This window comes from Hyla sarda, unplaced genomic scaffold, assembly GCF_029499605.1.
Source record: "Hyla sarda isolate aHylSar1 unplaced genomic scaffold, aHylSar1.hap1 scaffold_975, whole genome shotgun sequence".
Lineage (NCBI taxonomy): Eukaryota > Metazoa > Chordata > Amphibia > Anura > Hylidae > Hyla > Hyla sarda.
In genome coordinates, this window is record NW_026611005.1 from 18,235 (window position 1) to 90,323 (window position 72,089).

The 72,089-nt window shown below is 45.4% G+C and overlaps 2 protein-coding genes across 2 annotated transcripts; one reads left to right on the top strand and one right to left on the bottom strand.

Moving 5' to 3' along the window:
* Nucleotides 1-3,813: 3,813 nt before the first annotated feature.
* Nucleotides 3,814-33,791, top strand: WDR4 (WD repeat domain 4). The gene is made up of 3 exons (XM_056554920.1): nucleotides 3,814-4,292; nucleotides 6,796-6,865; nucleotides 33,438-33,791. The coding sequence occupies exons 1-3, from the start codon at nucleotides 4,224-4,226 to the stop codon at nucleotides 33,593-33,595; spliced, it is 297 nt and encodes a 98-aa protein (XP_056410895.1). The 5' UTR covers nucleotides 3,814-4,223; the 3' UTR covers nucleotides 33,596-33,791.
* A 2,983-nt stretch (nucleotides 33,792-36,774) lies between these two features.
* On the bottom strand, nucleotides 36,775-40,228 carry LOC130351434 (high affinity cGMP-specific 3',5'-cyclic phosphodiesterase 9A-like; the record flags this gene model as incomplete). Its single annotated transcript, XM_056554921.1, has 6 exons — nucleotides 36,775-36,899; nucleotides 37,406-37,483; nucleotides 37,573-37,701; nucleotides 38,331-38,435; nucleotides 39,401-39,511; nucleotides 40,072-40,228. Coding segments are annotated over 6 exons (601 nt in total), but the record flags the coding sequence as incomplete, so codon positions are not given.
* Between the last annotated feature and the right edge of the window lie 31,861 nt (nucleotides 40,229-72,089).

The window sequence follows — 72,089 nt, forward strand, 5'->3', positions numbered from 1 at the left end:
GGATAATAATGATCAGTATAAGAGATCAGTGTGTGCAGTGTTATATAGTCTCCTATGGGATAATAATGATCAGTATAAGAGATCAGTGTGTGCAGTGTTATAGTCTCCTATGGGATAATAATGATCAGTATAAGAGATCAGTGTGTGCAGTGTTATAGGTCCCTATGGGATAATAATGATCAGTATAAGAGATCAGTGTGTGCAGTGTTATAGGTCCCTATGGGATAATAATGATCAGTATAAGAGATAAGTGTGTACAGTGTTATAGTCTCCTATGGGATAATAATGATCAGTATAAGAGATCAGTGTGTGCAGTGTTATAGGTCCCTATGGGATAATAATGATCAGTATAAGAGATCAGTGTGTGCAGTGTTATAGTCTCCTATGGGATAATAATGATCAGTATAAGAGATCAGTGTGTGCAGTGTTATATTCTCCTATGGGATAATAATGATCAGTATAAGAGATCAGTGTGTGCAGTGTTATATTCTCCTATGGGATAATAATGATCAGTATAAGAGATCAGTGTGTGCAGTGTTATAGTCTCCTATGGGATAATAATGATCAGTATAAGAGATCAGTGTGTGCAGTGTTATAGGTCCCTATGGGATAATAATGATCAGTATAAGAGATCAGTGTGTGCAGTGTTATAGTCTCCTATGGGATAACAATGATCAGTATAAGAGATCAGTGTGATCAGTATTATAGTCTCCTATGGGATAACAATGATCAGTATAAGAGATCAGTGTGTGCAGTGTTATAGTCTCCTATGGGATAACAATGATCAGTATAAGAGATCAGTGTGATCAGTATTATAGTCTCCTATGGGATAACAATGATCAGTATAAGAGATCAGTGTGTGCAGTGTTATATTCTCCTATGGGATAATAATGATCAGTATAAGAGATCAGTGTGTGCAGTGTTATAGTTTCCTATGGGATAATAATGATCAGTATAAGAGATCAGTGTGATCAGTATTATAGTCTCCTATGGGATAACAATGATCAGTGTCCCTATATATAACACTGCAAAAAAAAAGTAAAAAAAAAAGTGTTAATAAAGGTCATTTAACCCCTTCCCTAATAAAAGTTTGAATCACCCCCCTTTTCCCATAAAAAAAATAAAACAGTGTAAAAAAAAAAATAAACAAACATATGTGGTATCGCCGCGTGCGTAAATGTCCGAACTATAAAAATATATCATTAATTAGACCGTACGGTTAATGGCGTATGCGCAAAAAAATTCCAATGTCCAAAAAAGCATATTTTGGTCACTTTTTATACCATTAAAAAATGAATAAAAAGTGATAAAAAAGTCCGATGAAAACAAAAATCATACCGATAAAAACTTCAGATCACGGCGCAAAATATGAGCCCTCATACCGCCCGGTACGTGGTAAAATAAAAAAGTTATAGGGGTCAGAAGATGACATTTTTAAACGTATAAATTTTCCTGCATGTAGTTATGATTTTTTCCAGAAGACAATATCCAACCTATATAAGTAGGGTATCATTTTAATCGTATGGACCTACAGAATAATGATAAGGTGTCATTTTTACCGAAATATGCACTGCGTAGAAACGGAAGACCCCGAAATTTACAAATTGGCGTTTTTTCTTCGATTTTGTCTCACAATGATTTTTTTTTGCGTTTCGCTGTGCATTTTTGGGTAAAATGACTAATGTCACCGCAAAGTAGAATTGGCGACGCAAAAAATAAGCCATAATATGGATTTTTAGGTGGGAAATTTAAAGGGTTATGATTTTTAAAAGGTAAAGAGGAAAAAACGAAAGTGCAAAAACAGAAAAACCCTGAGTCCTTAAGGGGTTAATCCCAAACCCCTCAAATAATTTGGGCCAGTGGTTCAATTGCTATAGCGAATAAGGTAGGTGAGATTGGGCGGCCTTGTCTGGTGCCTCTGTCCAAGGTGAAGGTAGGTGACATTTGGCCATTTATTTTTGTTCTTGCAGTAGGTGAGGGATATATTACTTTTATAGGCCTCTTTATTGATTCCCCCAAATTCATCTCCTCCACTGTTTTTACTGGATATCCCCGCTCTACCCTGTCAAACGCCTTATTGGCATCTAAGGACAGGACAGAGTGGGGGCCATCCTCACCAACCTGAATATATAGAAGAGTTCTCTGAATGTTACTATATATGTTTCTACCTTGTATGAAGCCTTTTTGTTCTTCCCCAATAATGATATTAATCCCCTTTTGTAAGAGCCCAAACTTTTGCAAACCGTTTGTAATCTGTATTAAGTAGTGAGATTGGGCGGTAAGACCCCACTTCCGCCATAGAAGGGGATAATTTCCCCCAAACTAAGGATTCATTACATAATTGTTGTTTTGTATATAACCCACCAGCGTTGCATGAGCTGACACCGTTTTTGGTTCATAACTTATTTTCCGAAGTGAGGTGGGGGTTTGTTCATCCACCAAGATTAGGTCAATCCTAGACGCGGTCTTATGTGTCATATTACATCAGGAACATTTTTGTTGAGTTGAGTACATCCAGCGCCGTTGTCCTTCCCTTCATGACACCATTTATAGAGAAGCCTTTTATTGGCTCCTCTCTCACTAACCCTCCAGTCTTGTGCTTGGTCCGTCACACAGTTGAAGTCACCTAGAGCGAAAAACTCTTTATATGTCTTCCCCTCCATAAATGGAATTAATTTTAATATAGATAGCTTCTATAACCGTATCCAATCCTTCCCAGTTACAATACAGAAATACATAGCGCCCTCTTGGATCAGACTCAAATTCATATTCCGTAAACTTTACCGCATGATGGATCAGCACTGACACCCCAACCGAGTACTTCCAAAATGTAGAGTGGTATTTTATTTTAGCCCATTTTTTTCAATTAACTTAACTGATTCCTTTGTTAAATATGTTATTAAGATTATAATCGCTGGAAGGTAGTTATTTATCCGGTCAAATATAGCCAACCTCTTCCTCTTATCTTTAATCCACCTAATATTCCATGAAATATTTTATTTCTCTATTACTCCCATTTTTCTTTCAAATTTTCTTTAGTATGAAAAAAAGGGGAACTAACTGATCCCTCGAATCCAGACTGACGGCTTACCCTCCCCCCTCCCTTCCCCCCATCCTCCCCAACCCCTTTTTGTTTCGATCGCCTTTTACTTCAAAAACAGAGTCGCTGGATTTACCAACAAAATACAACTTTTCCCAATGGTCTTAATGAACAACTTAGTTTGTTTCCTGTAATGCGGTCACACTTATGGTGACGGATAGGTAGTCAGTAGGGGTTGTAGCTGATCCCCTAAGGTAGAGTCACCATCCTTAGTGTAGGGCCTCTAGGGCACTAGGAGGCAGGTGAGCGGGACCACCCTTTTTAGGGCTGATCATCCTGCCTAGGACTAGGGCAATGAGAATTGATAGGGATGATCGAGGTCCACTAGGCCCATATCTTGTTCCCTCACCCGGTATAAATAGGCTAAGCCCTGACCCACCCCAGTGACCACATTGCAAACTAGTGAAACCATACCATCATTTATGTCTCGTGCCTTTCGAGCCTCACCTCTCTCCTTGTCTCATTAATAATTAAGAATATTCTTGTTTTATTCAAACTCTATTGTGGGGCCACCCTATGAGCCTGACCCAGGACCCGACATCAAATCTGACTAAATTAGTGCCCCTCTAAATAATTTGAGGCACCTCTGGTCACCCTGCACACTTTAGGTTGGATATGCCAGTATCCAACATACATGTCCCTAAACAGGGCCATACAACCTGACTCTGTGTTGTGGAATTACTATGTATAGTCAGGTTACCCCGTAGTGGTTGGTTGGGAACAGCTCTTTGCTAGCCACGTCCGTAACTATGGGCTATATAAATTAACTTGGGCTTTACTGTACATTGCTGACTCCACTACCATTGGTTTATATTAAATCCCTCCCCTGCCCATATGTGACCTCTGAATATTGTCACCACCAGCGCATGCATCTTATACATCTTTCATTTTGCCTACATGGTATGCGCTGGTGACTTATGAGTTACCACTGGCCAATTTATCTACACACTAGTGACGTAATTGTAACCATAGCAACTAACATCAGATTGAGTTGACCGTTCGCTGATACAATTGACAGCATCGGGATATCTAGCCACGCCCCTTCTAATGACATCTGACGGGGGCGCGGCTCTCCCGATGCTGTCAGACAGCGACCGGATATAACGCCAGACGCCGCAAACACATGCACAGAGCGCACAGTATCCACTGCAGGTATTCGCTCCGTCTGAACTACTTGCCGAACTCCAGTACCGTGAGTAATACATCCTCTTAGCTCCTCTCTCCACAGGTCTAAATAGTGATTTGGGCATTGTCTGTATATTTTTGCAGGAACCGGAATACATCACTGTATACGTGAGTGAGAACAACTATATGATGGGGTACAGGCTCTTTTTGCAGGAACCGATGCTGATGGCCATATATGTCTCTCTTGCTTTTCCATAGGTACCTGGAGTCTTACGGCAATTGAGTCCTTGATTCAGTGAGCAGGGGGACTAACTGCTCCTTTTTAAAGGGATTGCAGTATAGGTGATCCTCCATTGAGGACAAGTGGATATGTTTGATGCATACAGGATAACTAATTGTACATATTGATTCAGGTTGCTTTCAATACCTGACAGCTTGCTTTTGCTTTATTCCCCTGAGGACGGTGCATGATTGCGCTAGAAACGCGTTGGGAATTATATACTATTGAATTTTGTCTATATGTGATTTTGGTTCTACTCAATCTGCATCTTGTAGACCAATCTCGCTAACAGTGTGGACACCGGATGTTGGTGTCTATACGCTATTAGTATACTGCAACTGGTATTATCTATTTAATTCTATTTTACAACACTGACACTGGGTGTTTATCGAGTAAAAATACTTTTTAATAGATTTATTAAAAGTTACATTTTAGGCCCTCCCTGCCTTTATTATATACACAAATTATAGGCTTTTGTTTTACCCTTTTTGTTTCATAGCCATTACTACGGAACTCTAACTAACACTAACCCCGCTAACTCCTTCTTCTCCCTCCTGAAGACCAATAACATTATTTCTTCTGGATCGCTCCTCCAGATCAGCCAACTTCCCTTTCATCCCATTCCTTCTGCATTTCAGTTCTACTTTTTGTAGGGATTGCTTTTTCTATTTGTTTAACTCTTCCTTTGATCTTGTTTGTGTCGTCTCTGATAAGAGATATATCTGTACTAAGCCCACCTACTTGAGTTGTAAGATCTTCAATAGCTTTGTTACATTTTTGTACCTCCGATAGTATTGAGGATAGGACCTGATTACTATTCTCTCCTTGTTCAAAGTCCTCATTTCCCTCATCCGCCAATAATGGAGTGAATCTGGATCCCCCACCTGAGATGGATTTTGTGATTGTGTACGTGTCTTAATAGTATCATGGGGGGATTTTAGATATTTAGACATCGGGTTTGTTTCGGATCCCGACCCACCTGATCTTCTTGGGTTTAATTTCGGTGGAATAATTCACAGAGTCAACAATTTCCTTCCTTTATGAGCCAAACAAAAAGTTAGATGTCGCCTTTTCCTTATTATGGAAGGGCAATCCTTTTTCCTTCTCCTTTTTCTCCCTCTTTCCTTCCCCTTTTCCCTCCTTCCACTTCGATGTGTTGGGCACTATATTCAAGCTCAGGGTAATATATGCGACACTCCAGGTCCAGGCGTCCACACACTCGCCTCTCCTCTCACCTCACTGAGATCGCAGGCTGCCTGAGTTCCGGATCTGCGGCCGCGTCACTAAGTACATCACGTGATCTTGGCAGTGGAAAGAGTGGTAAGGCGAGGGCGGAGAGAGTGGTAAGGCGAGGGCGGAGAGAGTGGTAAGGCGAGGGCGGAGAGAGTGGTAAGGCGAGGGCGGAGAGAGTGGTAAGGCGAGGGCGGAGAGAGTGGTAAGGCGAGGGCGGAGAGAGTGGTAAGGCGAGGGCGGAGAGAGTGGTAAGGCGAGGGTGGAGAGAGTGGTAAGGCGAGGGCGGAGAGAGTGGTAAGGCGAGGGCGGAGAGAGTGGTAAGGCGAGGGCGGAGAGAGTGGTAAGGCGAGGGCGGAGAGAGTGGTAAGGCGAGGGCGGAGAGAGTGGTAAGGCGAGGGCGGAGAGAGTGGTAAGGGGAGGGAGGGGGTTTGCAGTAGTCGAATGAGGGAGGCAGCAAGGCCATCTCAGGTATCCGATGCCTCGGGCTAAGACCCGGGCTGCGTCCGGTATTCAGCAGCAAAAGCAGCGCGCTTTCACTCTGGGTCTCCACCGGTCCCAGCAGACACTCCTCCGCTGAGCACAGACGGTTCCCAACATCTTCCTCTAGCTTGGCATTGCCGGCGGGTGGGGGGTCTGGGGAGCGCAGCTGGCGGCTCGCGTCATTCCATCACGTGTACTGCATACGGGATAGTGTTTTCTGTGGGGCTGGTTGTCTTAGTGAGAGGATTGCACTTTATTTTTGTTTACAACGGGTGTCCCTGTTCTGGGGGGGGGGGTCTCAAACTAGTTCTGGAGTCCCTCTCTATGGCTCAAGGTGGTCAATAGTGTTATGGACCTACCTTTTTAAGTGCTTTGAAATGTATGTGGTTGTTTTGTATAATAAAGATAGCACACCAAAAAATACAAAAATCTATCATCCCTTTCTGCCTTGGCTTTTTTCTTTGTGATGGATTGGGGCAGAGGTCCACATCCTCTTTATTAGTCTTGATGTGGATGATTTCACTGGATGTCTATGTACTGTTGGGACCATCACTGAAGTCCTATATGTTCTTTGCAGCTGGTGCCACTAACCGACCGTGCAAAGGAGCTGTCAGAGACCGTCCGGGAGAACTGGGAGCGGATGAAAGGTGAGTGCCTCATGGGGCCAGAGAGCATAATAAGGTTCTGCTGTGTACGAAACAAGACTCTTATGGGTGGTACAAAGTCCTTAATATATGGTAATAAACTGCCCCCTATGTGTTGTATAGCCTGTCGCCAGGGTATGTACTAGTCAAACTCAGCTGATGCACGAGGAGTTACAGGAGGGGGAGCCGTCTGTCATACTGTCCTGACCTCAGTATCTGAGGAAAAGGATTTATGGGGTCATTATAAGAAGACTTAAAGTCGGCAGACAACATCATAGAGCAACAGGAAATGCTAGGAGAATTCATGTATAGGGAGAGGTATAAACAGTAGAGGTGCTCATGGATGTATAGGGAGAGGTATTAGCAGTAGAGGTGCTCATGGATGTATAGGGAGAGGTATTAGAAGTAGAGGTGCTCATGGGTGTATAGGGAGAGGTATTAGCAGTAGAGGTGCTCATGGATGTATAGGGAGAGGTATTAGCAGTAGAGGTGCTCATGGATGTATAGGGAGAGGTATTAGCAGTAGAGGTGCTCATGGGTGTATAGGGAGAGGTATTAGCAGTAGAGGTGCTCATGGATGTATAGGGAGAGGTATTAGAAGTAGAGGTGCTCATGGGTGTATAGGGAGAGGTATTAGCAGTAGAGGTGCTCATGGATGTATAGGGAGAGGTATTAGCAGTAGAGGTGCTCATGGATGTATAGGGAGAGGTATTAGCAGTACAGGTGCTCATGGGTGTATAGGGAGAGATATAAACAGTAGAGGTGCTCATGGATGTATAGGGAGAGGTATTACCAGTAGAGGGGGGACTCATGGGTGTATAGGGAGAGGTATAAGCAGTAGAGGGAAGTGCTCATGGGTGTATAGGGAGAGGTATTAGCAGTAGAGGGGGGGCTCATGGGTGTATAGGTATTAGCAGTAGATGGGACTCATGGGTGTATCGGGAGAGGTATTATCAGTAGAGGTGCTCATGGGTGTATAGGGAGAGGTATAAACAGTAGAGGTGCTGATGGATGTATAGGGAGAGGTATTAGCAGTAGAGGTGCTTATGGATGTATAGGGAGAGGTATTAGCAGTAAAGGGGCTCATGGATGTATAGGGAGAGGTATTAGCAGTAAAGGGGGGACTCATGGGTGTATAGGGAGAGGTATTACCAGTAGAGGGGGGGGGGGCTCATGGATGTATAGGGAGAGGTATTATCAGTAGAGGTGCTCATGGGTATATAGGGAGAGGTATTGGCAGTAAAGGGGGGACTCATTGGTGTATAAGGAGAGGTATTACCAGTAGAGGGGGGGGGGCTCATGGATGTATAGGGAGAGGTATAAGCAGTAGAGGGAAGTGCTCATGGGTGTATAGGGAGAGGTATTAGCAGTAGAGGGGGGGCTCATGGGTGTATAGGTATTAGCAGTAGAGGGAACTCATGGGTGTATAGGGAGAGGTATTATCAGTAGAGGGAAGTGCTCATGGGTGTATAGAGAGAGGTATTAGCAGTAGAGGGGGGCTCATGGGTGTATAGGGAGAGGTATTAGCAGAAGAGGGGGGCTCATGGGTGTATAGGGAGAGGTATTAGCAGCAGAGGGGGGCTCATGGGTGTATAGGGAGAGGTATTAGCAGTAGAGGCTGGTGCTCATACCACAATATTGGGTGGAGACTCGATCTTCATCAGTCATAGAAATACAGAGAGTGGTAGATGACTGTGGTATTATATCAGGTGGATGGTCTCTTCCTCCTGTGGTAGATGACTGTGGTATTATATCAGGTGGATGGTCTCTTCCTCCTGTGGTAGATGTCTGTGGTATTATATCTGGTGGATGGTCTCTTCCTCCTGTAGTAGATGACTGTGGTATTATATCAGGTGGATGGTCTCTTCCTCCTGTAGTAGATGTCTGTGGTATTATATCAGGTGGATGGTCTCTTCCTCCTGTAGTAGATGACTGTGGTATTATATCAGGTGGATGGTCTCTTCCTCCTGTAGTAGATGACTGTGGTATTATATCAGGTGGATGGTCTCTTCCTCCTGTGGTAGATGACTGTGGTATTATATCAGGTGGGTGGTCTCTTCCTCCTGTGGTAGATGTCTGTGGTATTATATCTGGTGGATGGTCTCTTCCTCCTGTAGTAGATGACTGTGGTATTATATCAGGTGGATGGTCTCTTCCTCCTGTAGTAGATGTCTGTGGTATTATATCAGGTGGATGGTCTCTTCCTCCTGTAGTAGATGACTGTGGTATTATATCAGGTGGATGGTCTCTTCCTCCTGTAGTAGATGACTGTGGTATTATATCAGGTGGATGGTTTCTTCCTCCTGTGGTAGATGTCTGTGGTATTATATCAGGTGGATGGTCTCTTCCTCCTGTAGTAGATGTCTGTGGTATTATATCAGGTGGATGGTCTCTTCCTCCTGTAGTAGATGACTGTGGTATTATATCAGGTGGATGGTCTCTTCCTCCTGTAGTAGATGACTGTGGTATTATATCAGGTGGATGGTCTCTTCCTCCTGTAGTAGATGACTGTGGTATTATATCAGGTGGATGGTCTCTTCCTCCTGTGGTAGATGTCTGTGGTATTATATCAGGTGGATGGTTTCTTCCTCCTGTGGTAGATGTCTGTGGTATTATATCAGGTGGATGGTCTCTTCCTCCTGTAGTAGATGTCTGTGGTATTATATCAGGTGGATGGTCTCTTCCTCCTGTAGTAGATGACTGTGGTATTATATCAGGTGGATGGTCTCTTCCTCCTGTAGTAGATGACTGTGGTATTATATCAGGTGGATGGTCTCTTCCTCCTGTAGTAGATGACTGTGGTATTATATCAGGTGGATGGTCTCTTCCTCCTGTGGTAGATGTCTGTGGTATTATATCTGGTGCATGATCTCTTCCTCCTGTAGTAGATGACTGTGGTATTATATCAGGTGGATGGTCTCTTCCTCCTGTAGTAGATGACTGTGGTATTATATCAGGTGGATGGTCTCTTCCTCCTGTGGTAGATGTCTGTGGTATTATATCAGGTGGGTGGTCTCTTCCTCCTGTGGTAGATGACTGTGGTATTATATCAGGTGGATGGTCTCTTCCTCCTGTGGTAGATGACTGTGTTATTATATCTGGTGGATGGTCTCTTCCTCCTGTAGTAGATGACTGTGGTATTATATCAGGTGGATGATCTCTTCCTCCTGTAGTAGATGACTGTGGTATTATATCAGGTGGATGGTCTCTTCCTCCTGTAGTAGATGACTGTGGTATTATATCAGGTGGGTGGTCTCTTCCTCCTGTAGTAGATATATGTGGTATTATATCAGGTGGATGGTCTCTTCCTCCTGTGTTAAATGTCTGGTATTATATCAGGTGGATGGTCTCTTCCTCCTGTGGTAGATGACTGTGGTATTATATCAGGTGGATGGTCTCTTCCTCCTGTAGTAGATGACTGTGGTATTATATCAGGTGGATGGTCTCTTCCTCCTGTAGTAGATGACTGTGGTATTATATCAGGTGGATGGTCTCTTCCTCCTGTAGTAGATGTATGTGGTATTATATCAGGTGGATGGTCTCTTCCTCCTGTAGTAGATGACTGTGGTATTATATCAGGTGGATGATCTCCCCCTCCTGTAGTAGATGACTGTGGTATTATATCAGGTGGATGGTCTCTTCCTCCTGTGGTAGATGACTGTGGTATTATATCAGGTGGATGGTCTCTTCCTCCTGTGGTAGATGACTGTGGTATTATATCAGGTGGATGGTCTCTTCCTCCTGTAGTAGATGACTGTGGTATTATATCAGGTGGATGGTCTCTTCCTCCTGTAGTAGATGACTGTGTTATTATATCTGGTGTATGGTCTCTTCCTCCTGTGGTAGATGTATGTGGTATTATATCAGGTGGATGGTCTCTTCCTCCTGTAGTAGATGTCTGTGGTATTATATCAGGTGGATGGTTTCTTCCTCCTGTGGTAGATGACTGTGGTATTATATCTGGTGGATGGTCTCTTCCTCCTGTGGTAGATGACTGTGGTATTATATCAGGTGGATGGTCTCTTCCTCCTGTAGTAGATGACTGTGGTATTATATCAGGTGGATGGTCTCTTTCTCCTGTAGTAGATGACTGTGGTATTATATCAGGTGGATGGTCTCTTTCTCCTGTAGTAGATGACTGTGGTATTATATCAGGTGGATGGTCTCTTTCTCCTGTAGTAGATGACTGTGGTATTATATCTGGTGGGTGGTCTCTTCCTCCTGTGGTAGATGACTGTGGTATTATATCTGGTGGATGGTCTCTTCCTCCTGTAGTAGATGACTGTGTTATTATATCTGGTGGATGGTCTCTTCCTCCTGTAGTAGATGACTGTGGTATTATATCAGGTGGATGATCTCTTCCTCCTGTAGTAGATGACTGTGGTATTATATCAGGTGGATGGTCTCTTCCTCCTGTAGTAGATGACTGTGGTATTATATAAGGTGGATGGTCTCTTCCTCCTGTGGTAGATGACTGTGGTATTATATCAGGTGGATGGTCTCTTCCTCCTGTAGTAGATGACTGTGGTATTATATCTGGTGCATGATCTCCCCCTCCTGTAGTAGATGTATGTGGTATTATATCAGGTGGGTGGTCTCTTCCTCCTGTAGTAGATGTCTGTGGTATTATATCAGGTGGGTGGTCTCTTCCTCCTGTAGTAGATGACTGTGGTATTATATCAGGTGGATGGTCTCTTCCTCCTGTGGTAGATGACTGTGGTATTATATCAGGTGGATGATCTCTTCCTCCTGTAGTAGATGACTGTGGTATTATATCAGGTGGATGGTCTCTTCCTCCTGTGGTAGATGACTGTGGTATTATATCAGGTGGATGGTCTCTTCCTCCCGTAGTAGATGTCTGTGTTATTATATCTGGTGGATGGTCTCATCCTCCTGTAGTAGATGACTGTGGTATTATATCAGGTGGATGGTCTCTTCCTCCTGTAGTAGATGTCTGTGGTATTATATCAGGTGGATGGTCTCTTCCTCCTGTAGTAGATGACTGTGGTATTATATCAGGTGGATGGTTTCTTCCTCCTGTAGTAGATGACTGTGGTATTATATCAGGTGGATGATCTCTTCCTCCTGTGGTAGATGACTGTGGTATTATATCTGGTGGATGGTCTCTTCCTCCTGTGGTAGATGACTGTGGTATTATATCAGGTGGGTGGTCTCTTCCTCCTGTGGTAGATGACTGTGTTATTATATCAGGTGGATGGTCTCTTCCTCCTGTAGTAGATGACTGTGGTATTATATCAGGTGGATGGTTTCTTCCTCCTGTAGTAGATGACTGTGTTATTATATCAGGTGGATGGTCTCTTCCTCCTGTAGTAGATGACTGTGTTATTATATCAGGTGGATGGTCTCTTCCTCCTGTCGTAGATGACTGTGGTATTATATCAGGTGGATGGTCTCTTCCTCCTGTAGTAGATGACTGTGGTATTATATCAGGTGGATGATCTCTTCCTCCTGTAGTAGATGACTGTGGTATTATATCAGGTGGATGGTCTCTTCCTCCTGTGGTAGATGACTGTGGTATTATATCTGGTGGATGGTCTCTTCCTCCTGTGGTAGATGACTGTGGTATTATATCTGGTGGATGGTCTCTTCCTCCTGGGGTAGATGACTGTGGTATTATATCAGGTGGGTGGTCTCTTCCTCCTGTGGTATTATATCTGGTGGGTGGTCTCTTCCTCCTGTGGTAGATGTATGTGGTATTATATAAGGTGGATGGTCTCTACCTCCTGTAGTAGATGACTGTGGTATTATATCAGGTGGATGGTCTCTTCCTCCTGTGGTAGATGACTGTGGTATTATATCAGGTGGATGGTCTCTTCCTCCTGTGGTAGATGACTGTGGTATTATATCTGGTGGATTGTCTCTTCCTCCTATAGTAGATGACTGTGGTATTATATCAGGTGGATGGTCTCTTCCTCCTGTAGTAGATGACTGTGGTATTATATCAGGTGGATGGTCTCTTCCTCCTGTAGTAGATGACTGTGGTATTATATCAGGTGGATGGTCTCTTCCTCCTGTAGTAGATGACTGTGGTATTATATCAGGTGGATGGTCTCTTCCTCCTGTGGTAGATGACTGTGGTATTATATCAGGTGGATGGTCTCTTCCTCCTGTGGTAGATGTCTGTGGTATTATATCAGGTGGATGGTCTCTTCCTCCTGTAGTAGATGACTGTGGTATTATATCAGGTGGATGGTCTCTTCCTCCTGTAGTAGATGACTGTGGTATTATCTCAGGTGGGTGGTCTCTTCCTCGTGTGGTAGATGACTGTGGTATTATCTCAGGTGGGTGGTCTCTTCTTCCTGTGGTAGATGACTGTGGTATTATATCAGGTGGATGGTCTCTTCCTCCTGTGGTATTATATCTGGTGGGTGGTCTCTTCCTCCTGTGGTAGATGTCTGTGGTATTATATCAGGTGGATGGTCTCTTCCTCCTGTTGTAGATGACTGTGGTATTATATCAGGTGGGTGGTCTCTTCCTCCTGTGGTATTATATCTGGTGGGTGGTCTCTTCCTCCTGTGGTAGATGACTGTGGTATTATATCAGGTGGATGGTCTCTTCCTCCTGTGGTAGATGACTGTGGTATTATATCAGGTGGGTGGTCTCTTCCTCCTGTAGTAGATGACTGTGGTATTATATCAGGTGGGTGGTCTCATCCTCCTGTAGTAGATGACTGTGGTATTATCTCAGGTGGATGGTCTCTTCCTCCTGTAGTAGATGACTGTGGTATTATATCAGGTGGGTGGTCTCTTCCTCCTGTAGTAGATGACTGTGGTATTATATCAGGTGGATGGTCTCTTCCTCCTGTAGTAGATGTCTGTGGTATTATATCTGGTGGATGGTCTCTTCCTCCTGTAGTAGATGACTGTGGTATTATATCAGGTGGATGGTCTCTTCCTCCTGTAGTAGATGACTGTGGTATTATATCAGGTGGATGGTCTCTTCCTCCTGTGGTAGATGACTGGTATTATATCAGGTGGATGGTCTCTTCCTCCTGTGGTAGATGACTGTGGTATTATATCAGGTGGATGGTCTCTTCCTCCTGTAGTAGATGACTGTGGTATTATATCAGGTGGATGGTCTCTTCCTCCTGTAGTAGATGACTGTGGTATTATATCTGGTGGATGGTCTCTTCCTCCTGTGGTAGATGACTGTGGTATTATATCAGGTGGATGGTCTCTTCCTCCTGTAGTAGATGACTGTGGTATTATATCAGGTGGATGGTCTCTTCCTCCTGTAGTAGATGACTGTGGTATTATATCAGGTGGATGGTCTCTTCCTCCTGTAGTAGATGACTGTGGTATTATATCAGGTGGATGGTCTCTTCCTCCTGTAGTAGATGACTGTGGTATTATATCAGGTGGATGGTCTCTTCCTCCTGTAGTAGATGACTGTGGTATTATATCAGGTGGATGGTCTCTTCCTCCTGTAGTAGATGACTGTGGTATTATATCAGGTGGATGGTCTCTTCCTCCTGTAGTAGATGACTGTGGTATTATATCAGGTGGATGGTCTCTTCCTCCTGTGGTAGATGACTGTGGTATTATATCTGGTGGATGGTCTCTTCCTCCTGTAGTAGATGACTGTGGTATTATATCTGGTGGATGGTCTCTTCCTCCTGTAGTAGATGACTGTGGTATTATATCAGGTGGATGGTCTCTTCCTCCTGTGGTAGATGTCTGTGGTATTATATCTGGTGGATGGTCTCTTCCTCCTGTGGTAGATGACTGTGGTATTATATCAGGTGGGTGGTCTCTTCCTCCTGTGGTAGATGACTGTGGTATTATATCTGGTGGATGGTCTCTTCCTCCTGTAGTAGATGACTGTGGTATTATATCAGGTGGATGGTCTCTTCCTCCTGTAGTAGATGACTGTGGTATTATATCAGGTGGATGGTCTCTTCCTCCTGTAGTAGATGACTGTGGTATTATATCTGGTGGATGGTCTCTTCCTCCTGTAGTAGATGACTGTGGTATTATATCAGGTGGATGGTCTCTTCCTCCTGTGGTAGATGACTGTGGTATTATATCAGGTGGATGGTCTCTTCCTCCTGTAGTAGATGACTGTGGTATTATATCAGGTGGATGGTCTCTTCCTCCTGTAGTAGATGACTGTGGTATTATATCTGGTGGATGGTCTCTTCCTCCTGTGGTAGATGACTGTGGTATTATATCAGGTGGATGGTCTCTTCCTCCTGTAGTAGATGACTGTGGTATTATATCAGGTGGATGGTCTCTTCCTCCTGTAGTAGATGACTGTGGTATTATATCAGGTGGATGGTCTCTTCCTCCTGTAGTAGATGACTGTGGTATTATATCAGGTGGATGGTCTCTTCCTCCTGTAGTAGATGACTGTGGTATTATATCAGGTGGATGGTCTCTTCCTCCTGTAGTAGATGACTGTGGTATTATATCAGGTGGATGGTCTCTTCCTCCTGTAGTAGATGACTGTGGTATTATATCAGGTGGATGGTCTCTTCCTCCTGTAGTAGATGACTGTGGTATTATATCAGGTGGATGGTCTCTTCCTCCTGTGGTAGATGACTGTGGTATTATATCTGGTGGATGGTCTCTTCCTCCTGTAGTAGATGACTGTGGTATTATATCTGGTGGATGGTCTCTTCCTCCTGTAGTAGATGACTGTGGTATTATATCAGGTGGATGGTCTCTTCCTCCTGTGGTAGATGTCTGTGGTATTATATCTGGTGGATGGTCTCTTCCTCCTGTGGTAGATGACTGTGGTATTATATCAGGTGGGTGGTCTCTTCCTCCTGTGGTAGATGACTGTGGTATTATATCTGGTGGATGGTCTCTTCCTCCTGTAGTAGATGACTGTGGTATTATATCAGGTGGATGGTCTCTTCCTCCTGTAGTAGATGACTGTGGTATTATATCAGGTGGATGATCTCTTCCTCCTGTAGTAGATGACTGTGGTATTATATCTGGTGGATGGTCTCTTCCTCCTGTAGTAGATGACTGTGGTATTATATCAGGTGGATGGTCTCTTCCTCCTGTAGTAGATGTCTGTGGTATTATATCAGGTGGATGGTCTCTTCCTCCTGTAGTAGATGTCTGTGGTATTATATCAGGTGGATGGTTTCTTCCTCCTGTGGTAGATGACTGTGGTATTATATCTGGTGGATGGTCTCTTCCTCCTGTGGTAGATGACTGTGGTATTATATCAGGTGGATGGTTTCTTCCTCCTGTAGTAGATGACTATGGTATTATATCAGGTGGATGGTCTCTTCTTCCTGTAGTAGATGACTATGGTATTATATCAGGTGGATGGTCTCTTCCTCCTGTAGTAGATGACTGTGGTATTATATCTGGTGGATGGTCTCTTCCTCCTGTAGTAGATGACTGTGGTATTATATCAGGTGGATGGTCTCTTCCTCCTGTAGTAGATGACTGTGGTATTATATCAGGTGGATGGTCTCTTCCTCCTGTAGTAGATGACTGTGGTATTATATCTGGTGGATGGTCTCTTCCTCCTGTAGTAGATGACTGTGGTATTATATCTGGTGGATGGTCTCTTCCTCCTGTAGTAGATGACTGTGTTATTATATCTGGTGGATGGTCTCTTCCTCCTGTAGTAGATGACTGTGGTATTATATCAGGTGGATGGTCTCTTCCTCCTGTAGTAGATGACTGTGGTATTATATAAGGTGGATGGTCTCTTCCTCCTGTGGTAGATGACTGTGGTATTATATCTGGTGGATGGTCTCTTCCTCCTGTAGTAGATGACTGTGGTATTATATCAGGTGGATGGTCTCTTCCTCCTGTGGTAGATGACTGTGGTATTATATCTGGTGGATGGTCTCTTCCTCCTGTAGTAGATGACTGTGGTATTATATCAGGTGGATGGTCTCTTCCTCCTGTAGTAGATGACTGTGGTATTATATCAGGTGGATGGTCTCTTCCTCCTGTAGTAGATGACTGTGGTATTATATCTGGTGCATGATCTCCCCCTCCTGTAGTAGATGACTGTTGTATTATATCAGGTGGGTGGTCTCTTCCTCCTGTGGTAGATGACTGTGGTATTATATCTGGTGCATGATCTCCCCCTCCTGTAGTAGATGACTGTGGTATTATATCAGGTGGATGGTCTCTTCCTCCTGTAGTAGATGACTGTGGTATTATATCAGGTGGATGGTCTCTTCCTCCTGTAGTAGATGACTGTGGTATTATATCAGGTGGATGGTCTCTTCCTCCTGTAGTAGATGACTGTGGTATTATATCTGGTGGATGGTCTCTTCCTCCTGTGGTAGATGACTGTGGTATTATATCAGGTGGGTGGTCTCTTCCTCCTGTGGTAGATGACTGTGGTATTATATCAGGTGGATGGTCTCTTCCTCCTGTGGTATTATATCTGGTGGGTGGTCTCTTCCTCCTGTGGTAGATGTATGTGGTATTATATCAGGTGGGTGGTCTCTTCCTCCTGTGGTAGATGACTGTGGTATTATATCAGGTGGGTGGTCTCTTCCTCCTGTGGTATTATATCTGGTGGGTGGTCTCTTCCTCCTGTGGTAGATGTATGTGGTATTATATAAGGTGGATGGTCTCTTCCTCCTGTGGTAGATGACTGTGGTATTATATCTGGTGGATGGTCTCTTCCTCCTGTAGTAGATGACTGTGGTATTATATCAGGTGGATGGTCTCTTCCTCCTGTAGTAGATGACTGTGGTATTATATCAGGTGGATGGTCTCTTCCTCCTGTAGTAGATGACTGTGGTATTATATCAGGTGGATGGTCTCTTCCTCCTGTGGTAGATGACTGTGGTATTATATCAGGTGGATGGTCTCTTCCTCCTGTAGTAGATGTCTGTGTTATTATATCTGGTGGATGGTCTCTTCCTCCTGTGGTAGATGTCTGTGGTATTATATCAGGTGGATGGTCTCTTCCTCCTGTAGTAGATGACTGTGGTATTATATCAGGTGGATGGTCTCTTCCTCCTGTAGTAGATGTCTGTGGTATTATATCAGGTGGATGGTCTCTTCCTCCTGTGGTAGATGACTATGGTATTATATCAGGTGGGTGGTCTCTTCCTCCTGTAGTAGATGACTGTGGTATTATATCAGGTGGATGGTCTCTTCCTCCTGTAGTAGATGACTGTGGTATTATATCAGGTGGATGGTCTCTTCTTCCTGTAGTAGATGACTGTGGTATTATATCAGGTGGATGGTTTCTTCCTCCTGTAGTAGATGACTGTGGTATTATATCAGGTGGATGGTCTCTTCCTCCTGTAGTAGATGACTGTGGTATTATATCAGGTGGATGGTCTCTTCCTCCTGTAGTAGATGACTGTGGTATTATATCAGGTGGATGGTCTCTTCCTCCTGTAGTAGATGACTGTGGTATTATATCAGGTGGATGGTCTCTTCCTCCTGTGGTAGATGACTGTGGTATTATATCTGGTGGATGGTCTCTTCCTCCTGTAGTAGATGACTGTGGTATTATATCAGGTGGATGGTCTCTTCCTCCTGTAGTAGATGTCTGTGGTATTATATCAGGTGGATGGTCTCTTCCTCCTGTGGTAGATGTCTGTGTTATTATATCTGGTGGATGGTCTCTTCCTCCTGTAGTAGATGACTGTGGTATTATATCAGGTGGATGGTCTCTTCCTCCTGTAGTAGATGACTGTGGTATTATATAAGGTGGATGGTCTCTTCCTCCTGTGGTAGATGACTGTGGTATTATATCTGGTGGATGGTCTCTTCCTCCTGTAGTAGATGACTGTGGTATTATATCAGGTGGATGGTCTCTTCCTCCTGTGGTATTATATCTGGTGGGTGGTCTCTTCCTCCTGTGGTAGATGTATGTGGTATTATATAAGGTGGATGGTCTCTTCCTCCTGTAGTAGATGACTGTGGTATTATATCAGGTGGGTGGTCTCTTCCTCCTGTGGTAGATGACTGTGGTATTATATCAGGTGGATGGTCTCTTCCTCCTGTAGTAGATGACTGTGGTATTATATCAGGTGGATGGTCTCTTCCTCCTGTAGTAGATGTATGTGGTATTATATCAGGTGGGTGGTCTCTTCCTCCTGTGGTAGATGACTGTGGTATTATATCAGGTGGATGGTCTCTTCCTCCTGTGGTATTATATCTGGTGGGTGGTCTCTTCCTCCTGTGGTAGATGTATGTGGTATTATATCAGGTGGGTGGTCTCTTCCTCCTGTGGTAGATGACTGTAGTATTATGTCAGGTGGATGGTCTCTTCCTCGTGTGGTAGATGACTGTGGTATTATCTCAGGTGGGTGGTCTCTTCCTCCTGTGGTAGATGACTGTGGTATTATATCAGGTGGGTGGTCTCTTCCTCCTGTGGTATTATATCTGGTGGGTGGTCTCTTCCTCCTGTGGTAGATGTATGTGGTATTATATCAGGTGGATGGTCTCTTCCTCCTGTAGTAGATGTCTGTGTTATTATATCTGGAGGATGGTCTCTTCCTCCTGTGGTAGATGTCTGTGGTATTATATCTGGTGGGTGGTCTCTTCCTCCTCTGGTAGATGACTGTGGTATTATATCAGGTGGATGGTCTCTTCCTCCTGTGTTAAATGTCTCTGGTATTATATCAGGTGGATGGTCTCTTCCTCCTGTGGTAGATGACTGTGGTATTATATCAGGTGGGTGGTCTCTTCCTCCTGTATTAAATGTCTGTGGTATTATATCAGGTGGATGGTCTCTTCCTCCTGTGGTAGATGACTGTGGTATTATATCAGGTGGATGGTCTCTTCCTCCTGTAGTAGATGTCTGTGGTATTATATCAGGTGGATGGTCTCTTTCTCCTGTAGTAGATGACTGTGGTATTATATCAGGTGGATGGTCTCTTCCTCCTGTGGTAGATGACTGTGGTATTATATCTGGTGGATGGTCTCTTCCTCCTGTGGTAGATGACTGTGGTATTATATCTGGTGGATGGTCTCTTCCTCCTGTAGTAGATGACTGTGGTATTATATCTGGTGGATGGTCTCTTCCTCCTGTGGTAGATGACTGTGGTATTATATCAGGTGGATGGTCTCTTCCTCCTGTAGTAGATGACTGTGGTATTATATCAGGTGGATGGTCTCTTCCTCCTGTGGTAGATAACTGTGGTATTATATCAGGTGGGTGGTCTCTTCCTCCTGTAGTAGATGACTGTGGTATTATATCTGGTGGATGATCTCTTCCTCCTGTAGTAGATGACTGTGGTATTATCTCAAGTGGATGGTCTCTTCCTCCTGTAGTAGATGACTGTGGTATTATATCAGGTGGGTGGTCTCTTCCTCCTGTGGTAGATGTATGTGGTATTATATCAGGTGGATGGTCTCTTCCTCCTGTAGTAGATGACTGTGGTATTATATCTGGTGGATGGTCTCTTCCTCCTGTGTTAGATGTCTGTGGTATTATATCAGGTGGATGGTCTCTTCCTCCTGTGGTAGATGACTGTGGTATTATATCAGGTGGATGGTCTCTTCCTCCTGTAGTAGATGACTGTGGTATTATATCTGGTGGATGGTCTCTTCCTCCTTTGTTAGATGTCTGTGGTATTATATCTGGTGGGTGGTCTCTTCCTCCTCTGGTAGATGACTGTGGTATTATATCAGGTGGATGGTCTCTTCCTCCTGTAGTAGATGACTGTGGTATTATATCAGGTGGATGGTCTCTTCCTCCTGTGGTATTATATCTGGTGGATGGTCTCTTCCTCCTGTAGTAGATGACTGTGGTATTATATCAGGTGGATGGTCTCTTCCTCCTGTAGTAGATGACTGTGGTATTATATCTGGTGGATGGTCTCTTCCTCCTGTAGTAGATGACTGTGGTATTATATCAGGTGGATGATATCTTCCGCCTGTGGTAGATGACTGTGGTATTATATCTGGTGGATGATCTCTTCCTCCTGTAGTAGATGACTGTGGTATTATATCAGGTGGATGGTCTCTACCTGCTGTAGTAGATGACTGTGGTATTATATCAGGTGGATGGTCTCTTCCTCCTGTGGTAGATGTCTGTGGTATTATATCTGGTGGATGGTCTCTTCCTCCTGTAGTAGATGATTGTGGTATTATATCTGGTGTATGGTCTCTTCCTCGTGTGGTAGATGACTGTGGTATTATATCAGGTGGATGGTCTCTTCCTCCTGTGGTAGATGTCTGTGGTATTATATCTGGTGGATGGTCTCTTCCTCCTGTAGTAGATGACTGTGGTATTATATCTGGTGTATGGTCTCTTCCTCGTGTGGTAGATGACTGTGGTATTATATCAGGTGGATGGTCTCTTCCTCCTGTAGTAGATGACTGTGGTATTATATCAGGTGGATGGTCTCTACCTCCTGTAGTAGATGACTGTGGTATTATATCAGGTGGATGGTCTCTTCCTCCTGTAGTAGATGACTGTGGTATTATATCAGGTGGGTGGTCTCTTCCTCCTGTAGTAGATGACTGTGGTATTATATCAGGTGGATGGTCTCTTCCTCCTGTAGTAGATGACTGTGGTATTATATCAGGTGGATGATATCTTCCGCCTGTGGTAGATGACTGTGGTATTATATCAGGTGGATGGTCTCTTCCTCCTGTGGTAGATGACTGTGGTATTATATCTGGTGTATGGTCTCTTCCTCCTGTAGTAGATGACTGTGGTATTATATCAGGTGGATGGTCTCTTCCTCCTGTAGTAGATGTCTGTGTTATTATATCTGGTGGATGGTCTCTTCCTCCTCTGGTAGATGACTGTGGTATTATATCAGGTGGATGGTCTCTTCCTCCTGTAGTAGATGACTGTGGTATTATATCAGGTGGATGGTCTCTTCCTCCTGTGGTATTATATCTGGTGGATGGTCTCTTCCTCCTGTAGTAGATGACTGTGGTATTATATCAGGTGGATGATCTCTTCCTCCTGTGGTAGATGACTGTGGTATTATATCAAGTGGATGGTCTCTACCTCCTGTAGTAGATGACTGTGGTATTATATCTGGTGGATGGTCTCTTCCTCCTGTAGTAGATGACTGTGGTATTATATCAGGTGGATGATATCTTCCGCCTGTGGTAGATGACTGTGGTATTATATCTGGTGGATGATCTCTTCCTCCTGTAGTAGATGACTGTGGTATTATATCAGGTGGATGGTCTCTACCTGCTGTAGTAGATGACTGTGGTATTATATCAGGTGGATGGTCTCTTCCTCCTGTGGTAGATGTCTGTGGTATTATATCTGGTGGATGGTCTCTTCCTCCTGTAGTAGATGATTGTGGTATTATATCTGGTGTATGGTCTCTTCCTCGTGTGGTAGATGACTGTGGTATTATATCAGGTGGATGGTCTCTTCCTCCTGTGGTAGATGTCTGTGGTATTATATCTGGTGGATGGTCTCTTCCTCCTGTAGTAGATGACTGTGGTATTATATCAGGTGGATGGTCTCTTCCTCGTGTGGTAGATGACTGTGGTATTATATCAGGTGGATGGTCTCTTCCTCCTGTGGTAGATGTCTGTGGTATTATATCAGGTGGATGATCTCTTCCTCCTCTGGTAGATGACTGTGGTATTATATCTGGTGTATGGTCTCTTCCTCGTGTGGTAGATGACTGTGGTATTATATCAGGTGGATGGTCTCTTCCTCCTGTAGTAGATGACTGTGGTATTATATCAGGTGGATGGTCTCTACCTCCTGTAGTAGATGACTGTGGTATTATATCAGGTGGATGGTCTCTTCCTCCTGTAGTAGATGACTGTGGTATTATATCAGGTGGGTGGTCTCTTCCTCCTGTAGTAGATGACTGTGGTATTATATCAGGTGGATGGTCTCTTCCTCCTGTGGTAGATGACTGTGGTATTATATCAGGTGGATGGTCTCTTCCTCCTGTAGTAGATTTCTGTGTTATTATATCTGGTGGATGATCTCTTCCTCCTGTAGTAGATGACTGTGGTATTATATCAGGTGGATGGTCTCTTCCTCCTGTGGTAGATGTCTGTGGTATTATATCTGGTGGGTGGTCTCTTCCTCCTCTGGTAGATGACTGTGGTATTATATCAGGTGGATGGTCTCTTCCTCCTGTAGTAGATGACTGTGGTATTATATCAGGTGGATGGTCTCTTCCTCCTGTAGTAGATGACTGTGGTATTATATCAGGTGGATGGTCTCTTCCTCCTGTAGTAGATGACTGTGGTATTATATCAGGTGGATGGTCTCTTCCTCCTGTGGTAGATGACTGTGGTATTATATCAGGTGGATGGTCTCTTCCTCCTGTAGTAGATGACTGTGGTATTATATCAGGTGGATGGTCTCTTCCTCCTGTAGTAGATGACTGTGGTATTATATCAGGTGGATGATATCTTCCGCCTGTGGTAGATGACTGTGGTATTATATCAGGTGGATGGTCTCTTCCTCCTGTGGTAGATGACTGTGGTATTATATCTGGTGTATGGTCTCTTCCTCCTGTAGTAGATGACTGTGGTATTATATCAGGTGGATGGTCTCTTCCTCCTGTAGTAGATGTCTGTGTTATTATATCTGGTGGATGGTCTCTTCCTCCTCTGGTAGATGACTGTGGTATTATATCTGGTGGATGGTCTCTTCCTCCTGTAGTAGATGACTGTGGTATTATATCAGGTGGGTGGTCTCTTCCTCCTGTGGTATTATATCAGGTGGATGGTCTCTTCCTCCTATAGTAGATGACTGTGGTATTATATCAGGTGGATGGTCTCTTCCTCCTGTGGTATTATATCTGGTGGATGGTCTCTTCCTCCTGTAGTAGATGACTGTGGTATTATATCAGGTGGATGATCTCTTCCTCCTGTGGTAGATGACTGTGGTATTATATCAAGTGGATGGTCTCTACCTCCTGTAGTAGATGACTGTGGTATTATATCTGGTGGATGGTCTCTTCCTCCTGTAGTAGATGACTGTGGTATTATATCAGGTGGATGATATCTTCCGCCTGTGGTAGATGACTGTGGTATTATATCTGGTGGATGATCTCTTCCTCCTGTAGTAGATGACTGTGGTATTATATCAGGTGGATGGTCTCTACCTGCTGTAGTAGATGACTGTGGTATTATATCAGGTGGATGGTCTCTTCCTCCTGTGGTAGATGTCTGTGTTATTATATCTGGTGGATGGTCTCTTCCTCCTGTAGTAGATGACTGTGGTATTATATCAGGTGGATGGTCTCTTCCTCCTGTGGTAGATGTCTGTGGTATTATATCTGGTGGATGGTCTCTTCCTCCTGTAGTAGATGACTGTGGTATTATATCAGGTGGATGGTCTCTTCCTCCTGTAGTAGATGACTGTGGTATTATATCAGGTGGATGGTCTCTACCTCCTGTAGTAGATGACTGTGGTATTATATCAGGTGGATGGTCTCTTCCTCCTGTAGTAGATGACTGTGGTATTATATCAGGTGGATGGTCTCTTCCTCCTGTAGTAGATGACTGTGGTATTATATCAGGTGGATGGTCTCTTCCTCCTGTGGTAGATGACTGTGGTATTATATCAGGTGGATGGTCTCTTCCTCCTGTAGTAGATGTCTGTGTTATTATATCTGGTGGATGGTCTCTTCCTCCTGTGGTAGATGTCTGTGGTATTATATCAGGTGGATGGTCTCTTCCTCCTGTAGTAGATGACTGTGGTATTATATCAGGTGGATGGTCTCTTCCTCCTGTAGTAGATGTCTGTGGTATTATATCAGGTGGATGGTCTCTTCCTCCTGTGGTAGATGACTATGGTATTATATCAGGTGGATGGTCTCTTCTTCCTGTAGTAGATGACTGTGGTATTATATCAGGTGGATGGTTTCTTCCTCCTGTAGTAGATGACTGTGGTATTATATCAGGTGGATGGTCTCTTCCTCCTGTAGTAGATGACTGTGGTATTATATCAGGTGGATGGTCTCTTCCTCCTGTAGTAGATGACTGTGGTATTATATCAGGTGGATGGTCTCTTCCTCCTGTGGTAGATGACTGTGGTATTATATCTGGTGGATGGTCTCTTCCTCCTGTAGTAGATGACTGTGTTATTATATCTGGTGGATGGTCTCTTCCTCCTGTAGTAGATGACTGTGGTATTATATCAGGTGGATGGTCTCTTCCTCCTGTAGTAGATGACTGTGGTATTATATAAGGTGGATGGTCTCTTCCTCCTGTGGTAGATGACTGTGGTATTATATCTGGTGGATGGTCTCTTCCTCCTGTAGTAGATGACTGTGGTATTATATCAGGTGGATGGTCTCTTCCTCCTGTGGTATTATATCTGGTGGGTGGTCTCTTCCTCCTGTGGTAGATGTATGTGGTATTATATAAGGTGGATGGTCTCTTCCTCCTGTAGTAGATGACTGTGGTATTATATCAGGTGGATGGTCTCTTCCTCCTGTAGTAGATGACTGTGGTATTATATCAGGTGGATGGTCTCTTCCTCCTGTAGTAGATGACTGTGGTATTATATCTGGTGCATGATCTCCCCCTCCTGTAGTAGATGACTGTGGTATTATATCAGGTGGGTGGTCTCTTCCTCCTGTGGTAGATGACTGTGGTATTATATCAGGTGGATGGTCTCTTCCTCCTGTAGTAGATGACTGTGGTATTATATCAGGTGGATGGTCTCTTCCTCCTGTAGTAGATGACTGTGGTATTATATCAGGTGGATGGTCTCTTCCTCCTGTAGTAGATGTATGTGGTATTATATCAGGTGGGTGGTCTCTTCCTCCTGTGGTAGATGACTGTGGTATTATATCAGGTGGATGGTCTCTTCCTCCTGTGGTATTATATCTGGTGGGTGGTCTCTTCCTCCTGTGGTAGATGTATGTGGTATTATATCAGGTGGGTGGTCTCTTCCTCCTGTGGTAGATGACTGTGGTATTATATCAGGTGGGTGGTCTCTTCCTCCTGTGGTATTATATCTGGTGGGTGGTCTCTTCCTCCTGTGGTAGATGTATGTGGTATTATATAAGGTGGATGGTCTCTTCCTCCTGTGGTAGATGACTGTGGTATTATATCTGGTGGATGGTCTCTTCCTCCTGTAGTAGATGACTGTGGTATTATATCAGGTGGATGGTCTCTTCCTCCTGTAGTAGATGACTGTGGTATTATATCAGGTGGATGGTCTCTTCCTCCTGTAGTAGATGACTGTGGTATTATATCAGGTGGATGGTCTCTTCCTCCTGTAGTAGATGACTGTGGTATTATATCAGGTGGATGGTCTCTTCCTCCTGTGGTAGATGACTGTGGTATTATATCAGGTGGATGGTCTCTTCCTCCTGTAGTAGATGTCTGTGTTATTATATCTGGTGGATGGTCTCTTCCTCCTGTGGTAGATGTCTGTGGTATTATATCAGGTGGATGGTCTCTTCCTCCTGTAGTAGATGTCTGTGTTATTATATCTGGTGGATGGTCTCTTCCTCCTGTAGTAGATGACTGTGGTATTATATCAGGTGGATGGTCTCTTCCTCCTGTAGTAGATGACTGTGGTATTATATCAGGTGGATGGTCTCTTCCTCCTGTAATAGATGACTGTGGTATTATATCAGGTGGATGGTCTCTTCCTCCTGTAGTAGATGTCTGTGGTATTATATCAGGTGGATGGTCTCTTCCTCCTGTAGTAGATGACTGTAGTATTATGTCAGGTGGATGGTCTCTTCCTCGTGTGGTAGATGACTGTGGTATTATCTCAGGTGGGTGGTCTCTTCCTCCTGTGGTAGATGACTGTGGTATTATATCAGGTGGGTGGTCTCTTCCTCCTGTGGTATTATATCTGGTGGGTGGTCTCTTCCTCCTGTGGTAGATGTATGTGGTATTATATCAGGTGGATGGTCTCTTCCTCCTGTAGTAGATGTCTGTGTTATTATATCTGGTGGATGGTCTCTTCCTCCTGTGGTAGATGTCTGTGGTATTATATCTGGTGGGTGGTCTCTTCCTCCTCTGGTAGATGACTGTGGTATTATATCAGGTGGATGGTCTCTTCCTCCTGTGTTAAATGTCTCTGGTATTATATCAGGTGGATGGTCTCTTCCTCCTGTGGTAGATGACTGTGGTATTATATCAGGTGGGTGGTCTCTTCCTCCTGTATTAAATGTCTGTGGTATTATATCAGGTGGATGGTCTCTTCCTCCTGTGGTAGATGACTGTGGTATTATATCAGGTGGATGGTCTCTTCCTCCTGTAGTAGATGTCTGTGGTATTATATCAGGTGGATGGTCTCTTTCTCCTGTAGTAGATGACTGTGGTATTATATCAGGTGGATGGTCTCTTCCTCCTGTGGTAGATGACTGTGGTATTATATCTGGTGGATGGTCTCTTCCTCCTGTGGTAGATGACTGTGGTATTATATCTGGTGGATGGTCTCTTCCTCCTGTAGTAGATGACTGTGGTATTATATCTGGTGGATGGTCTCTTCCTCCTGTGGTAGATGACTGTGGTATTATATCAGGTGGATGGTCTCTTCCTCCTGTAGTAGATGACTGTGGTATTATATCAGGTGGATGGTCTCTTCCTCCTGTGGTAGATAACTGTGGTATTATATCAGGTGGGTGGTCTCTTCCTCCTGTAGTAGATGACTGTGGTATTATATCTGGTGGATGATCTCTTCCTCCTGTAGTAGATGACTGTGGTATTATCTCAAGTGGATGGTCTCTTCCTCCTGTAGTAGATGACTGTGGTATTATATCAGGTGGGTGGTCTCTTCCTCCTGTGGTAGATGTATGTGGTATTATATCAGGTGGATGGTCTCTTCCTCCTGTAGTAGATGACTGTGGTATTATATCTGGTGGATGGTCTCTTCCTCCTGTAGTAGATGACTGTGGTATTATATCTGGTGGATGGTCTCTTCCTCCTGTGTTAGATGTCTGTGGTATTATATCAGGTGGATGGTCTCTTCCTCCTGTGGTAGATGACTGTGGTATTATATCAGGTGGATGGTCTCTTCCTCCTGTAGTAGATGACTGTGGTATTATATCTGGTGGATGGTCTCTTCCTCCTTTGTTAGATGTCTGTGGTATTATATCTGGTGGGTGGTCTCTTCCTCCTCTGGTAGATGACTGTGGTATTATATCAGGTGGATGGTCTCTTCCTCCTGTGGTATTATATCTGGTGGATGGTCTCTTCCTCCTGTAGTAGATGACTGTGGTATTATATCAGGTGGATGGTCTCTTCCTCCTGTAGTAGATGACTGTGGTATTATATCAGGTGGATGATCTCTTCCTCCTGTGGTAGATGACTGTGGTATTATATCAGGTGGATGATCTCTTTCTCCTGTAGTAGATGACTGTGGTATTATATCAGGTGGGTGGTCTCTTCCTCCTGTAGTAGATGACTGTGGTATTATATCAGGTGGATGGTCTCTTTCTCCTGTAGTAGATGACTGTGGTATTATATCAGGTGGGTGGTCTCTTCCTCCTGTAGTAGATGACTGTGGTATTATATCAGGTGGATGGTCTCTTCCTCCTGTGGTAGATGACTGTGGTATTATATCAGGTGGATGGTCTCTTCCTCCTGTAGTAGATTTCTGTGTTATTATATCTGGTGGATGGTCTCTTCCTCCTGTGGTAGATGTCTGTGGTATTATATCTGGTGGGTGGTCTCTTCCTCCTCTGGTAGATGACTGTGGTATTATATCAGGTGGATGGTCTCTTCCTCCTGTAGTAGATGACTGTGGTATTATATCAGGTGGATGGTCTCTTCCTCCTGTAGTAGATGACTGTGGTATTATATCAGGTGGATGGTCTCTTCCTCCTGTAGTAGATGACTGTGGTATTATATCAGGTGGATGATATCTTCCGCCTGTGGTAGATGACTGTGGTATTATATCAGGTGGATGGTCTCTTCCTCCTGTGGTAGATGACTGTGGTATTATATCTGGTGTATGGTCTCTTCCTCCTGTAGTAGATGACTGTGGTATTATATCAGGTGGATGGTCTCTTCCTCCTGTAGTAGATGTCTGTGTTATTATATCTGGTGGATGGTCTCTTCCTCCTCTGGTAGATGACTGTGGTATTATATCAGGTGGATGGTCTCTTCCTCCTGTAGTAGATGACTGTGGTATTATATCAGGTGGATGGTCTCTTCCTCCTGTGGTATTATATCTGGTGGATGGTCTCTTCCTCCTGTAGTAGATGACTGTGGTATTATATCAGGTGGATGATCTCTTCCTCCTGTGGTAGATGACTGTGGTATTATATCAGGTGGATGGTCTCTTCCTCCTGTAGTAGATGACTGTGGTATTATATCAGGTGGATGATCTCTTCCTCCTGTAGTAGATGACTGTGGTATTATATCAGGTGGATGGTCTCTTCCTCCTGTAGTAGATGACTGTGGTATTATATCAAGTGGATGGTCTCTACCTCCTGTAGTAGATGACTGTGGTATTATATCTGGTGGATGGTCTCTTCCTCCTGTGGTAGATGACTGTGGTATTATATCAGGTGGATGATCTCTTCCTCCTGTAGTAGATGACTGTGGTATTATATCAGGTGGATGGTCTCTACCTGCTGTAGTAGATGACTGTGGTATTATATCAGGTGGATGGTCTCTTCCTCCTGTGGTAGATGTCTGTGGTATTATATCTGGTGGATGGTCTCTTCCTCCTGTAGTAGATGACTGTGGTATTATATCTGGTGTATGGTCTCTTCCTCGTGTGGTAGATGACTGTGGTATTATATCAGGTGGATGGTCTCTTCCTCCTGTAGTAGATGACTGTGGTATTATATCAGGTGGATGGTCTCTACCTCCTGTAGTAGATGACTGTGGTATTATATCAGGTGGATGGTCTCTTCCTCCTGTAGTAGATGACTGTGGTATTATATCAGGTGGGTGGTCTCTTCCTCCTGTAGTAGATGACTGTGGTATTATATCAGGTGGATGGTCTCTTCCTCCTGTGGTAGATGACTGTGGTATTATATCAGGTGGATGGTCTCTTCCTCCTGTAGTAGATTTCTGTGTTATTATATCTGGTGGATGGTCTCTTCCTCCTGTGGTAGATGTCTGTGGTATTATATCTGGTGGGTGGTCTCTTCCTCCTCTGGTAGATGACTGTGGTATTATATCAGGTGGATGGTCTCTTCCTCCTGTAGTAGATGACTGTGGTATTATATCAGGTGGATGGTCTCTTCCTCCTGTAGTAGATGACTGTGGTATTATATCAGGTGGATGGTCTCTTCCTCCTGTAGTAGATGACTGTGGTATTATATCAGGTGGATGGTCTCTTCCTCCTGTGGTAGATGACTGTGGTATTATATCAGGTGGATGGTCTCTTCCTCCTGTAGTAGATGACTGTGGTATTATATCAGGTGGATGGTCTCTTCCTCCTGTAGTAGATGACTGTGGTATTATATCAGGTGGATGATATCTTCCGCCTGTGGTAGATGACTGTGGTATTATATCAGGTGGATGGTCTCTTCCTCCTGTGGTAGATGACTGTGGTATTATATCTGGTGTATGGTCTCTTCCTCCTGTAGTAGATGACTGTGGTATTATATCAGGTGGATGGTCTCTTCCTCCTGTAGTAGATGTCTGTGTTATTATATCTGGTGGATGGTCTCTTCCTCCTCTGGTAGATGACTGTGGTATTATATCTGGTGGATGGTCTCTTCCTCCTGTAGTAGATGACTGTGGTATTATATCAGGTGGGTGGTCTCTTCCTCCTGTGGTAGATGACTGTGGTATTATATCTGGTGGATGGTCTCTTCCTCCTATAGTAGATGACTGTGGTATTATATCAGGTGGATGGTCTCTTCCTCCTGTGGTATTATATCTGGTGGATGGTCTCTTCCTCCTGTAGTAGATGACTGTGGTATTATATCAGGTGGATGGTCTCTTCCTCCTATAGTAGATGACTGTGGTATTATATCAGGTGGATGGTCTCTTCCTCCTGTGGTATTATATCTGGTGGATGGTCTCTTCCTCCTGTAGTAGATGACTGTGGTATTATATCAGGTGGATGGTCTCTTCCTCCTGTAGTAGATGACTGTGGTATTATATCAGGTGGATGATCTCTTCCTCCTGTGGTAGATGACTGTGGTATTATATCAAGTGGATGGTCTCTACCTCCTGTAGTAGATGACTGTGGTATTATATCTGGTGGATGGTCTCTTCCTCCTGTAGTAGATGACTGTGGTATTATATCAGGTGGATGATATCTTCCGCCTGTGGTAGATGACTGTGGTATTATATCTGGTGGATGATCTCTTCCTCCTGTAGTAGATGACTGTGGTATTATATCAGGTGGATGGTCTCTACCTGCTGTAGTAGATGACTGTGGTATTATATCAGGTGGATGGTCTCTTCCTCCTGTGGTAGATGTCTGTGGTATTATATCTGGTGGATGGTCTCTTCCTCCTGTAGTAGATGACTGTGGTATTATATCAGGTGGATGGTCTCTTCCTCCTGTAGTAGATGACTGTGGTATTATATCAGGTGGATGGTCTCTACCTCCTGTAGTAGATGACTGTGGTATTATATCAGGTGGATGGTCTCTTCCTCCTGTAGTAGATGACTGTGGTATTATATCAGGTGGGTGGTCTCTTCCTCCTGTAGTAGATGACTGTGGTATTATATCAGGTGGATGGTCTCTTCCTCCTGTGGTATTATATCAGGTGGATGATCTCTTCCTCCTGTAGTAGATGACTGTGGTATTATATCAGGTGGATGGTCTCTTCCTCCTGTGGTAGATGACTGTGGTATTATATCTGGTGGATGGTCTCTTCCTCCTGTAGTAGATGACTGTGGTATTATATCTGGTGTATGGTCTCTTCCTCGTGTGGTAGATGACTGTGGTATTATATCAGGTGGATGGTCTCTTCCTCCTGTGGTAGATGACTGTGGTATTATATCTGGTGGATGGTCTCTTCCTCCTGTAGTAGATGACTGTGGTATTATATCAGGTGGATGGTCTCTTCCTCCTGTAGTAGATGACTGTGGTATTATATCAGGTGGGTGGTCTCTTCCTCCTGTAGTAGATGACTGTGGTATTATATCAGGTGGATGGTCTCTTCCTCCTGTGGTAGATGACTGTGGTATTATATCTGGTGGATGGTCTCTTCCTCCTGTAGTAGATGTCTGTGGTATTATATCAGGTGGATGGTCTCTTCCTCCTGTAGTAGATGACTGTGGTATTATATCAGGTGGGTGGTCTCTTCCTCCTGTAGTAGATGACTGTGGTATTATATCAGGTGGATGGTCTCTTCCTCCTGTGGTAGATGACTGTGGTATTATATCAGGTGGATGATCTCTTCCTCCTGTAGTAGATGTCTGTGGTATTATATCAGGTGGATGGTCTCTTCCTCCTGTGGTAGATGACTGTGGTATTATATCAGGTGGATGGTCTCTTCCTCCTGTGGTATTATATCAGGTGGATGGTCTCTTCCTCCTGTAGTAGATGACTGTGGTATTATATCAGGTGGATGGTCTCTTCCTCCTGTAGTTGATGACTGTGGTATTATATCAGGTGGATGGTCTCTTCCTCCTGTAGTAGATGACTGTGGTATTATATCAGGTGGGTGGTCTCTTCCTCCTGTAGTAGATGACTGTGGTATTATATCAAGTGGATGGTCTCTTCCTCCTGTAGTAGATGACTGTGGTATTATATCTGGTGGATGGTCTCTTCCTCCTGTGGTAGATGACTGTGGTATTATCTCAGGTGGGTGGTCTCTTCCTCGTGTGGTAGATGACTGTGGTATTATATCAGGTGGATGGTCTCTTCCTCCTGTAGTAGATGACTGTGGTATTATATCTGGTGGATGGTCTCTTCCTCCTGTAGTAGATGACTGTGGTATTATCTCAGGTGGATGGTCTCTTCCTCCTGTAGTAGATGACTGTGGTATTATCTCAGGTGGGTGGTCTCTTCCTCGTGTGGTAGATGACTGTGGTATTATCTCAGGTGGGTGGTCTCTTCCTCGTGTGGTAGATGACTGTGATATTATATCAGGTGGATGGTCTCTTCCTCGTGTGATAGATGACTGTGGTATTATCTCAGGTTGGTGGTCTCTTCCTCGTGTGGTAGATGACTGTGGTATTATATCAGGTGGATGGTCTCTTCCTCCTGTGGTAGATGACTGTGGTATTATCTCAGGTGGGTGGTCTCTTCCTCGTGTGGTAGATGACTGTGATATTATATCAGGTGGATGGTCTCTTCCTCGTGTGGTAGATGACTGTGGTATTATCTCAGGTTGGTGGTCTCTTCCTCGTGTGGTAGATGACTGTGGTATTATATCAGGTGGATGGTCTCTTCCTCCTGTGGTAGATGACTGTGGTATTATCTCAGGTGGGTGGTCTCTTCCTCGTGTGGTAGATGACTGTGGTATTATATCAGGTGGATGGTCTCTTCCTCCTGTAGTAGATGACTGTGGTATTATATCAGGTGGATGATCTCCCCCTCCTGTAGTAGATGACTGTGGTATTATCTCAGGTGGGTGGTCTCTTCCTCGTGTGGTAGATGACTGTGGTATTATATCAGGTGGGTGGTCTCTTCCTCGTGTGGTAGATGACTGTGGTTGTATCTTCGTTGTATAGAAGTTGAAGGGTTCTTCTTCTGATATTTTGGATTCTCCGGGGGAAGGGGCAGGTAACTCTCTTTGCTGATCGTGCCCATGTTCACCCCTCAGGATCAGTGACTCTGGAGAATCGCTTTGGCGCTTTATATAAGGTCATGTGTGACAATATGGCCTCCTATCTGCAGAAGAAGGAAACGCGGCTACAGAATGAGAAAAGGAAACTGTCGACCAAACACGTGGGATCTGTGGGCAAAAAGCACAAGACCTGACCACGGATGGTTGTGTGGACTCATTGTTCTCTCCTCACAGGATGGAATGTCCTGTGGACCAATAAATGACCCAGAAATGGGGAAGCGACCAGTCACGTACTTATTGAGAAAGGGTGTCGGCCACACGCTTCACTGACCCTCTACACCCCCACAATCCTATCACTGACCCTCTACACCCCCTCAATCGCATCACTGACCCTCTACACCCCCTCAATCCGACCCTCTACACCCCCTCAATCGCATCACTGACCCTCTACACCCCCTCAATCCGACCCTCTACACCCCCTCAATCGCATCACTGACCCTCTACACCCCCTCAATCCCATCACCGCCCCTCTACACCCCCCTCAATCCCATCACTGACCCTCTACACCCCCTCAATCCCATCACTGACCCTCTACACCCCCTCAATCGCATCACTGACCCTCTACACCCCCTCAATCGCATCACTGACCCTCTACACCCCCTCAATCCCATCACCGCCCCTCTACACCCCCTCAATCCGACCCTCTACACCCCCCTCAATCCCATCACTGACCCTCTACACCCCCCTCAATCCCATCACTGACCCTCTACACCCCCCTCAATCCCATCACTGACCCTCTACTCCCCCCACAATCCCATCACTGACCCTCTACACCCCCTCAATCGCATCACTGACCCTCTACACCCCCTCAATCCCATCACCGCCCCTCTACACCCCCCTCAATCCCATCACCGACCCTCTACACCCCCACAATCCCATCACCGACCCTCTACACCCCCTCAATCCCATCACTGACCCTCTACACCCCCACAATCGCATCACTGATCCTCTACACCCCAACAATCCCATCACTGACCCTCTACACCCCCCTCAATCCCATCACTGACCCTCTACTCCCCATTCAATCACATCACTGACCCTCTACACCCCCCTCAATCCCATCACTGACCCTCTACACCCCCCTCAATCCCATCACTGACCCTCTACACCCCCACAATCCCATCACTGACCCTCTACACCCCCCTCAATCCCATCACTGACCCTCTACACCCCAACAATCCCATCACTGACCCTCTACACCCCCACAATCCCATCACTGACCCTCTACACCCCCCTCAATCCCATCACTGACCCTCTACTCCCCATTCAATCCCATCACTGACCCTCTACACCCCCTCAATCCCATCACTGACCCTCTACACCCCCTCAATCCCATCACTGACCCTCTACACCCCCCTCAATCCCATCACTGACCCTCTACACCCCCCTCAATCCCATCACTGACCCTCTACACCCCCCTCAATCCCATCACTGACCCTCTACACCCCCTCAATCCCATTACTGACCCTCTACACCCCCCTCAATCCCATCACTGACCCTCTACACCCCAACAATCCCATCACTGACCCTCTACACCCCCACAATCCCATCACTGACCCTCTACACCCCCCTCAATCCCATCACTGACCCTCTACACCCCCTCAATTTTATCACTGACCCTCTACACCCCCCTCAATCCCATCACTGACCCTCTACACCCCCACAATCCCATTACTGACCCTCTACACCCCCCTCAATCCCATCACTGACCCTCTACACCCCCCTCAATCCCATCACTGACCCTCTACACTCCCCTCAATCCCATCACTGACCCTCTACACCCCCTCAATCCCATCACTGACCCTCTACACCCCCTCAATTTTATCACTGACCCTCTACACCCCCCTCAATCCCATCACTGATCCTCTACACCCCCTCAATTTTATCACTGACCCTCTACACCCCCCTCAATCCCATCACTGACCCTCTACTCCCCATTCAATCCCATCACTGACCCTCTACACCCCCTCAATCCCATCACTGACCCTCTACACCCCCTCAATTTTATCACTCACCCTCTACACCCCCCTCAATCACATCACTGACCCTCTACACCCCCCTCAATCCCATCACTGACCCTCTACACCCCCTCAATTTTATCACTGACCCTCTACACCCCCCTCAATCCCATCACTGACCCTCTACATCCCCCTCAATCCCATCACTGACCCTCTACACCCCCACAATCCCATCACTGACCCTCTACACCCCCCTCAATCCCATCACTGACCCTCTACACCCCAACAATCCCATCACTGACCCTCTACACCCCCACAATCCCATCACTGACCCTCTACACCCCCACAATCCCATCACTGACCCTCTACACCCCCCTCAATCCCATCACTGACCCTCTACTCCCCATTCAATCCCATCACTGACCCTCTACACCCCCTCAATCCCATCACTGACCCTCTACACCCCCTCAATCCCATCACTGACCCTCTACACCCCCTCAATCCCATCACTGACCCTCTACACCCCCCTCAATCCCATCACTGACCCTCTACACCCCCTTCAATCCCATCACTGACCCTCTACACCCCCTCAATCCCATTACTGACCCTCTACTCCCCCTCAATCCCATCACTGACCCTCTACTCCCCCTCAATCCCATCACTGACCCTCTACCCCCCCCCCCCCCCCCATCCTATCTCAGTATTGACCCTCTGCGCCCCCCTTCTTATCCGGATAGGGACCTGTTGTTGTTATTCACACAATCTCATATTATATTGTATATTGTTTGGTAAATATTCCCTGTTCTTACTGGATGGTGTTGGATAATGGCGCCGCCCTTAGATCAGTGGGAGGAGTCTGGTCTGCACATGTGCACTGGGACATTCTACTGAGAGATTAATTTATTGGTTTAAATACAATAAAAGTTATTATGGGATCCTTGTGTTCTGTGTATAGTGACCATCTGTTCAGAGCTCTTGTCAGCCCCGCCCACTGCAGTCCATGTGATGCTGGAACAGCCCCGCCCCCTGCAGTCTATGTGATGCTGGAGCAACTCCACCCCATGAAGGCCATGTGATGCTGTAAGGCGCTTTCCTCCACCTGCTGTGTCTTTTCCATGATGGTGGCCTCAGGTGTGGGCTCCTCTGGGGTTGCCTCAGGTGTGGGCTCTTCAGGTGTGGGCTCCTCTGGGGTGGCCTCAGGTGTGGGCTCCTCTGGGGTGGCCTCAGGGGTGGGCTCTTCAGGTGTGGGCTCCTCAGGGGTGGGCTTCTCTGGGGTGGCCTCAGGGGTGGGCTCTTCAGGTGTGGGCTCCTCTGGGGTGGCCTCAGGGATGGGCTCCTCTGGGGTGGCCTCAGGGGTGGGCTCTTCAGCGGTGGGCTCCTCTGGGGTGGAAATGGGGTTCTGGAGCTTCCGGGTGGAGGAGCGGTGGGAGGGTTGAGGCATTTGACGCTTGTGCCGACATCACAGGTTTTTGGTCGGGACCTGAAAGATGAAGCAAACAATGAGCAGCCACAGGAATGATGCCCGAACACGTGATCTTCCACAGTCGCGGCTCACTACTCCAGCTGCCAACTGCCCCCCCCCCCCATGCCTGATAACTCCAACCATCTGATGACCCTTATGTCACGGACTGGAGGAGCAGTCATTGTCCTCCATGTGTTTGGTGTCTTATTGACAGGACCACCCACGGACATGAGTGGTGCCGTGTGTAGGAGACAGAGCTTTTCTTCCATTATGACCTCAGTCTCTCTTGTTTGACCCGTTGCCTCCATTTATAACTTGTTTATGGACTGCTGTACTGTAGAGGACCCCTCGCTGGATGATAACCCTGTCCGTGGCCAGTACTGGTGGCCACCACTCTTCTTCCCTTGCTTTGATTTTGCAGCTTTTGCCTGTCATTGGGGTTGCTGGCATTGGTCACCAGGTTCTCCCCACCATGCTGAGTGGTTGGGTAATGCTGCCATGTTCCCGTGGCCTGGTCCACTCACCTCAAGAATCTGCCTCTCGTATCGTAGTTTGGCCTCCTCCAGTGGCTGTAACATCCAGACCGTCATCTGAGGCAAGATCTAGAAGAAAAGGAGTGAGGGCTTAGAATAAGGGCCTTGACCTCCCTACAGCCATGATGGTCACCACATGTGGGTACAGAACCATGTACCTGGCATAGGGCCTCACACAGAGGGATGAGCAGGAAGGTGATGAATGATCCCTGTGATTCTGCCATCGTCACGGTGTCTCGGTCCATGTATGGGGTGATGGGAAGACCCTCGGCCTTCTCGAGGTCACTCTGAGGAAGGACATGTACATCAGCAATATGTGGCCTTTTGACCATGGTACCATGTGGTTTGTCTGTGGGCATGGTGTGTTTGAACCAATGTGAGGATCCTATGGTGGTCTAAGCCTGGTTCAGGAGATCCGGGTGTTGGATTATGGGAACGTGGCTTTTGTATGTGTCTCCTTACCCCATCTATTCTGGAATGTGGCTTTTGTATGTGTGGCCCTACCCCATCCATTATGTGAACGTGGCTCTTGTATGTGTGGCCCTACCCCATCCATTATGTGAACGTGGCTCTTGTATGTGTGGCCCTACCCCATCTATTATGTGAACGTGGCTCTTGTATGTGTGGCCCTACCCCATCCATTATGTGAACGTGGCTCTTGTATGTGTGGCCCTACCCCATCCATTATGTGAACGTGGCTCTTGTATGTGTGGCCCTACCCCATCGATTATGTTAATGTGGCTCTTGCATGTGTGGCCCTTATGTGAGGTACCAGGTCTGTATCCAGCAGCTGCAGCCAAGATACCGCTGCTCTCCTGTTGGATCTTTGGGGGCAGGTTCTCCCACTATGCTGTGATGCGTTATGGAAGATGTAGTAGAGTCCTGACCAATCATGTGACATATAAGCTCCACCCACCTGCATGAAATATTCTTCCATTAGTACATGAGCCCAGAGCTCCGCCTCCTCTGCTGGTCGCACCTCATTGGAAATATCACAGAACTTAATGAGACCCTTCTTCAGCTGTCAAGACATCACCTGACAATGAGGGTCCTGGGGCCACAGAGATCAGTACATACAGGTAGTGGGGTCAGGGGCCACAGAGATCAGTACATGCAGGTAGTGGGGTCAGGGGCCACAGAGATCAGTACATACAGGTAGTGTGATCAGAGGCCACAGATCAGTACATACAGGTAGTGGGGTCAGGGGCCACAGTGATCAGTACATACAGGTAGTGGGATCAGGGGTCACAGAGATCAGTACATACTGGTAGTGGGATCAGGGGCCACAGAGATCAGTACATACAGGTAGTGGGATCAGGGGCCACAGAGATCAGTACATACAGGTAGTGGGATCAGGGGCCACAGGGATCAGTACATACAGGTAGTGGGATCAGGGGCCACAGATCAGTACATACAGGTAGTGGGGTCAGGGGTCACAGTGATCAGTACATACAGGTAGTGGGATCAGGGGTCACAGTGATCAGTACATACTGGTAGTGGGATCAGGGGCCACAGAGATCAGTACATACAGGTAGTGGGATCAGGGGCCACAGAGATCAGTACATACAGGTAGTGGGATCAGGGGCCACAGGGATCAGTACATACAGGTAGTGGGATCAGGGGCCACAGATCAGTACATACAGGTAGTGGGGTCAGGGGTCACAGTGATCAGTACATACAGGTAGTGGGATCAGGGGTCACAGTGATCAGTACATACAGGTAGTGGGATCAGGGGCCACAGAGATCAGTACATACAGGTAGTGGGATCAGGGGCCACAGGGATCAGTACATACAGGTAGTGGGATCAGGGGCCACAGATCAGTACATACAGTAGTGGGGTCAGGGGTCACAGTGATCAGTACATACAGGTAGTGGGATCAGGGGTCACAGTGATCAGTACATACTGGTAGTGGGATCAGGGGCCACAGAGATCAGTACATACAGGTAGTGGGGTCAGGGGTCACATGGTTATGGGCGTGTCCTTACCACAGTCACATGATCTGTATCGGAGAAGCTGAAGCTTTGGACGTCTTGTAGAGACTTCAGGACCTTGTGGTGATGGAACAAATCAGTGACCAGGATGAGATCCGCAACGTCCTGAGGAGAGAGGAGGGTGGGGGTCCCTGTGTAAGGACCGTCTGCGTATACGGGACCCCCACAAGGACCGTCTGCGTATACTGGACCCCCACAAGGACCGTCTGTGTATACAGGACCCCCCACAAGGACCATCTGCGTATACGGGACCCCCCACAAGGACCGTCTGCGTATACGGGACCCCCACAAGGACCGTCTGCGTATACGGGACCCCCCACAAGGACCGTCTGCGTATACGGGACCCCCACAAGGACCGTCTGCGTATACGGGACCCCCCACAAGGACCGTCTGCTTATACGGGACCCCCACAAGGACCGTCTGCGTATACTGGACCCCCACAATGACCGTCTGCGTATACGGGACCCCCATCTGTGTATACAGGACCCCCAAACGAGGACCATCTGTGTATACAGGACCCCCATACAAGGACCATCTGTGTATACAGGAACCCGATACAAGGACCATCTGCGTATACAGGACTCCTCTGTCATGCTATAGTAATTGTCAGCCATGGCCTATTATGACCCTTGCCCCGGGGGCCCATGTGTGGCCCCATCTCTCACCTCCAGGATTTTCTCAGCCTCTTCCGGGTCCGTGTGGCTGAAGATGTTACATTGTGTCCGGCCCAGAATCTCCATGGTGACGGCGCGGTGATGGTTCTCCAGGGGCGATTTATTGTGGTAGCGGGCGGCCAACTCTGTGCCGGCATTAACCTGATAACTGCAAGCAGAAGAGAGTCACCGGGGCCCCCCAAAGGGTCTATTCTGAGGAGAGTCACGGGGGCCCCCCAAAGGGTCTATTCTGAGTAGAGTCACCAGGGACCCCCACAGGGTCTATTCTGAGGAGAGTCACCGGGGCCCCCCAAAGGGTCTATTCTGAGGAGAGTCACCGGGGCCCCCCAAAGGATCTATTCTGAGGAGAGTCACCGGGGCCCCCCAAATGGTCTATTCTGAGTAGAGTCACCAGGGACCCCCACAGGGTCTATTCTGAGGAGACTCACCGGGGCCCCCCAAATGGTCTATTCTGAGTAGAGTCACCAGGGCCCCCCCACCGGGTCTATTCTGAGGAGAGTCACCGGGGCCCCCCAAATGGTCTATTCTGAGTAGAGTCACCAGGGACCCCCACAGGGTCTATTCTGAGGAGACTCACCGGGGCCCCCCACCGGGTCTATTCTGAGGAGAGTCACCGGGGCCCCCCAAAGGGTCTATTCTGAGGAGAGTCACCGGGGCCCCCCAAAGGGTCTATTCTGAGGAGAGTCACCGGGGCCCCCCACAGGGTCTATTCTGAGGAGACTCACCGGGCCCCCCACCGGGTCTATTCTGAGGAGAGTCACCGGGCACCCCCCAAAGGGTCTATTCTGAGGAGAGTCACCGGGGCCCCCCAAAGGGTCTATTCTGATTAGAGTCACCGGGGCCCCCCACCGGGTCTATTCTGAGGAGAGTCACCGGGGCCCCCCAAAGGGTCTATTCTGAGGAGAGTCACCGGGGCCCCCCAAAGGGTCTATTTTGAGGAGAGTCACCGGGGCCCCCCAAATGGTCTATTCTGAGGAGAGTCACCGGGGCCCCCCAAATGGTCTATTCTGAGTAGAGTCACCAGGGACCCCCACAGGGTCTATTCTGAGGAGATTCACCGGGGCCCCCCAAAGGGTCTATTCTGAGGAGAGTCACCGGGGCCCCCCAAATGGTCTATTCTGAGTAGAGTCACCAGGGACCCTCACCGGGTCTATTCTGAGGAGAGTCACCGGGGCCCCCCAAATGGTCTATTCTGAGTAGAGTCACCAGGGACCCCCACAGGGTCTATTCTGAGGAGAGTCACCGGAGCTCCCCAAAGGGTCTATTCTGAGGAGAGTCACCGGGGCCCCCCAAAGAGTCTATTCTGAGGAGAATCACCGGGGCCCCCCAAAAGGGTCTATTCTGAGGAGAGTCACCGGGGCCCCCCAAAGTGTCTATTCTGAGGAGAGTCACCGGGGCCCCCCAAATGGTCTATTCTGAGTAGGGTCACCAGGGACCCCCACAGGGTCTATTCTGAGGAGATTCACCGGGGCCCCCCAAAGGGTCTATTCTGAGGAGAGTCACCGGGGCCCCCCAAATGGTCTATTCTGAGTAGAGTCACCAGGGACCCTCACCGGGTCTATTCTGAGGAGAGTCACCGGGGCCCCCCAAATGGTCTATTCTGAGTAGAGTCACCAGGGACCCCCACAGGGTCTATTCTGAGGAGAGTCACCGGAGCTCCCCAAAGGGTCTATTCTGAGGAGAGTCACCGGGGCCCCCCAAAGAGTCTATTCTGAGGAGAATCACCGGGGCCCCCCAAAGGGTCTATTCTGAGGAGAGTCACCGGGGCCCCCCAAAGTGTCTATTCTGAGGAGAGTCACCGGGGCCCCCCAAAGGGTCTATTCTGAGGAGAGTCACCGGGGCCCCCCAAATGGTCTATTCTGAGGAGAGTCACCGGGGCCCCCCAAAGGGTCTATTCTGAGGAGAGTCACCAGGGCCCCCAAAGGGTCTATTCTGAGGAGAGTCACCAGGGCCCCCAAAAGGGTCTATTCTGAGGAGAGTCACCGGGGCCCCCCAAAGGGTCTATTCTGAGGAGACTCACCGGGGCCCCCCACAGGGTCTATTCTGAGGAGAGTCACCGGGGCCCCCCAAAGGGTCTATTCTGAGGAGAGTCACCGGGGCCCCCCAAAGGGTCTATTCTGAGGAGAGTCACCAGGGCCCCCAAAGGGTCTATTCTGAGGAGAGTCACCGGGGCCCCCCAAAGAGTCTATTCTGAGGAGAATCACCGGGGCCCCCCAAAAGGGTCTATTCTGAGGAGACTCACCGGGGCCCCCCAAAGTGTCTATTCTGAGGAGAGTCACCGGGGCCCCCCAAATGGTCTATTCTGAGTAGGGTCACCAGGGACCCCCACAGGGTCTATTCTGAGGAGATTCACCGGGGCCCCCCAAAGGGTCTATTCTGAGGAGAGTCACCGGGGCCCCCCAAATGGTCTATTCTGAGTAGAGTCACCAGGGACCCTCACCGGGTCTATTCTGAGGAGAGTCACCGGGGCCCCCCAAATGGTCTATTCTGAGTAGAGTCACCAGGGACCCCCACAGGGTCTATTCTGAGGAGAGTCACCGGAGCTCCCCAAAGGGTCTATTCTGAGGAGAGTCACCGGGGCCCCCCAAAGAGTCTATTCTGAGGAGAATCACCGGGGCCCCCCAAAGGGTCTATTCTGAGGAGAGTCACCGGGGCCCCCCAAAGTGTCTATTCTGAGGAGAGTCACCGGGGCCCCCCAAAAGGGTCTATTCTGAGGAGAGTCACCGGGGCCCCCCAAATGGTCTATTCTGAGGAGAGTCACCGGGGCCCCCAAAGGGTCTATTCTGAGGAGAGTCACCGGGGCCCCCCAAAGGGTCTATTCTGAGGAGAGTCACCGGGGCCCCCCAAAGGGTCTATTCTGAGGAGAGTCACCAGGGCCCCCCAAATGGTCTATTCTGAGGAGACTCACCGGGGCCCCCCAAAGGGTCTATTCTGAGGAGAGTCACCGGGGCCCCCCAAATGGTCTATTCTGAGGAGACTCACCGGGGCCCCCCAAAGGGTCTATTCTGAGGAGAGTCACCGGGGCCCCCAAAGGGTCTATTCTGAGGAGAGTCACCGGGGCCCCCCAAAGGGTCTATTCTGAGGAGAGTCACCGGGGCCCCCCAAAGGGTCTATTCTGAGGAGAGTCACCAGGGCCCCCCAAATGGTCTATTCTGAGGAGACTCACCGGGGCCCCCCAAAGGGTCTATTCTGAGGAGAGTCACCGGGGCCCCCCAAAGGGTCTATTCTGAGGAGAGTCACCGGGGCCCCCCAAAGGGTCTATTCTGAGGAGAGTCACCGGGGCCCCCCAAAGGGTCTATTCTGAGGAGAGTCACCGGGGCCCCCCACAGGGTCTATTCTGAGGAAAGTCACCAGCACCCCCATCCCCCCCCCCCCCCCCACCGGGTCTATTCTGAGGAGAGTCACCAGCGCCCCCCACACGGTCTATTCTGAGGAGAGTCACCGGGGCCCCCCACAGGGTCTATTCTGAGGAAAGTCACCAGCACCCCCATCCCCCCCCCCCACCGGGTCTATTCTGAGGAGAGTCACCAGCGCCCCCAACCGGGTCTATTCTGAGGAGAGTCACCAGCGCCCCCAACCGGGTCTATTCTGAGGAGAGTCACCGGGGCCCCCCATCGGGTCTATTCTGAGGAGAGTCACCCTGAGGAGAGTCACCGGGGCCCCCCACAGGGTCTATTCTGAGGAGACTCACCAGGCCCCCGACCGGGTCTATTCTGAGGAGAGTCACCAGCGCCCCCCCACAGGGTCTATTCTGAGGAGAGTCACCAGCGCCCCCCCCACAGGGTCTATTCTGAGGAGAGTCACCGGGCCCCCCACCGGGTATATTCTGAGGAGAGTCACCAGGACCTCCCACCAGGTCTATTCTGAGGAGAGTCACCGGGGCCCCCCACAGGGTCTATTCTGAGGAGAGTCACCGGGGCCCTCCACAGGGTCTATTCTGAGGAGAGTCACCGGGGCCCCCCACAGGGTCTATTCTGAGGAGAGTCATCAGCACCCCCCACAGGATCTATTCTGAGGAGAGTCACCAGCGCCACCCACAGGGTCTATTCTGAGGAGAGTCACCAGCACCTCCCACAGGGTCTATTCTGAGGAGAGTCACCGGGCCCCCCACAGGGTCTATTCTGAGGAGAGTCACCGGGGCCCCCCACAGGGTCTATTCTGAGGAGAGTCACCAGGGACCCCACACAGGGTCTATTCTGAGGAGAGTCAACAGCGCCCCCCACCGGGTCTATTCTGAGGAGAGTCACCGGGGCCCCCCACATGGTCACCAGGGACCCCACAGGGTCTATTCTGAGGAGAGTCACCAATACCCCCCACAGGGTCAATTCTGAGGAGAGTCACCAGCGCCCCCCCACAGGGTCTATTCTGAGGAGAGTCACCAGCGCCCCCACAGGGTCTATTCTGAGGAGAGTCACCAGCGTCCCCCACAGGGTCTATTCTGAGGAGAGTCACCGGGAACCCCACCGGGTCTATTCTGAGGAGAGTCACCGGGGCCACCCACCGGGTCTATTCTGAGGAGAGTCAACAGCGCCCCCCACCGGGTCTATTCTGAGGAGAGTCACCGGGGCCCCCACATGGTCACCAGGGACCCCACAGGGTCTATTCTGAGGAGAGTCACCGGGGCCCCCCACAGGGTCTATTCTGAGGAGAGTCACCAGCACCCCCCACAGGGTCTATTCTGAGGAGACTCACCGGGCCCCCGACCGGGTCTATTCTGAGGAGAGTCACCAGCACCCCCCACAGGGTCAATTCTGAGGAGAGTCACCAGCGCCCCCCCACAGGGTCTATTCTGAGGAGAGTCACCAGCGCCCCCACAGGGTCTATTCTGAGGAGAGTCACCAGCGTCCCCCACAGGGTCTATTCTGAGGAGAGTCACCGGGACCCCCACCGGGTCTATTCTGAGGAGAGTCACCGGGGCCACCCACCGGGTCTATTCTGAGGAGAGTCACCGGGGCCACCCACCGGGTCTATTCTGAGGAGAGTCACCGGGGCCCCCCACAGGGTCTATTCTGAGGAGACTCACCAGGCCCCCACAGGGTCTATTCTGAGGAGAGTCACCGGGCCCCCCACCGGGTATATTCTGAGGAGAGTCACCAGGACCCCCCACCGGGTCTATTCTGAGGAGAGTCACCGGGGCCCCCCACAGGGTCTATTCTGAGGAGAGTCACCGGTGCCCTCCACAGGGTCTATTCTGAGGAGAGTCACCGGGGCCCCCCACAGGGTATATTCTGAGGAGAGTCACCGGGGCCCCCCACAGGGTCTATTCTGAGGAGAGTCACCGGGGCCCCCCACAGGGTCTATTCTGAGGAGAGTCACCGGGGCCCCCCACAGGGTCTATTCTGAGGAGAGTCATCGGCGCCCCCCACAGGGTCTATTCTGAGGAGAGTCACCAGCACCTCCCACAGGGTCTATTCTGAGGAGAGTCACCGGGCCCCCCACAGGGTCTATTCTCAGGAGAGTCACCGGGGCCCCCCACAGGGTCTATTCTGAGGAGAGTCACCAGGGACCCCACACAGGGTCTATTCTGAGGAGAGTCAACAGCGCCCCCCACCGGGTCTATTCTGAGGAGAGTCACCGGGGCTCCCCACATGGTCACCAGGGACCCCACAGGGTCTATTCTGAGGAGAGTCACCAGTACCCCCCACAGGGTCAATTCTGAGGAGAGTCACCAGCGCCCCCCCACAGGGTCTATTCTGAGGAGAGTCACCAGCGCCCCCACAGGGTCTATTCTGAGGAGAGTCACCGGGACCCCCACCGGGTCTATTCTGAGGAGAGTCACAGGGACCCCCCACCGGGTCTATTCTGAGGAGAGTCACCAGGACCCCCCACCGGGTCTATTCTGAGGAGAGTCACCGGGGCCACCCACCGGGTCTATTCTGAGGAGAGTCACCGGGGCCCCCCACAGGGTCTATTCTGAGGAGACTCACCAGGCCCCCACAGGGTCTATTCTGAGGAGAGTCACCGGGCCCCCCACCGGGTATATTCTGAGGAGAGTCACCAGGACCCCCCACCGGGTCTATTCTGAGGAGAGTCACCGGGGCCCCCCACAGGGTCTATTCTGAGGAGAGTCACCGTGGCCCTCCACAGGGTCTATTCTGAGGAGAGTCACCGGGGCCCCCCACAGGGTCTATTCTGAGGAGAGTCACCGGGGCCCCCCACAGGGTCTATTCTGAGGAGAGTCACCGGGGCCCCCCACAGGGTCTATTCTGAGGAGAGTCATCGGCGCCCCCCACAGGGTCTATTCTGAGGAGAGTCACCAGCACCTCCCACAGGGTCTATTCTGAGGAGAGTCACCGGGCCCCCCACAGGGTCTATTCTCAGGAGAGTCACCGGGACCCCCCACAGGGTCTATTCTGAGGAGAGTCACCAGGGACCCCACACAGGGTCTATTCTGAGGAGAGTCAACAGCGCCCCCCACCGGGTCTATTCTGAGGAGAGTCACCGGGGCCCCCCACATGGTCACCAGGGACCCCACAGGGTCTATTCTGAGGAGAGTCACCAGTACCCCCCACAGGGTCAATTCTGAGGAGAGTCACCAGTGCCCCCCCACAGGGTCTATTCTGAGGAGAGTCACCAGCGCCCCCACAGGGTCTATTCTGAGGAGAGTCACCAGCGTCCCCCACCGGGTCTATTCTGAGGAGAGTCACCGGGGCCACCCACCGGGTCTATTCTGAGGAGAGTCACCGGGGCCCCCCACCGGGTCTATTCTGAGGAGAGTCATCGGGGCTCCCCACAGGGTCTATTCTGAGGAGACTCACCAGGCCCCCACAGGGTCTATTCTGAGTAGACTCACCGGGACCCCCACCGGGTCTATTCTGAGGAGAGTCACCAGGACCCCCCACCGGGTATATTCTGAGGAGAGTCACCAGCGCCCCCCCACAGGGTCTATTCTGAGGAGAGTCACCAGCGCCCCCACAGGGTCTATTCTGAGGAGAGTCACCGGGACCCCCACCGGGTCTATTCTGAGGAGAGTCACCGGGACCCCCCACCGGGTCTATTCTGAGGAGAGTCACCGGGACCCCCCACCAGGGCTATTCTGAGGAGAAATGCTACTCAGAAAATGGCCAAAAAGCACATGGCAGGTATAGGGCTACCAACAACAATTTAACCCAAAGGGTTAACAAAAACCTGATATTCCATGTGCTAGAATAAAACTTAAAAGCATGCTGTCAGTCATTCTCCTTGAAAAAGCCACAAGAGTGGCGAAACATGTTGGGGTGTGACAGTTTATGGTTTTAATCAGCATCTCCATGTAATATCCTAATATAGCCTCACTCATAGTGACTCCAGATCTATTCTGGACCCGTACCCACGGTGCATTTTGGTGTGACTTGGTTTATATATAAACATTCTGATGATGGATGATTATTAAGGAATATCTATTGGATAAGACCAAACTCCCATGAGAGAGGGTTATACCTTGGGAGAGCTCCAAGAGATATTTTCTTTAATGACCTTCATTTCCCTGTTCAGGATTCATATATGACGGTCATTTATTATCCATACTCCCATGAGAAAGGGTTAAACCCTGGGAGGGATTCAAATTAATCCCATCACTGAATGAGTGTTATAGGCTTATTGGGGATGGTTCATCCCAGATAAAGACACATAAACATTTTCTAATAGGTCGGATTTAAGAAATCACTATATAGTGTATCTGACTAACATATCACAATTGATCGGATATGTACATGGAGTTGTGATTTTAATTGTGTGTCTCACAAGTTTCATTATTTCATTTTTTTCTATAATAAAAGTTAAGTTATATTTTAGCACATGGAATATCAGGCTTTTGTTAACCCTTTGGGTTAAATTGTTGTTGGAATTCGCTCCGCACTCTTCGATGTGATTCCATTTGGTAAATAGATAACTCCCGATGTATTACAGTTACAGAATGTATTTTCTTAGCTCTCCGCGTTCTTCGATGTAGTTCCGTTTGGTATATAGATGACTCCCAATGTATTACAGTTACAGGATGTATTTTCTTAGCTCTTCGCGTTCTTCGATGTAGTTCCGTTTGGTATATAAATTCATCTACATTGGGAGTCATCTATATACCAAACGGAACTACATCGAAGAATGCAAAGAGCTAAGAAAATACATCCTGTAACTGTAACACATTGGGAGTCATCTATATACCAAACGGAACTGCATCGAAGAACGCGGAGAGCTAAAAAAATACATCCTGTAACTGTAACACTTAGGGAGTTATTTATATACCAAACGGAACTACATCGAAGAACGCAAAGAACTAAGAAAATACATCCTGTAACTGGAATACATTGGGAGTCATTTATATACCAAACGGAACAACATCGAAGAACGCAAAGAGCTAAGAAAATACATCCTGTAACTGTAACACATTGGGAGTCATTTATATACCAAACGGAACTACATCAAAGAATGCGGAGAGCTAAGAAAAATACATCCTGTAACTGTAATACATCGGGAGTCATCTATATACCAAACGGAACTACATCGAAGAGCGCGGAGAGCTAAGAAAATACATCCTGTAACACATTGGAAGTCAGCTATATACCAAACGGAACTACATCGAAGAACGCAGAGAGCTAAGAAAATACATCCTGTAACTGTAACACATTGGGAGTCATCTATATACCAAACGGAACTACATCGAAGAACGCGGAGAGCTAAGAAAATACATCCTGTAACTGGAATACATTGGGAGTCATCTATATACCAAACGGAACTACATCGAAGAACGCGGAGAGCTAAGAAAATACATCCTGTAACACATTGGAAGTCAGCTATATACCAAACGGAACTACATCGAAGAACGCGGAGAGCTAAGAAAACACATCCTGTAACTGTAATACATTGGAAGTTATTTATATACCAAACGAAACTACATCGAAGAACGCGGAGAGCTAAGAAAATACATCCTGTAACTGTAACACATTGGGAGTCATCTATATACCAAACGGACCTACATCGAAGAACACAAAGAGCTAAGAAAAATACATCCTGTAACACATTGGAAGTCAGCTATATACTAAACGGAACTACATCGAAGAACGCAGAGAGCTAAGAAAACACATCCTGTAACTGTAATACATTGGAAGTTATTTATATATCAAACAAAACTACATTGAAGAACGCAAAGAGCTAAGAAAATACATCCTGTAACGGTAACACATTGGGAGTTATTCATATACTAAATCAAACTACATCGAAGAACGCGGAGAGCTAAGAAAATACATCCTGTAACTGTAATACATTGGGAGTCATCTATATACCAAACTGAACTACATCGAAGAACGCGGAGAGCTAAGAAAATACATCCTGTAACTGTAATACATTGGGAGTCATCTATATACCAAACGGAACTACATCGAAGAACACAAAAAGCTAAGAAAATATATCCTGTAACTGTAACACATTGGGAGTTATTTATATACCAAACGATACTACATCGAAGAACGAAAAGAGCTAAGAAAATACATCCTGTAACTGTAATACATCGGGAGTCATCTATATACTAAACCGAACTACATCGAAGAACGAAAAGAGCTAAGAAAATACATCCTGTAACTGTAATACATCGGGAGTTATTTATATTCTAAACGGAACTACATCGAAGAACGCAAAGAGCTAAGAAAATACATCCTGTAACTGTACTACATTGGGAGTCATCTATATACCAAACCGAACTACATCAAAGAACGCGGAGAGCTAAGAAAATACATCCTGTAACTGTAACACATCGGGAGTTATTTATATACCAAACGGAACTACATCGAAGAACGCGGAGAACTAAGAAAATACATCCTGTAACTGTAATACATCGGGAGTTATTTATATATCAAACGGAACTACATCGAAGAACGCGGAGAGCTAAGAAAATACATCCTGTAACTGCAATACATTGGAAGTTATTGATATATCAAACGGAACTACATCGCAGAACGCAAAGAGCTAAGAAAATACATCCTGTAACTGGAATACATTGGGAGTCATCTATATACTAAACCGAACTACATCGAAGAACGCGGAGAGCTAAGAAAATACATTGTGTAACTGTAGCACATTGGAAGTCAGCTATATACCAAATAGAACTACATCGAAGAACGCGGAGAGCTAAGAAAATACACCCTGTAACTGTAATACATTGGGAGTCATCTATATACCAAACGGAACTACATCGAAGAACACAAAGAGCTAAGAAAATACATCCTGTAACTGTAATACATCGGGAGTCATCTATATACTAAACCGAACTACATCGAAGAAAGCAAAGAGCTAAGAAAATACATCCTGTAACTGTAATACATCGGGAGTTATTTATATACTAAACGGAACTACATCGAAGAACACAAAGAGCTAAGAAAATACATCCTGTAACTGTAATACATCGGGAGTCATCTATATACTAAACCGAACTACATCGAAGAAAGCAAAGAGCTAAGAAAATACATCCTGTAACTGGAATACATTGGGAGTCATCATATACCAAACGGAACTACATCGAAGAACACAAAGAGCTAAGAAAATACATCCTGTAACTGTAATACCTCGGGAGTCATCTATATACTAAACCGAACTACATCGAAGAACGCAAAGAGCTAAGAAAATACATCCTGTAACTGTAATACATCGGTAGTTATTTATATACTAAACGGAACTACATCGAAGAACATGGAGAATTAAGAAAATACATCCTGTAACTGTACTACATTGGGAGTCATTTATATACTAAACGGAACTACATCGAAGAACGCAAAGAGCTAAGAAAATACATCCTGTAACTGTACTACATTGGGAGTCATTTATATACTAAATGGAACTACATCGAAGAACTCGGAGATCTAAGAAAATACATCCTGTAACTGTAACACATTGGGAGTTCTTTATATACCAAACGGAACTACATCGAAGTACGCGGAGAGCTAAGAAAATACATCCTGTAACTGGAATACATTGGGAGTCATCTATATACCAAACGGAACTACATCGAAGAACACAAAGAGTTAAGAAAATACATCCTGTAACTGTACTACATTGGGAGTAATTTATATACCAAACGGAACTACATCGAAGAACGCGAAGAGCTAAGAAAATACATCCTGTAACCGTAATACATCGGGAGTTATTTACATACTAAGCGGAACTACATCGAAGAACGCAAAGAGCTAAGAAAATACATCCTGTAACTGTAATACATTGGGAGTCATCTATATACCAAACGGAACTACATCGAAGAACGCGGAGAGCTAAGAAAATACATCCTGTAACTGGAATTCATTGGAAGTTAATTATATACCAAACGGAACTACATCGAAGAACGCGGAGAGCTAAGAAAATACATCCTGTAACTGTAACACATTGGGAGTCATCTATATACCAAACGGAACTACATCAAAGAACGCGGAGAGCTAAGAAAATACATCCTGTAACTGTAACACATTGGGAGTCATTTATATACCAAACGGAACTACATCGAAGAACGCAAAGAGCTAAGAAAATACATCCTGTAACTGGAATACATTGGGAGTCATCTATATTCCAAACGGAATTACATCGAAGAACGCGGAGAGCTAAGAAAATACATCCTGTAACTGGTATATATATGACTCCCAATGTATTCCAAACGGAACTACATCGAAGAACGCAAAGAGCTAAGAAAATACATTCTGTAACTGTAACACATTGGGAGTTATTTATATACCAAACGGAACTACATCAAAGAATGCGGAGAGCTAAGAAAAATACATTCTGTAACTGTAATACATTGGGAGTCATTTATATACCAAACGGAACTACATCGAAGAACGCAAAGAGCTAAGAAAATACATCCTGTAACACATTGGGGGTTATTTATATACTAAACGGAACTACATCGAAGAACGCAAAGAGCTAAGAAAATACATCCTGTAACTGGAATACATTGGGAGTCATCTATATACCAATCGGAACTACATTGAAGAACGCGGAGAGCTAAGAAAATACATCCTGTAACTGGAATACATTGGGAGTCATCTATATACCAAACGGAACTACAGCGAAGTACGCGGAGAGCTAAGAAAATACATCCTGTAACTGTAACACATTGGGAGTCATCTATATACCAAACGGACCTACATCGAAGAATGCAAAGAGCTAAGAAAATACATCCTGTAACTGTAACACATTGGGAGTCATCTATATACCAAACGGACCTACATCGAAGAATGCAAAGAGCTAAGAAAATACATCCTGTAACTGTAGCACATTGGGAGTTATTTATATACCAAACGGAACTACATCGGAGAACGCAGAGAGCTAAGAAAATACATCCTGTAACTGTAACACATTGGGAGTTATTTATATACTAAACGGAACTACATCGAAGAACGCAAAGAACTAAGAAAATACATCCTGTAACTGGAATACATTGGGAGTCATCTATATACCAAACGGAACTACATCGAAGAACGCAAAGAGCTAAGAAAATACATCCTGTAACTGGAATACATCGGGAGTTATTTATATACCAAACGATACTACATCGAAGAACGCGGAGAGCTAAGAAAATACATCCTGTAACTGGAATACATTGGGAGTCATCTATATACCAAACGGAACTACATCGAAGAACGCGGAGAGCTAAGAAAATACATCCTGTAACTGTAACACATTGGGAGTCATCTATATACCAAACGGAACTACATCGAAGAACGCGGAGAGCTAAGAAAATACATCCTGTAACTGGAATACATTGGGAGTCATCTATATACCAAACGGAACTACATCGAAGAACTCGGAGAGCTAAGAAAATACATCCTGTAACTGTAACACATTGGGAATCATCTATATACCAAAGGGAACTACATCGAAGAACGCGGAGAGCTAAGAAAATACATCCTGTAACTGGAATTCATTGGAAGTTAATTATATACCAAACGGAACTACATCGAAGAACGCGGAGAGCTAAGAAAATACATCCTGTAACTGTAACACATTGGGAGTCATCTTTATACCAAACGGAACTACATCAAAGAACGCGGAGAGCTAAGAAAATACATCCTGTAACTGTAACACATTGGGAGTCATTTATATACCAAACGGAACTACATCGAAGAACGCAAAGAGCTAAGAAAATACATCCTGTAACTGGAATACATTGGGAGTCATCTATATTCCAAACGGAATTACATCGAAGAACGAGGAGACCTAAGAAAATACATCCTGTAACTGGTATATATATGACTCCCAATGTATTCCAAACGGAACTACATCGAAGAACGCAAAGAGCTAAGAAAATACATTCTGTAACTGTAACACATTGGGAGTTATTTATATACCAAACGGAACTACATCAAAGAATGCGGAGAGCTAAGAAAAATACATTCTGTAACTGTAATACATTGGGAGTCATTTATATACCAAACGGAACTACATCGAAGAACGCAAAGAGCTAAGAAAATACATCCTGTAACTGTAACACATTGGGAGTTATTTATATACCAAACGGAACTACATCGAAGAACGCAAAGAGCTAAGAAAATACATCCTGTAACACATTGGGGGTTATTTATATACTAAACGGAACTACATCGAAGAACGCAAAGAGCTAAGAAAATACATCCTGTAACTGGAATACATTGGGAGTCATCTATATACCAATCGGAACTACATTGAAGAACGCGGAGAGCTAAGAAAATACATCCTGTAACTGGAATACATTGGGAGTCATCTATATACCAAATGGAACTACAGCGAAGTACGCGGAGAGCTAAGAAAATACATCCTGTAACGGTAACACATTGGGAGTTATTCATATACTAAATCAAACTACAGCGAAGTACGCGGAGAGCTAAGAAAATACATCCTGTAACTGTAATACATTGGGAGTCATCTATATACCAAACTGAACTACATCGAAGAACGCGGAGAGCTAAGAAAATACATCCTGTAACTGTAATACATTGGGAGTCATCTATATACCAAACGGAACTACATCGAAGAACACAAAGAGCTAAGAAAATATATCCTGTAACTGTAACACATTGGGAGTTATTTATATACCAAACGATACTACATCGAAGAACGAAAAGAGCTAAGAAAATACATCCTGTAACTGTAATACATCGGGAGTTATTTATATTCTAAACGGAACTACATCGAAGAACGCAAAGAGCTAAGAAAATACATCCTGTAACTGTACTACATTGGGAGTCATCTATATACCAAACCGAACTACATCAAAGAACGCGGAGAGCTAAGAAAATACATCCTGTAACTGTAACACATCGGGAGTTATTTATATACCAAACGGAACTACATCGAAGAACGCGGAGAACTAAGAAAATACATCCTGTAACTGTAATACATCGGGAGTTATTTATATATCAAACGGAACTACATCGAAGAACGCGGAGAGCTAAGAAAATACATCCTGTAACTGTAATACATTGGAAGTTATTGATATATCAAACGGAACTACATCGCAGAACGCAAAGAGCTAAGAAAATACATCCTGTAACTGGAATACATTGGGAGTCATCTATATACTAAACCGAACTACATCGAAGAACGCGGAGAGCTAAGAAAATACATTGTGTAACTGTAGCACATTGGAAGTCAGCTATATACCAAATAGAACTACATCGAAGAACGCGGAGAGCTAAGAAAATACACCCTGTAACTGTAATACATTGGGAATCATCTATATACCAAACGGAACTACATCGAAGAACACAAAGAGCTAAGAAAATACATCTTGTAACTGTAATACATCGGGAGTCATCTATATACTAAACCGAACTACATCGAAGAAAGCAAAGAGCTAAGAAAATACATCCTGTAACTGTAATACATCGGGAGTTATTTATATACTAAACGGAACTACATCGAAGAACACAAAGAGCTAAGAAAATACATCCTGTAACTGTAATACATCGGGAGTCATCTATATACTAAACCGAACTACATCGAAGAAAGCAAAGAGCTAAGAAAATACATCCTGTAACTGGAATACATTGGGAGTCATCATATACCAAACGGAACTACATCGAAGAACACAAAGAGCTAAGAAAATACATCCTGTAACTGTAATACCTCGGGAGTCATCTATATACTAAACCGAACTACATCGAAGAACGCAAAGAGCTAAGAAAATACATCCTGTAACTGTAATACATCGGTAGTTATTTATATACTAAACGGAACTACATCGAAGAACATGGAGAATTAAGAAAATACATCCTGTAACTGTACTACATTGGGAGTCATTTATATACTAAACGGAACTACATCGAAGAACGCAAAGAGCTAAGAAAATACATCCTGTAACTGTACTACATTGGGAGTCATTTATATACTAAATGGAACTACATCGAAGAACTCGGAGATCTAAGAAAATACATCCTGTAACTGTAACACATTGGGAGTTCTTTATATACCAAACGGAACTACATCGAAGAACGCGGAGAGCTAAGAAAATACATCCTGTAACTGTACTACATTGGGAGTAATTTATATACCAAACGGAACTACATCGAAGAACGCGAAGAGCTAAGAAAATACATCCTGTAACCGTAATACATCGGGAGTTATTTACATACTAAGCGGAACTACATCGAAGAACGCAAAGAGCTAAGAAAATACATCCTGTAACTGTAATACATTGGGAGTCATCTATATACCAAACGGAACTACATCGAAGAACGCGGAGAGCTAAGAAAATACATCCTGTAACTGTAACACATTGGGAGTCATCTATATACCAAACGGAACTACATCGAAGAATGCGGAGAGCTAAGAAAATACATCCTGTAACTGGAATTCATTGGAAGTTAATTATATACCAAACGGAACTACATCGAAGAACGCGGAGAGCTAAGAAAATACATCCTGTAACTGTAACACATTGGGAGTCATCTATATACCAAACGGAACTACATCAAAGAACGCGGAGAGCTAAGAAAATACATCCTGTAACTGTAACACATTGGGAGTCATTTATATACCAAACGGAACTACATCGAAGAACGCAAAGAGCTAAGAAAATACATCCTGTAACTGGAATACATTGGGAGTCATCTATATTCCAAACGGAATTACATCGAAGAACGCGGAGAGCTAAGAAAATACATCCTGTAACTGGTATATATATGACTCCCAATGTATTCCAAACGGAACTACATCGAAGAACGCAAAGAGCTAAGAAAATACATTCTGTAACTGTAACACATTGGGAGTTATTTATATACCAAACGGAACTACATCAAAGAATGCGGAGAGCTAAGAAAAATACATTCTGTAACTGTAATACATTGGGAGTCATTTATATACCAAACGGAACTACATCGAAGAACGCAAAGAGCTAAGAAAATACATCCTGTAACTGTAACACATTGGGAGTTATTTATATACCAAACGGAACTACATCGAAGAACGCAAAGAGCTAAGAAAATACATCCTGTAACACATTGGGGGTTATTTATATACTAAACGGAACTACATCGAAGAACTCAAAGAGCTAAGAAAATACATCCTGTAACTGGAATACATTGGGAGTCATCTATATACCAATCGGAACTACATTGAAGAACGCGGAGAGCTAAGAAAATACATCCTGTAACTGGAATACATTGGGAGTCATCTATATACCAAACGGAACTACAGCGAAGTACGCGGAGAGCTAAGAAAATACATCCTGTAACTGTAACACATTGGGAGTCATCTATATACCAAACGGACCTACATCGAAGAATGCAAAGAGCTAAGAAAATACATCCTGTAAATGGAATTCATTGGAAGTTATTTATATACCAAACGGAACTACATCGAAGAACGCAAAGAGCTAAGAAAATACATCCTGTAAATGGAATTCATTGGAAGTTATTTATATACCAAACGGAACTACATCGAAGAACGCAAAGAGCTAAGAAAATACATCCTGTAACTGTAACACATTGGGAGTTATTTATATACCAAACGGAACTACATCGAAGAACGCAAAGAGCTTAGAAAATACATCCTGTAACACATTGGGGGTTATTTATATACTAAACGGAACTACATCGAAGAACGCAAAGAGCTAAGAAAATACATCCTGTAACTGGAATACATTGGGAGTCATCTATATACCAAACGGAACTACATCGAAGAACGCGGAGAGCTAAGAAAATACATCCTGTAACTGTAACACATTGGGAGTCATCTATATACCAAAGGGAACTACATCGAAGAACGCGGAGATCTAAGAAAATACATCCTGTAACTGTAACACATTGGGAGTCATCTATATACCAAACGGACCTACATCGAAGAATGCAAAGAGCTAAGAAAATACATCCTGTAACTGTAGCACATTGGGAGTTATTTATATACCAAACGGAACTACATCGGAGAACGCAGAGAGCTAAGAAAATACATCCTGTAACTGTAACACATTGGGAGTTATTTATATACTAAACGGAACTACATCGAAGAACGCAAAGAACTAAGAAAATACATCCTGTAACTGGAATACATTGGGAGTCATCTATATACCAAACGGAACTACATCGAAGAACGCAAAGAGCTAAGAAAATACATCCTGTAACTGGAATACATCGGGAGTTATTTATATACCAAACGATACTACATCGAAGAACGCGGAGAGCTAAGAAAATACATCCTGTAACTGGAATACATTGGGAGTCATCTATATACCAAACGGAACTACATCGAAGAACGCGGAGAGCTAAGAAAATACATCCTGTAACTGGAATACATTGGGAGTCGTCTATATACCAAACGGAACTACATCGAAGAACTCGGAGAGCTAAGAAAATACATCCTGTAACTGTAACACATTGGGAGTCATCTATATACCAAACGGAACTACATCGAAGAACGCGGAGAGCTAAGAAAATACATCCTGTAACTGGAATTCATTGGAAGTTAATTATATACCAAACGGAACTACATCGAAGAACGCGGAGAGCTAAGAAAATACATCCTGTAACTGTAACACATTGGGAGTCATCTATATACCAAACGGAACTACATCAAAGAACGCGGAGAGCTAAGAAAATACATCCTGTAACTGTAACACATTGGGAGTCATTTATATACCAAACGGAACTACATCGAAGAACACAAAGAGCTAAGAAAATACATCCTGTAACTGGAATACATTGGGAGTCATCTATATTCCAAACGGAATTACATCGAAGAACGAGGAGACCTAAGAAAATACATCCTGTAACTGGTATATATATGACTCCCAATGTATTCCAAACGGAACTACATCGAAGAACGCAAAGAGCTAAGAAAATACATTCTGTAACTGTAACACATTGGGAGTTATTTATATACCAAACGGAACTACATCAAAGAATGCGGAGAGCTAAGAAAAATACATTCTGTAACTGTAATACATTGGGAGTCATTTATATACCAAACGGAACTACATCGAAGAACGCAAAGAGCTAAGAAAATACATCCTGTAACTGTAACACATTGGGAGTTATTTATATACCAAACGGAACTACATCGAAGAACGCAAAGAGCTAAGAAAATACATCCTGTAACACATTGGGGGTTATTTATATACTAAACGGAACTACATCGAAGAACGCAAAGAGCTAAGAAAATACATCCTGTAACTGGAATACATTGGGAGTCATCTATATACCAATCGGAACTACATTGAAGAACGCGGAGAGCTAAGAAAATACATCCTGTAACTGGAATACATTGGGAGTCATTTATATACCAAACGGAACTACATCGAAGAACGCAAAGAGCTAAGAAAATACATCCTGTAACTGTAACACATTGGGAGTTATTTATATACCAAACGGAACTACATCGAAGAACGCAAAGAGCTAAGAAAATACATCCTGTAACACATTGGGGGTTATTTATATACTAAACGGAACTACATCGAAGAACTCAAAGAGCTAAGAAAATACATCCTGTAACTGGAATACATTGGGAGTCATCTATATACCAATCGGAACTACATTGAAGAACGCGGAGAGCTAAGAAAATACATCCTGTAACTGGAATACATTGGGAGTCATCTATATACCAAACGGAACTACAGCGAAGTACGCGGAGAGCTAAGAAAATACATCCTGTAACTGTAACACATTGGGAGTCATCTATATACCAAACGGACCTACATCGAAGAATGCAAAGAGCTAAGAAAATACATCCTGTAAATGGAATTCATTGGAAGTTATTTATATACCAAACGGAACTACATCGAAGAACGCAAAGAGCTAAGAAAATACATCCTGTAAATGGAATTCATTGGAAGTTATTTATATACCAAACGGAACTACATCGAAGAACGCAAAGAGCTAAGAAAATACATCCTGTAACTGTAACACATTGGGAGTTATTTATATACCAAACGGAACTACATCGAAGAACGCAAAGAGCTTAGAAAATACATCCTGTAACACATTGGGGGTTATTTATATACTAAACGGAACTACATCGAAGAACGCAAAGAGCTAAGAAAATACATCCTGTAACTGGAATACATTGGGAGTCATCTATATACCAAACGGAACTACATCGAAGAACGCGGAGAGCTAAGAAAATACATCCTGTAACTGTAACACATTGGGAGTCATCTATATACCAAACGGAACTACATCGAAGTACGCGGAGAGCTAAGAAAATACATCCTGTAACTGTAACACATTGGGAGTCATCTATATACCAAAGGGAACTACATCGAAGAACGCGGAGATCTAAGAAAATACATCCTGTAACTGTAACACATTGGGAGTCATCTATATACCAAACGGACCTACATCGAAGAATGCAAAGAGCTAAGAAAATACATCCTGTAACTGTAGCACATTGGGAGTTATTTATATACCAAACGGAACTACATCGGAGAACGCAGAGAGCTAAGAAAATACATCCTGTAACTGTAACACATTGGGAGTTATTTATATACTAAACGGAACTACATCGAAGAACGCAAAGAACTAAGAAAATACATCCTGTAACTGGAATACATTGGGAGTCATCTATATACCAAACGGAACTACATCGAAGAACGCAAAGAGCTAAGAAAATACATCCTGTAACTGGAATACATCGGGAGTTATTTATATACCAAACGATACTACATCGAAGAACGCGGAGAGCTAAGAAAATACATCCTGTAACTGGAATACATTGGGAGTCATCTATATACCAAACGGAACTACATCGAAGAACGCGGAGAGCTAAGAAAATACATCCTGTAACTGGAATACATTGGGAGTCGTCTATATACCAAACGGAACTACATCGAAGAACTCGGAGAGCTAAGAAAATACATCCTGTAACTGTAACACATTGGGAGTCATCTATATACCAAACGGAACTACATCGAAGAACGCGGAGAGCTAAGAAAATACATCCTGTAACTGGAATTCATTGGAAGTTAATTATATACCAAACGGAACTACATCGAAGAACGCGGAGAGCTAAGAAAATACATCCTGTAACTGTAACACATTGGGAGTCATCTATATACCAAACGGAACTACATCAAAGAACGCGGAGAGCTAAGAAAATACATCCTGTAACTGTAACACATTGGGAGTCATTTATATACCAAACGGAACTACATCGAAGAACACAAAGAGCTAAGAAAATACATCCTGTAACTGGAATACATTGGGAGTCATCTATATTCCAAACGGAATTACATCGAAGAACGAGGAGACCTAAGAAAATACATCCTGTAACTGGTATATATATGACTCCCAATGTATTCCAAACGGAACTACATCGAAGAACGCAAAGAGCTAAGAAAATACATTCTGTAACTGTAACACATTGGGAGTTATTTATATACCAAACGGAACTACATCAAAGAATGCGGAGAGCTAAGAAAAATACATTCTGTAACTGTAATACATTGGGAGTCATTTATATACCAAACGGAACTACATCGAAGAACGCAAAGAGCTAAGAAAATACATCCTGTAACTGTAACACATTGGGAGTTATTTATATACCAAACGGAACTACATCGAAGAACGCAAAGAGCTAAGAAAATACATCCTGTAACACATTGGGGGTTATTTATATACTAAACGGAACTACATCGAAGAACGCAAAGAGCTAAGAAAATACATCCTGTAACTGGAATACATTGGGAGTCATCTATATACCAATCGGAACTACATTGAAGAACGCGGAGAGCTAAGAAAATACATCCTGTAACTGGAATACATTGGGAGTCATCTATATACCAAATGGAACTACAGCGAAGTACGCGGAGAGCTAAGAAAATACATCCTGTAACGGTAACACATTGGGAGTTATTCATATACTAAATCAAACTACATCGAAGAACGCGGAGAGCTAAGAAAATACATCCTGTAACTGTAATACATTGGGAGTCATCTATATACCAAACTGAACTACATCGAAGAACGCGGAGAGCTAAGAAAATACATCCTGTAACTGTAATACATTGGGAGTCATCTATATACCAAACGGAACTACATCGAAGAACACAAAGAGCTAAGAAAATATATCCTGTAACTGTAACACATTGGGAGTTATTTATATACCAAACGATACTACATCGAAGAACGAAAAGAGCTAAGAAAATACATCCTGTAACTGTAATACATCGGGAGTCATCTATATACTAAACCGAACTACATCGAAGAACGAAAAGAGCTAAGAAAATACATCCTGTAACTGTAATACATCGGGAGTTATTTATATTCTAAACGGAACTACATCGAAGAACGCAAAGAGCTAAGAAAATACATCCTGTAACTGTAATACATTGGGAGTCATCTATATACCAAACCGAACTACATCAAAGAACGCGGAGAGCTAAGAAAATACATCCTGTAACTGTAACACATCGGGAGTTATTTATATACCAAACGGAACTACATCGAAGAACGCGGAGAACTAAGAAAATACATCCTGTAACTGTAACACATTGGGAGTTATTTATATACCAAACGGAACTACATCGCAGAACGCAAAGAGCTAAGAAAATACATCCTGTAACTGGAATACATTGGGAGTCATCTATATACTAAACCGAACTACATCGAAGAACGCGGAGAGCTAAGAAAATACATTGTGTAACTGTAGCACATTGGAAGTCAGCTATATACCAAATAGAACTACATCGAAGAACGCGGAGAGCTAAGAAAATAGACCCTGTAACTGTAATACATTGGGAGTCATCTATATACCAAACGGAACTACATCGAAGAACACAAAGAGCTAAGAAAATACATCCTGTAACTGTAATACATCGGGAGTCATCTATATACTAAACCGAACTACATCGAAGAAAGCAAAGAGCTAAGAAAATACATCCTGTAACTGTAATACATCGGGAGTTATTTATATACTAAACGGAACTACATCGAAGAACACAAAGAGCTAAGAAAATACATCCTGTAACTGGAATACATTGGGAGTCATCATATACCAAACGGAACTACATCGAAGAACACAAAGAGCTAAGAAAATACATCCTGTAACTGTAATACCTCGGGAGTCATCTATATACTAAACCGAACTACATCGAAGAACGCAAAGAGCTAAGAAAATACATCCTGTAACTGTAATACATCGGTAGTTATTTATATACTAAACGGAACTACATCGAAGAACATGGAGAATTAAGAAAATACATCCTGTAACTGTACTACATTGGGAGTCATTTATATACTAAACGGAACTACATCGAAGAACTCGGAGATCTAAGAAAATACATCCTGTAACTGTAACACATTGGGAGTTCTTTATATACCAAACGGAACTACATCGAAGAACGCGGAGAGCTAAGAAAATACATCCTGTAACTGGAATACATTGGGAGTCATCTATATACCAAACGGAACTACATCGAAGAACACAAAGAGTTAAGAAAATACATCCTGTAACTGTACTACATTGGGAGTTATTTACATACTAAGCGGAACTACATCGAAGAACGCAAAGAGCTAAGAAAATACATCCTGTAACTGTAATACATTGGGAGTCATCTATATACCAAACGGAACTACATCGAAGAACGCGGAGAGCTAAGAAAATACATCCTGTAACTGTAATACATCGGGAGTTATTTACATACTAAGCGGAACTACATCGAAGAACGCAAAGAGCTAAGAAAATACATCCTGTAACTGTAATACATTGGGAGTCATCTATATACCAAACGGAACTACATCGAAGAACGCGGAGAGCTAAGAAAATACATCCTGTAACTGTAACACATTGGGAGTCATCTATATACCAAACGGAACTACATCGAAGAATGCGGAGAGCTAAGAAAATACATCCTGTAACTGGAATTCATTGGAAGTTAATTATATACCAAACGGAACTACATCGAAGAACGCGGAGAGCTAAGAAAATACATCCTGTAACTGTAACACATTGGGAGTCATCTATATACCAAACGGAACTACATCAAAGAACGCGGAGAGCTAAGAAAATACATCCTGTAACTGTAACACATTGGGAGTCATTTATATACCAAACGGAACTACATCGAAGAACGCAAAGAGCTAAGAAAATACATCCTGTAACTGGAATACATTGGGAGTCATCTATATTCTAAACGGAATTACATCGAAGAACGCGGAGAGCTAAGAAAATACATCCTGTAACTGGTATATATATGACTCCCAATGTATTCCAAACGGAACTACATCGAAGAACGCAAAGAGCTAAGAAAATACATCCTGTAACTGTAACACATTGGGAGTTATTTATATACCAAACGGAACTACATCGAAGAACGCAAAGAGCTAAGAAAATACATCCTGTAACACATTGGGGGTTATTTATATACTAAACGGAACTACATCGAAGAACGCAAAGAGCTAAGAAAATACATCCTGTAACTGGAATACATTGGGAGTCATCTATATACCAATCGGAACTACATTGAAGAACGCGGAGAGCTAAGAAAATACATCCTGTAACTGGAATACATTGGGAGTCATCTATATACCAAACGGAACTACAGCGAAGTACGCGGAGAGCTAAGAAAATACATCCTGTAACTGTAACACATTGGGAGTCATCTATATACCAAACGGACCTACATCGAAGAATGCAAAGAGCTAAGAAAATACATCCTGTAACTGTAGCACATTGGGAGTTATTTATATACCAAACGGAACTACATCGAAGAACGCAGAGAGCTAAGAAAATACATCCTGTAAATGGAATTCATTGGAAGTTATTTATATACCAAACGGAACTACATCGAAGAACGCAAAGAGCTAAGAAAATACATCCTGTAACTGTAACACATTGGGAGTTATTTATATACCAAACGGAACTACATCGAAGAACGCAAAGAGCTTAGAAAATACATCCTGTAACACATTGGGGGTTATTTATATACTAAACGGAACTACATCGAAGAACGCAAAGAGCTAATAAAATACATCCTGTAACTGGAATACATTGGGAGTCATCTATATACCAAACGGAACTACATCGAAGAACGCGGAGAGCTAACAAAATACATCCTGTAACTGTAACACATTGGGAGTCATCTATATACCAAACGGAACTACATCGAAGTACGCGGAGAGCTAAGAAAATACATCCTGTAACTGTAACACATTGGGAGTCATCTATATACCAAACGGAACTACATCGAAGTACGCGGAGAGCTAAGAAAATACATCCTGTAACTGTAACACATTGGGAGTCATCTATATACCAAACGGAACTACATCGAAGAACGCGGAGAGCTAAGAAAATACATCCTGTAACTGTAACACATTGGGAGTCATCTATATACCAAACGGAACTACATCGAAGTACGCGGAGAGCTAAGAAAATACATCCTGTAACTGTAACACATTGGGATTCATCTATATACCAAAGGGAACTACATCGAAGAACGCGGAGATCTAAGAAAATACATCCTGTAACTGTAACACATTGGGAGTCATCTATATACCGAACGGACCTACATCGAAGAATGCAAAGAGCTAAGAAAATACATCCTGTAACTGTAGCACATTGGGAGTTATTTATATACCAAACGGAACTACATCGGAGAACGCAGAGAACTAAGAAAATACATCCTGTAACTGTAACACATTGGGAGTTATTTATATACTAAACGGAACTACATCGAAGAACGCAAAGAGCTAAGAAAACACATCCTGTAACTGGAATACATTGGGAGTCATCTATATACCAAACGGAACTACATCGAAGAATGCAAAGAACTAAGAAAATACATCCTGTAACTGGAATACATTGGGAGTCATCTATATACCAAACGGAACTACATCGAAGAACGCAAAGAGCTAAGAAAATACATCCTGTAACTGGAATACATCGGGAGTTATTTATATACCAAACGATACTACATCGAAGAACGCAGAGAGCTAAGAAAATACATCCTGTAACTGGAATACATTGGGAGTCATCTATATACCAAACGGAACTACATCGAAGAACGCGGAGAGCTAAGAAAATACATCCTGTAACTGTAACACATTGGGAGTCATCTATATACCAAACGGAACTACGTCGAAGAACGCGGAGAGCTAAGAAAATACATCCTGTAACTGGAATACATTGGGAGTCATCTATATACCAAACGGAACTACATCGAAGAACGCGGAGAGCTAAGAAAATACATACTGTAACACATTGGGAGTCATCTATATACCAAACGGAACTACATCGAAGAACGCAAAGAGCTAAGAAAATACATACTGTAACACATTGGGAGTTATTTATATACCAAACGGAACTACATCGAAGAACACAAAGAGCTAAGAAAATACATCCTGTAACTGTAATACCTCGGGAGTCATCTATATACTAAACCGAACTACATCGAAGAACGCAAAGAGCTAAGAAAATACATCCTGTAACTGTAATACATCGGTAGTTATTTATATACTAAACGGAACTACATCGAAGAACATGGAGAATTAAGAAAATACATCCACATTGGAGGTTATTTATATACTAAACGGAACTACATCGAAGAACGCAAAGAGCTAAGAAAATACATCCTGTAACTGGAATACATTGGGCGTCATCTATATACCAAACGGAACTACATCGAAGAACGCGGAGAGCTAAGAAAATACATCCTGTAACTGTAACACATTGGGAGTCATCTATATACCAAAGGGAACTACATCGAAGAACGCGGAGAGCTAAGAAAATACATCCTGTAACTGGAATTCATTGGAAGTTAATTATATACCAAACGGAACTACATCGAAGAACGCGGAGAGCTAAGAAAATACATCCTGTAACTGTAACACATTGGGAGTCATCTATATACCAAACGGAACTACATCAAAGAACGCGGAGAGCTAAGAAAATACATCCTGTAACTGTAACACATTGGGAGTCATTTATATACCAAACGGAACTACATCGAAGAACGCAAAGAGCTAAAAAAATACATCCTGTAACTGTAACACATTGGGAGTCATCTATATACCAAACGGAACTACATCAAAGAACGCGGAGATCTAAGAAAATACATCCTGTAACTGTAACACATTGGGAGTCATCTATATACCAAACGGAACTACATCGAAGAACGCGGAGAGCTAAGAAAATACATCCTGTAACTGGTATATATATGACTCCCAATGTATTCCAAACGGAACTACATCGAAGAACGCAAAGAGCTAAGAAAATACATTCTGTAACTGTAACACATTGGGAGTTATTTATATACCAAACGGAACTACATCAAAGAATGCGGAGAGCTAAGAAAAATACATTCTGTAACTGTAATACATTGGGAGTCATTTATATACCAAACGGAACTACATCGAAGAACGCAAAGAGCTAAGAAAATACATCCTGTAACTGTAACACATTGGGAGTTATTTATATACCAAACGGAACTACATCGAAGAATGCAAAGAGCTAAGAAAATACATCCTGTAACACATTGGGGGTTATTTATATACTAAACGGAACTACATCGAAGAACGCAAAGAGCTAAGAAAATACATCCTGTAACTGGAATACATTGGGAGTCATCTATATACCAATCGGAACTACATTGAAGAACGCGGAGAGCTAAGAAAATACATCCTGTAACTGGAATGTTACGCCGAGCGCTCCGGGTCCCCGCTCCTCCCCGGAGCGCTCGCTTCTCTCCCTCCGCTGCAGCGCTCCGGTCACGTCCTCTGACCCGGGGCGCTGCGATCCTGCTGCCAGCCGGGATGCGATTCGCGATGCGGGTAGCGCCCGCTCGCGATGCGCACCCCGGCTCCCCTACCTGACTCGCTCCCCGTCTGTTCTGTCCCGGCGCGCGCGGCCCCGCTCCCTAGGGCGCGCGCGCGCCGGGTCTCTGCGATTTAAAGGGCCACTGCGCCGCTGATTGGCGCAGTGGTTCCAATTAGGGTTTTCACCTGTGCACTTCCCTATATTACCTCACTTCCCTTGCACTCCCTTGCCGGATCTTGTTGCCTTAGTGCCAGTGAAAGCGTTCCTTGTGTGTTCCTTGCCTGTGTTTCCAGACCTTCTGCCGTTGCCCCTGACTACGATCCTTGCTGCCTGCCCCGACCTTCTGCTACGTCCGACCTTGCTTCTGCCTACTCCCTTGTACCGCGCCTATCTTCAGCAGCCAGAGAGGTGAGCCGTTGCTAGTGGATACGACCTGGTCACTACCGCCGCAGCAAGACCATCCCGCTTTGCGGCGGGCTCTGGTGAAAACCAGTAGTGGCTTAGAACCGGTCCACTAGCACGGTCCACGCCAATCCCTCTCTGGCACAGAGGGTCCACTACCTGCCAGCCGGCATCGTGACAGTAGATCCGGCCATGGATCCCGCTGAAGTTCCTCTGCCAGTTGTCGCTGACCTCACCACGGTGGTCGCCCAGCAGTCACAACAGATAGCGCAACAAGGCCAACAGCTGTCTCAACTGACCGTTATGCTACAACAGTTGCTACCACAGCTTCAGCAGTCATCTCCTCCGCCAGCTCCTGCACCTCCTCCGCAGCGAGTGGCCGCTCCTGGGATACGCTTATCCTTGCCAGATAAATTTGATGGGGACTCTAAGTTTTGCCGTGGCTTTCTCTCCCAATGTTCCCTGCATCTGGAGATGATGTCGGACCTGTTTCCCACTGAAAGGTCTAAGGTGGCTTTCGTAGTCAGTCTTCTGTCCGGAAAAGCCCTGTCATGGGCCACACCGCTCTGGGACCGCAATGACCCCGTCACTGCCTCTGTACACTCCTTCTTCTCGGAAATCCGAAGTGTCTTTGAGGAACCTGCCCGAGCCTCTTCTGCTGAGACTGCCCTGTTGAACCTGGTCCAGGGTAATTCTTCCGTTGGCGAGTACGCCGTACAATTCCGTACACTTGCTTCAGAATTGTCCTGGAATAATGAGGCCCTCTGCGCGACCTTCAAAAAAGGCCTATCCAGCAACATTAAAGATGTTCTGGCCGCACGAGAAATTCCTGCTAATCTACATGAACTTATTCACCTAGCCACTCGCATTGACATGCGTTTTTCTGAAAGGCGTCAGGAACTCCGCCAAGATATGGACTCTGTTCGCACGAGGCGTTTCGTCTCCTCGGCTCCTCTCTCCTCTGGTCCCCTGCAATCTGTTCCTGTGCCCCCCGCCGTGGAGGCTATGCAGGTCGACCGGTCTCGCCTGACACCTCAAGAGAGGACACGACGCCGTATGGAGAACCTCTGCCTGTACTGCGCTAGTACCGAACACTTCCTGAGGGATTGTCCTATCCGTCCTCCCCGCCTGGAAAGACGTACGCTGACTCCGCACAAAGGTGAGACAGTCCTGGATGTCTACTCTGCTTCTCCACGTCTTACTGTGCCTGTGCGGTTGTCTGCCTCTGCCTTCTCCTTCTCTACAGTGGCTTTCTTGGACTCTGGATCTGCAGGAAATTTTATTTTGGCCTCTCTCGTCAACAGGTTCAACATCCCAGTGACCGGTCTCGCCAGACCCCTCTACATCAATTGTGTAAATAATGAAAGATTGGACTGTACCATACGTTTCCGCACGGAGCCCCTTCTTATGAGCATCGGATCTCATCATGAGAGGATTGAACTTTTGGTCCTCCCCAATTGCACCTCGGAGATTCTCCTTGGACTCCCCTGGCTTCAACTTCATTCCCCAACCCTGGATTGGTCCACTGGGGAGATCAAGAGTTGGGGGTCCTCTTGTTCCAAGAACTGTCTAAAACCGGTTCCCAGTAACCCTTGCCGTAACTCTGTGGTTCCTCCAGTAACCGGTCTCCCTAAGGCCTATATGGACTTCGCGGATGTTTTCTGCAAAAAACAAGCTGAGACTCTACCTCCTCACAGGCCTTATGATTGCCCTATCGACCTCCTCCCGGGTACTACTCCACCCCGGGGCAGAATTTATCCTCTCTCTGCCCCAGAGACTCTTGCCATGTCCGAATACGTCCAGGAGAATCTAAAAAAGGGCTTTATCCGTAAATCCTCCTCTCCTGCCGGAGCCGGATTTTTCTTTGTGTCCAAAAAAGATGGCTCCCTACGTCCTTGCATTGACTACCGCGGTCTTAATAAAATCACGGTTAAGAACCGCTACCCCTTACCCCTCATCTCTGAACTCTTTGATCGCCTCCAAGGTGCCCACATCTTCACTAAATTGGACTTAAGAGGCGCCTATAACCTCATCCGCATCAGAGAGGGGGACGAGTGGAAAACGGCATTTAACACCAGAGATGGACACTTTGAGTATCTGGTCATGCCCTTTGGACTGTGTAATGCCCCTGCCGTCTTCCAAGACTTTGTCAATGAAATTTTTCGTGATCTGTTATACTCCTGTGTTGTGGTATATCTGGACGATATCCTAATTTTTTCTGCCAATCTAGAAGAACACCGCCAGCATGTCCGTATGGTTCTTCAGAGACTTCGTGACAACCAACTCTATGCCAAAATTGAGAAATGTCTGTTTGAATGCCAATCTCTTCCTTTTCTAGGATATTTGGTCTCTGGCCAGGGACTACAGATGGATCCAGACAAACTCTCTGCCGTCTTAAATTGGCCACGCCCCTCCGGACTCCGTGCTATCCAACGCTTTTTGGGGTTCGCCAATTATTACAGGCAATTTATTCCACATTTTTCTACCATTGTGGCTCCTATCGTGGCTTTAACCAAGAAAAATGCTGATCCCAAGTCCTGGCCTCCTCAAGCAGAAGACTCCTTTAAACGACTCAAGTCTGCCTTTTCTTCGGCTCCCGTGCTCTCCAGACCTGACCCTTCCAAACCCTTCCTATTGGAGGTTGATGCCTCCTCAGTAGGAGCTGGAGCTGTTCTTCTACAAAAAAATCCTTCCGGGCATGCTGTCACTTGTGGTTTTTTCTCTAGGACCTTCTCTCCAGCGGAGAGGAACTACTCCATCGGGGATCGAGAGCTTCTAGCCATTAAATTAGCACTTGAGGAATGGAGGCATCTGCTGGAGGGATCAAGATTTCCTGTTATTATCTACACCGACCACAAGAACCTCTCCTACCTCCAGTCGGCCCAACGGCTGAATCCTCGCCAGGCCCGGTGGTCTCTGTTCTTTGCCCGATTTAATTTTGAGATTCACTTTCGTCCTGCCGATAAGAACATTAGGGCCGATGCTCTCTCTCGTTCCTCGGATGCCTCAGAAGTTGATCTCCCTCCGCAACACATCATTCCACCTGACTGCCTGATCTCCACTTCTCCTGCCTCCATCAGGCAGACTCCTCCAGGAAAGACCTTTGTTTCTCCACGCCAACGCCTCGGAATCCTCAAATGGGGTCACTCCTCCCATCTCGCAGGTCATGCGGGCATCAAGAAATCTGTGCAACTCATCTCCCGCTTCTATTGGTGGCCGACTCTGGAGACGGATGTTGGGGACTTTGTGCGAGCCTGCACTATCTGTGCCCGGGATAAGACTCCTCGCCAGAAGCCCGCTGGTTTTCTTCACCCTCTGCCTGTCCCCGAACAGCCTTGGTCTCTGATTGGTATGGATTTTATTACTGATTTACCCCCTTCCCGTGGCAACACCGTTATTTGGGTGGTCGTTGATCGATTCTCCAAAATGGCACATTTCATCCCTCTTCCTGGTCTTCCTTCTGCGCCTCAGTTGGCTAAACAATTTTTTGTACACATTTTTCGTCTTCACGGGTTGCCTACGCAGATTGTCTCGGATAGAGGGGTCCAATTCGTGTCTAAATTCTGGAGGGCTCTCTGTAAACAACTCAAGATTAAATTAAATTTTTCCTCTGCATATCATCCCCAGTCCAATGGACAAGTAGAAAGAATTAACCAGATCCTGGGTGATTATTTGCGACATTTTGTTTCCTCCCGCCAGGATGACTGGGCAGATCTCCTTCCATGGGCCGAATTTTCGTATAACTTCAGGGTCTCTGAATCTTCCTCCAAATCCCCATTTTTCGTGGTGTACGGCCGTCACCCTCTTCCCCCCCTCCCTACCCCCTTGCCCTCTGGTCTGCCCGCTGTGGATGAAATTTCTCGTGACCTTTCCATTATATGGAGAGAGACCCAAAATTCTCTCTTACAGGCTTCTTCACGCATGAAGAGGTTCGCGGATAAGAAAAGAAGAGCTCCCCCCGTTTTTTCCCCTGGAGACAAGGTATGGCTCTCCGCTAAATATGTCCGCTTCCGTGTCCCTAGCTACAAGTTGGGACCACGCTATCTTGGTCCTTTCAAAATTTTGTGTCAAATTAATCCTGTCTCTTATAAACTTCTTCTTCCTCCTTCTCTTCGTATCCCTAATGCCTTTCACGTCTCTCTTCTCAAACCACTCATCCTCAACCGTTTTTCTCCCAAATCTGTTCCTCCCACTCCTGTTTCCGGCTCCTCGGACGTCTTCTCGGTCAAGGAAATTTTGGCTGCCAAAAAGGTCAGAGGGAAAAATTTTTTTTTAGTTGACTGGGAGGGTTGTGGTCCTGAAGAGAGATCCTGGGAACCTGAGGACAACATCCTTGATAAAAGTCTGCTCCTCAGGTTCTCAGGCTCCAAGAAGAGGGGGAGACCCAAGGGGGGGGGTACTGTTACGCCGAGCGCTCCGGGTCCCCGCTCCTCCCC

What these genes read in the sequence shown, in the direction of transcription:
- WDR4 (XM_056554920.1), top strand. Translation starts at nt 4,224, where the DNA reads ATGCACAGAGCGCACAGTATCCACTGCAGGTATTCGCTCCGTCTGAAC. An exon ending in ACTTGCCGAACTCCAGTACC is followed by an intron (nt 4,293 to 6,795) that starts GTGAGTAATACA and finishes TGTTCTTTGCAG; the next exon opens with CTGGTGCCACTAACCGACCG. An exon ending in GAACTGGGAGCGGATGAAAG is followed by an intron (nt 6,866 to 33,437) that starts GTGAGTGCCTCA and finishes TTCACCCCTCAG; the next exon opens with GATCAGTGACTCTGGAGAAT.